This window comes from Balaenoptera physalus, assembly GCF_965194825.1.
Source record: "Balaenoptera physalus genome assembly, contig: HAP1_SCAFFOLD_1144, whole genome shotgun sequence".
NCBI classification, from domain to species: Eukaryota; Metazoa; Chordata; class Mammalia; order Artiodactyla; family Balaenopteridae; genus Balaenoptera; species Balaenoptera physalus.
The window spans coordinates 174-71,784 of record NW_028125650.1 but is presented as its reverse complement, the minus strand read 5'-3'; the positions used below and the strand labels follow the sequence as shown (position 1 = coordinate 71,784).

The 71,611-nt window shown below is 43.4% G+C and overlaps 1 protein-coding gene, 2 long non-coding RNA genes and 2 pseudogenes across 5 annotated transcripts; 2 read left to right on the top strand and 3 right to left on the bottom strand.

The window, feature by feature from the left end:
- Positions 1–18,939: 18,939 nt before the first annotated feature.
- Positions 18,940–44,047, bottom strand: LOC309653762 (uncharacterized protein C2orf78-like; the record flags this gene model as incomplete). The annotated part of the gene is made up of 4 exons (XM_082478556.1): positions 18,940–20,889; positions 22,162–22,911; positions 25,799–25,882; positions 44,044–44,047. 4 exons carry the CDS (start codon positions 44,045–44,047, stop codon positions 18,977–18,979), a joined length of 2,751 nt encoding a protein of 916 aa, XP_082334682.1. The 3' UTR covers positions 18,940–18,976.
- Positions 44,048–44,063: 16 nt separating this feature from the next.
- LOC309653766 lies at positions 44,064–46,310 on the top strand. The gene is made up of 3 exons (XR_014259445.1): positions 44,064–44,832; positions 45,013–45,073; positions 46,202–46,310. It is a non-coding gene; the product is annotated as an uncharacterized lncRNA (long non-coding RNA).
- LOC309653763 (RING finger protein 11-like) lies at positions 46,289–50,291 on the bottom strand (annotated as a pseudogene). The gene is made up of 3 exons: positions 48,233–50,291; positions 46,509–48,018; positions 46,289–46,373 (listed from the first exon to the last, which is right to left on the bottom strand). The product of its transcript is annotated as an RING finger protein 11-like (transcript).
- Positions 50,292–50,463: 172 nt separating this feature from the next.
- LOC309653765 lies at positions 50,464–67,253 on the top strand. The gene is made up of 4 exons (XR_014259444.1): positions 50,464–51,205; positions 51,363–51,409; positions 52,117–52,200; positions 64,603–67,253. It is a non-coding gene; the product is annotated as an uncharacterized lncRNA (long non-coding RNA).
- LOC309653764 (uncharacterized protein C2orf78 pseudogene) lies at positions 52,408–57,976 on the bottom strand (annotated as a pseudogene). The gene has a single exon. The product of its transcript is annotated as an uncharacterized protein C2orf78 pseudogene (transcript).
- Positions 67,254–71,611: the final 4,358 nt, after the last annotated feature.

The window sequence follows — 71,611 nt, the reverse complement described above, 5'->3', positions numbered from 1 at the left end:
ATTGGAGATGAAACATCTTGGTATATATCGCTAGTTTTCTGTGTCACCTGGCTTTTCTATGTTTCTGTTGAAACACTCTTTTGAGAAGTCTCTGATTTCATTTTCTACATGGGTACCCTTTAAGGCTCAATATTGGAAAAGAAGGGGATCAGAGTGATCAACCCAATGTGGTATCCTAACGTAACAGATAAGGAAAGCAGCAGGCTTTGTGAGGCAGTCAGTGATTTGTCCAAAGTCACACAGACAGTAAACGTCAAAGTCAAAACTGAAATTAGGTCTCCAGACTTGTAGTTCAATACTTTCCCTCATTATTCCACGCTAGTTTGAATCTCCTCCTCAATTTAGGGGCACAAGAAATCGAACGCAAAACTTTCCAAAGTTTCTTTTCTTACCTGACATGGTCAGAGAAGAGGAGACATCAACTGCAGGTACAAGGGATGAGGAGACAACACTAGAGGATGTCTGAGTGGCTGCAGCTGAACGGCGCACGTGTCCAGTACAAAGGTCACTGGTTACTGGTCCAAACGGCTCCACGGAAACCCCAAGACCTCTACCAAGTGGTAGTAGGTTTGGTAGGAGAGTGATGTCACAAAGCAGGCAGTTGAAAGGTATGAGCTAGCCAATAGGGAGGTCCGATCCCCAACAGGAGGGCGGGCTTGGGTGAAGAGAGCGTAGGAGAGCTAAAACAACCCCTCAATTTCTGAGCTCTGGGGAGGAAATCCTAGAAGACAGATTTACCTCCCCCAGGCTCTTCCATTAGGGAAATCATTGCAACATTTCTTACAGACGTTCATTAATATAATTAACTAACAGTTACTTATATTCTACAGAGTATTCTATTTTATGTATCATATACTTAGAGCTATATAGATCTTATTTAACTAGTATCCTTAGGAAGGAAAGAGCCATGTAGTTTGAACTATTACAGTTGTAACTTGGTTAAAGAGCAGGGTGAAGTTTGTTGAGTGTACCCTGTGGAGAATGTTGTGGTCCAAGGCTCTTCTCTTTTAGTTTCTTCTCCTTGACTCCTACCTTCCTTGGGCTGGGCTAGGCTGGGGGCCAGGTTGGACTTGCGACTTAACATTTCTCTTCCGCTTTCTTTTTTTTTTTTTTTTTTTCTTCCATTATGGGCATTGCTTCTAGGACAAGCCTTGATCTTGCATTGGATGTTCCTTCCTGTCAACTTCCAGCAGCAGGAGTCTTCTTTTCAGTGCTTGATGCTTCACGAAATAGACTCTGCCCATTGGCAGCAAATACCAGAGAGCCAGGAGACAGAGCTGGTTGCAGACCTTTCCTCTTCCAGCCTTTGGTTGCAATTGTTTTGCCCATGATTTGCTAGCTCTAGTTCCTTGGGCCACACAGGTATCCTGCCATCCAGCTCTTTTTATATGTGAGAGACATTCTGAACACTGTCCCTCTTTCTTTGCACAGAAGTATATACAGTGTGGCAGTTACCGTAATCTCCTCCCCCTTGCAAACAGCCCCTCTAGAATCTCGGACCTCTAGGACTCTCTGTCTTGCATGCTTGGGTGCAAGGCCAAGCACAATGAAGAGGAGAATAATTAGAGAAAGAGGAGGACATTGGTGGAGAACTGGGAGCAGGTAAGGTGAAAGGGCACCGGAGAAAAGAGATGCATGTAGGTTTTTTGGTTTCTGTGGGAAACAAGTTGACACACTTGGGCCTCATTTTGTATTAACAGAACAGAGAGTTGTAGATATAAGTAGCTAGATCGTGCAGCAACTGCCATGAAGTCTGTACACTGAAGAGAACAGTCTCACATCTAGTTTTCATTTTGTTTTATGTCATATTACCTTATTTATAGCATTCACTGGTATGTTTGTAGAACGCAGATGTTTTCAAATGCTCTGGTTTTGTCTACATGGTTATTTCCTTGTCCTATTTGTAAGGAATCCAACATTGTAAGACATATTGCATGTTTTTCTCTTGACGATTGTTTACCTTGAAGCGTCATGAGCTAACTTGAGCTGTTGGATTTTGTGGAGAAACTTTAAAAAGGGTCTGTGAAAAAGGCATTGTGGTGAGTCGCATTATGCACCCGAGCGTAAGGAGCAGATATCTGCCACCAGCCCAGCTTGGCCTGGATTGCCTCTGTGTTAGTTCCCCTGGTTAGTGCTTTTCTCCCTAACCACTCTTGTGACTGTGATAATGTGAGTTAAGGGCTGAGTTGCTAGTGATTTATGTGTGAGGTAGGCTGGTTTGAGGGAGGAAATCTATGGACCTAGTCATTTTCCTTGGTGGTAAGCTTTCAGGGGTGCAAAGATCGATCTTCCTGGGGACTTTTCTGGTACCAGGAAGATATCGCATAGATGGGACCTCCAAAGACACACATTTAATTTTTAGGCCTGTTGTTCCTATTATGGGATGTGAGTTTCTTCACTGATGGGGATGCTGCTTATCTGAGAAGAAACTGTGAAAGGTGGTGTAGTATAGAGGTGTGGCTTAAGCTTTTAAGTTTTCTTCAAGGTTTTTCCCCTAAGCTTCATACTTCAGACGGCCTACTTACATGAGACTAGTATGTGATGTCAGGCTAACAACTTCCTAAATACCTGCAAGCCAGATCAGTGTCTCTTTTCTCTATATTCCCATGGAAATCAAGGGTCCCGCCGAATTTTCCATCGAAACAGTTGATTTGTGCTGTCTCTAGGAATTCTACAGGGCGTACCGTTGCTTCCTAACCGGTGTCATTTGGGAGATCGATCCCCCTCTGTACGTTCAAATGATTAATTTTGAGACTCTGCTCATGTGTGCAGTAAACCCTTTAATTCCCTAAGACCTTCCTTTCCTCCATCTCATACCCCATGAAGCCCGCTTCAGTTTATCTCCTGAATTTCTTTGGAATCTGTCAGCTCTCCCTCAACATCCTAATACTGAACTTGCCTGTCTGTTGCGATTAGGTCCTAACTAGTGTCCATATATCTTGTTTCCCTCCAATCCATTCTTCACACAAGAAAGCTTCAAAGCAAGTTGGAACATTGCTCATAAACATCGCTCACAAACATTGTTTTGAGAATAGAAAACACACTGGTGGCCTTTAAGACTCTGCGTGCTCTAGAATCCTCTCTGCTTCTCTAGCCCCATCTTGTGCCACGTTTGCCCTCACTTTCTATGCTTCAGATACACTGAATTAACCTTAGTTCTCACTCATCTGACAGAAGTCAGTTGAGAAATTATTTTTCACTGTGATTCCTAGCATTAAGGAATTTGATGATCAGGTTTTGTATGAGGACTAAAACTAAACTGGGAAGTGGAAGAATTGCGTTTCAACTGTTTCAGTCAACACGCATGTATTAATGATACCTAAGTATTGAACACCGGGCTAGGTTTCATGAGGGATACAGAAGTTCTGGCCATCTCTGGTTTTGGGTATCCCTTATTTGTTGAGACCTTTGCGTTGTTTGGTTGCCTTTTGTCTGTTTTCCAGATGGGAAAACAGGAACAAGGGAAGTATAGGTTATTACTAGGTGGGGTTGAACAAGTGGAGCAGCAAACTGCAAAGCAGAAAGAAGAGGGACGTACTATAGAGGGATGTGATTTCCATTTTCAAGGCGCCTGCGTCCTGTGCAGGGAGACAGCCTAACATAAAATGTGCCTAACAAAAGATCTATTGACTTCTTACTAAAAATCTCCAGTTCATATAACCCAGGGGTTTATACCTTCTCCTTTAAAAGTTCTATTCCTGGGACTTCCCTGGTGGTCCAGTGGTGAAGACTCTGCGCTTCCAATGCAGCAGGCGTGGGTTCAATCCCTGGTTGGGGAGCTAAGATCCCACATGCTGCGCAGCCAAAGAAATTTTTTTCAAAAGTTATACTCCTGTGTTGTTGAATTTAGTGGTTTAGATTTTGTTTGAATGTTAAGAAGATTTCAGTTTATTTACCAGGAACAAACAAAACATAATGTAAAAATAGTTTCCCAGAAACGATTTCCATCGTTCTCTTCTTCCCTTTCTCCCGCAGACTGACTGGTGTTTCATCTTGACAAGTTCTCTGAAGTTCTCTGTCATTCCATAGGAAAGCGGTCTGGCTTGGAGGTTGCAATCCCAGGGAATTTTTCATCAGCGGGGAAGTCTCCATCACTACAGAGGAATCAAGGTTGAAGTCAGTCCCGGGTAAGTGAGATGCTCCCCCTAAACACCAACACAGCAGTCGTGTACCTTTCAAGGGGTTCAGGGGCAAGATGGGCAAGGCATTTCTACTAACTCTTCTTAAGGATCATGGACAGTGTGCCCTATGCTACGAGGTAAGCGGTGACTGTTGTAATTCTTACTGGTGATCATTTCATGTCACTGATCCTTGGCTCTCTTTGTATCTCATAGGACTGTTGTTAAGTCCAATACAAAATGAGTCTTCTTTTTAAAAAACTGAAATGTTTTACAAAGCCTAGCATTCTCATAGAGAGTCCTTTGAATTCTCCCCACTTTCCCGAGAGGCTAAGAACACTTCACACCATGAACTAGGAGAGGGGGTAGAGCCCTTTCTGATGAAATATAGAAACAAAGACAGAGTCTTAGCCTGCTTGCTCTCTGGACAGGATCTCGGACCACAAGGTCTTAAATCCTGGTATAAATGACGGAAGTGAGGACAGTTCAACTGGCACTCTCATAACAAGAGTGCTGAAACACCTTCCAAAGAGACTGTAGCAGTAGACGAGGGAAGGGAGTGCTACAGTGTGGTAGTACAGGGGGAATGCTCGGCTACAGCAGTGAAAAATGTGGTACCTATTGGTGTGCTCTCGGGGTTCTTGTACATGTAGCATAGATGACCTTTACAGTGTCCCTCCCACCTTCCCACCTGCATTAGGTGTTCTGTTTTTTTGTTTGTTTGTTTGTTTTTAATTTACGTTTATTGATTGATTGATTGATTGAACTTATTTATTCTACGTATTTATTTTTTTGGCTGCACTGGGTCCTCATTGCTGTGCACGGGCTTTCTCTAGTTGCGGCTAGCGGGGTCTACTCTTGGTTGCGGTGTGCGGGCTTCTCATCGCGGTGGCCTCTCTTGTTGCGGAGCATGGGCTGTAGGCGCGTGGGCTTCGGTAGTTGCGGCTCACGGGCTCTGGAATGCAGGCTCAGTCGTTGTGGCACATGCGCTTAGTTGCAGCACGGCATGTGGGATCTTCGCAGACCGGGGCTCGAAGCCGTGTCCCCTGCATTGGCAGGCGCCACCAGGGAAGCCCTAGCTGTTCTTACATAGAGTCTAAAAACAGAGAGCACTGAGAGAAGGTAGTGGTTATTAAAGGCTCAGGATCTAAATTCTACCTGTCTCTACACCCCTTCCCAGCTGTCGATTTGACCCCGTTTGTGAATGCCGACCTCATTCTTCAACTTGCTCTGCCGTTTGTATACTCACCTTGAAAACTTGTTTCTGTGATGCGTTGAGCAGACACAGGGTGGCAGATTGCAGAGGTGGAAGCTGGTGGTCGGATATTTGCGGGCTGAATCTCCTTCAGTCCCATTCCCATTTCTGGTTGCGCAGAGGCCCTACTTCCTGTGTATGACGCGGAGCCATAGGATTGCGGGCAGGAGCCAAGTTCTCCATACAGTGAAGACCCCAGTGTGCCTTGGTTATAGTAATATACCTGGCTTCCTTCCTGGTAAGGAAGTGACAGGCGGCTATGCCCCTGATTTGTTCGTGGGCCTCCTGATGCAGCAGTTCCCTTGGCTCTGGCCCTGTCGTCAGCTGCCCCTAGGAGGACTCTGAGCCCTAGCCACTTCTCTGGTAGATTTGCCTATTCCCCCACTATAATCACACCTGAATAAGGCAACTCAAACCTTTCAGAGATGTGTCGTGAACCTCTTGTTTTCTGAAATACCTATCTGGTGGTTGTGAGACTTAAGGCCAACCTCCCCGAGAGACTTTGTTTCTATTTCTCCTAGTAAACCTAGACTCATCTCCTGTCACCTTCAACTCTACTCCAATTGTGTTCTTTCAACCCAGACCCCTGACCCTGCTTTTTGCTTCTGCCATTTCATCCTCACTCCTGCTTCCTTTCCTAAATCCATACGTCTCTTTTGGCCTTCCTAGCCCTGGGCCAAGTTCCTTCCTCTTTCCTCAGTTTTTACCCCTTTCCTTCATTCTCCCATCCAACTTTCAGGCCTTCCTTTCTCACGCCCCAGTTAGCAGCATCTCAAAATTCGAAAGGTTTATTACTCATCTATTAATTCTATTCCATTTACTTATTCGGTTCTATACCTATCTTACCTATGTATGGAAGAACCGCTGGTAGCCAAGGTGGCAGCAAGAATCCTAGCAGCTGTCACCTGACGTATCCGTAGTAGTCAGCAATTTCCATTTCTTTGTCCCTCTGGGTGAAAAATTGCAGCTTCCCCGAAGAGGTGTATCTGGCAGCATTCTCCCGTTGTTGTTGAGCCCGCCTCTTCATGGCCTCTCGCTCTGGCCTCTGCTCTTGTTCGATGGGCTTTGACATGACTGGCTCAGGCACGTTGGGTTCCCTCCATGGAACTCGTTGCTTGCTGAAGTCTTGGAGTAGAAGTTGGGTTTGGAGCTTGGGTGGGGACTGGCGCTTAGTCACAGCAGGGGGAACAGGCTCGCGCTGGAGAGAAGCGCCAGATGAAGTTTTGTAGGGTGCAGGCCTAGGAGCAGCAGGCTGAGGGACACGAGGCTGGGTATGGTTGGTCCAAGCCGGTTGGGTTGGGTTGGCCACAGTTGGCTGAGCTGGTTTGGCGGGACCTGGCAAAGAGGCAGGAGCTGGCTGGGATGAATTGACTGCAGCAGGTTGAGCTGAGTCAGTAGAACCAGGCTGGGCACGGTAAGCCACAGCAGGCCGATGTGAGGCCAGAGACTGTGGCCTCCGAGGAGCGGGTCGAGCTTGAGGCTTGTCCCAGGCAGAAAAAGGCAGAGGTATCAACTTGACCTTCCCAGGAGGAGGCCGCTCACACTGGGATGGAGATGGACACTCTGTTTCAGCACTGCTGTCTGGTTTCTGGGCTTGGACTTGCGTTTTCCCAGGCCTCTTACCCTCACGTGGGGTATGCCGCCGTGGCTGGATCGCTGGGGGTGGCTGGGGGTCTTTGGGGTTGCTTGAATTTCCCAAGAGCCGACAGGAAGAGAGCCCAGTTTTCGTCTCATTCTTCTTCCCCAGCGCATGAAGAACCTTCACAGACTCCAGCATGCGCACGCCAAGGGAGGTTCGAGGCTTTTGAAAGCTCTCTTGGCGAAGCTCAGTTTGGTGTTCCTTTCGCTTCGTGTTGGGGATTGCTGGCTTGTCTTCTGCCTTGACTTTGTTCCCTGACTGCTTGTTCTCTTCAGCCTTGTTTCTTCCTCTGGTCCTTTTGGTCTTTTCCTGCCCATGGCTCTCAGTTTTGCTGATCTTTCCGGATGCAGCTTTCTGAGGTTTGCCTTGAGAGTGCTTGGCCGTGTTCGCAGGAGCCCTGTCACTGACTGCAGCAGTGCATATAACCGCTTCTCCCCCTAACAGGCACTCTGGATCCTTTGGCTGGATTTTGGCCTTGGGAGCACCACCGATAGGCTCAGAGGCTTTCTGTTTGTTCTTCCTGGGTTGATCAGAGGGAACCTTTACGACACTTGGCTTTTCCTGCACCTGATTCACCTTAATGGCTCTGGTGTCTTCAGCTTTGATCACGTTGGGACCTTGGGATCGATCAAGATCTTTCCAAGAATTAAAGAGCTGGGGAAGGTGAATATCCTCCGCCAGTGTAGTAATGTCTGCAAGACCACTGCTAGGTTCAGTCCCATTTTCAAGTGTCCCTAGGTCCTGACGACTCAGGCTGTTCTCTCCCAGATCAGCATTTTCAGAACCAGGCTGCTCCTCTTGGCTGAGGGGATCGGTGCAGGCCAGCGGCTGGGGAATATCAGGGATTCCTAAAGGGAGTAGTGGAGGATCTTGGTTTTCTATTGGGATCTGGTAGGCCTCCAGAGGCTTTGACAGCTTGGTTTTGATATCCTCCACGTTCTTACTCTCTGTTTGTCCCTGGCTTGGAGCTGGAGGCAGGGCCAGGAGACGCCTGGCACTCTGGACTGGAGCTGTCACTGAAATGTCCCCAAGTTCAGATGGTGGGTTACTCTCAAGTATGTGACTGTTTCTGCTACTGCAGGACTTGGGGAGTTCTTGAGTTTGTGTCACACAAAACGTCTGGCTTGGAGGTTGCAATCCCAGGGAATTTTTCATCACCAGGGAAGTCTCCATCACTACAAAGGGATCAAGGGAGAAGTCAGTCCCTGGTAAATGAGATGCTCCCCCTAAACACCAACACAGCAGTCGTGTACCTTTCAAGGGGTTCAGGGGCAAGATGGGCAAGGCATTTCTACTAACTCTTCTTAAGGATCATGGACAGTGCCCTATGCTACGAGGTAAGCGGTGACTGTTGTAATGCTTAACTGGTGATCATTTCATGTCACTGATCCTTGGCTCTCTTTGTATCTCATAGGACTGTTGTAAGTCCAATACAAAATGAGTCTTCTTTTTAAACAACTGAAATGTTTTACAAAGCCTAGCATTCTCATATAGAGTCCTTTCAATTCTCCCCACTTTCCCGAGAGGCTAAGAACACTTCACACCATGAACTAGGAGAGGGGGTAGAGCCCTTTCTGATGAAATACAGAAACAAAGACAGAGTCTTAGCCTGCTTGCTCTCTGGACAGGATCTCGGACCACAAGGTCTTAAATCCTGGTATAAATGACGGAAGTGAGGACACTTCAACTGGCACTCTCATAACAAGAGTTCTGAGACACCTTCCAAAGAGACTGTAGCAGTAGACGAGGGAAGGGAGTGCTACAGTGTGGTAGTACAGGGGGAATGCTCGGCTACAGCAGTGAAAAATGTGGTACCTATTGGTGTGCTCTCGGGGTTCTTGTACATGTAGCATAGATGACCTTTACAGTGTCCCTGCCACCTTCCCACCTGCATTAGGTGTTCTTTTTGTTTTTTTGTTTTTTTTAATTTACGTTTATTTATTGATTGATTGTTTGAACTTATTTATTCTACGTATTTATTTTTTTGGCTGCACAGGGTCTTCATTGCTGTGCACGGGCTTTCTCTAGTTGCGGCTAGCGGGGTCTACTCTTGGTTGCGGTGTGCGGGCTTCTCTTGTTGCGGAGCATGCGCTCTAGGCGCGTGGGCTTCGGTAGTTGCGGCTCACGGGCTCTAGAATGCAGGCTCAGTCGTTGTGGCACATGGGCTTAGTTGCTCCACGGCATGTGGGATCTTCCCAGACCAGGGCTCGAACCCGTGTCCCCCGCATTGCATTGGCAGGCGGATTCTTAACCACGGCGCCACCAGGGAAGCCCTAGGTGTTCTTATATAGAGTCTAAAAACAGAGGGCACTGAGCGAAGGTAGTGGTTACTGAAGGCTCAGGATCTAAATTCTACCTGTCTCTACACCCCTTCCCAGCTGTCGATTTGACCCCATTTGTGAATGCCGACCTCATTCTTCAACTTTCTCTGCCGTTTGTATACTCACCTTGAAAACTTGTTTCTGTGATGCGTTGAGCAGACACAGGGTGGCAGATTGCAGAGGTGGAAGCTGGTGGTCGGATATTTGTGGGCTGAATCTCCTTCAGTCCCATTCCCATTTCTGGTTGCGCAGAGGCCCTACTTCCTGTGTATGACGCGGAGCCATAGGATTGCGGGCAGGAGCCAAGTTCTCCATACAGTGAAGACCCCAGTGTGCCTTGGTTATAGTAATATACCTGGCTTCCTTCCTGGTAGGGAAGTGACAGGCGGCTATGCCCCTGATTTGGAATCTGAGATGGTGCTCCCTGAGCAAGCCTGGCAGAAAGTGATGGATATAGAGGGACCATGTTATTGGCGTCTGAAGTTTTATCATACTGGGCTGCCATAAACATGGAGGAAGCAGCTGGGTGCCGGTCAGTGAGTGCCAGAGTAAAGTCTCCGAGTGAAGAGGAATTCTTTTCAGTGCTTCCTGTGATGTCCCACTCAAGAACACCTGGATAGGAAGGAGCTGAAGTGGAGATCTGGCTGTGGTCAGTAACTCCAGATAACATAGTCGTGCTGGAATGTTGGTAAAGGTAGGCACTACCCATGAGTGTCTGGAAAGAGGTACCGGTAGCCGATGCCGAACTGACGGCAGGGGCAGAGACTCTGGAGAAGTTGCAGACACTTCGTGTTAGGGAAGTTGCATTGCTCACCACAGGAAGAGAATGCTGCAGAGAATTTAGAGTTCCAAGTAGAGATGGATTTTGGAAATTTTCTGTAAGAACAAGAGGGTCATGAAAAACTCAGGGAGGTTGAGAAATTCTCACTACGTTTGAGGAACAGCATTATCTTAAGGTTCTTGCTCTCAGGACACCTCTACTATCGACCCTTCCTGAGAAACCCAAAATCAGACAGTTAATGATGGCTGTAAGGACTGAGCAGTTTTCCACTCTTCTGTATTAACTGCCTGTGCTCCCATCTTGGGCACAGATGGGCAGAAGAGCCAAGTGGTATGGTTCAGACATTGTTCTCTAGGCTGGAAGCAACCTTCTCCCTGCCCTGTCTTTCCCTTCAGCCTGCACTCGTATTGACTTCTATGCTATTTCCTAGACTGGAAGCATTTTAGAACTAGGAGGCCCTTAGAGAACTTTCTCTTTTTTCAGTCTCATTTCACGAGTAAGGAAACTGAGGCTCAGAGAGGTCGGGTTGACTTGTTCAGGTTCTCTCATTATGTTAGTGTCATTACCAGGTTTCAGAACCTAAGTATCCTGACTTCCTTGCCAGGACTCCACTCTGAGCATGATAGTGCCAGAAAGCAGGAGAAATAGAACTTATAATATAAGCATTTTTTTTGTCCATTAGAAAACAGTACGGCCATTACCATTGTCATCTTCAGTGTCTCCCTTTGCTTGTGCAGTTCCCACGCTATTACCTAGAGTTGACGTATAGCTCAGTCCAACTGGTGAACTGAAAGAGTCATTTTTGCCCTCTTCAAGCCTGGTTTCTCATCCTACCTCAAAATGATTACCCGAAAGTGGATTTCTTAAGTGCTTTTGGAAAGAGAAAAGTTATCTGATTACTTCAGATTACTCATCTATAAAGTGGTTATAACACCACCACCAATAATAATAGCAGTAATAATTAATAGATGAATAAGCTGATCTATTGCGTATGATTTATATGGAGGAAGATACAATAAGTTCTAGAAAGACAAAGAAAAATCATGAAAAACATGTTACGTAACGAAAAAGAAATCCATAGATATTAATGAAAACTGGGGTATGTGGGCAAGTATCAAAGCCTAATGAATTTACTAACAAATGACATTCTGTACCATACATGCAATATTATGAAAGTGAATTTTGCCCACTCTATTTTAGTGAATACTATTAACCAAAAAACACGATGGAGGTGATAGAGGTGAATGAATTCCTAGCCAATGCATACAGACTGAGACGATAAATCAGTAAAAAATGCATAACAAGCAACAGAATGCAACAAATGTGAATGTATAGGTAGCCACAACATATATAGACAAGTATTTCAATGAAAACCGGTACAAAGCAGACAGCAAAATAGTAAGTGTAAAAGAGTTTCATTATTGTGCTCATTCATATTTTTACCCAGCAAGTAACAGGTATTAAGCCTAGGAGAAATATATCTGTCCATGAATATAACTCATATAATAAGCAGAAAGGAAGCTTAAAAAGTATCAAGAAGGTTTTTGTATTTATCCTAGAACTTAGAATCATCTTCCACATCCAAGAAGATGACATCCCAAGACCTCAAAAAACCATCATCCCTAGAATCCAATTAAAAAAGATTTTCAAATGTAAGAAAATCCAAAGGACTCCACAACATTGTTTTAGATAAACGTGGATGTTTGTGTTTTCTTTTTTTCTTTTGCCGCGCCGCGTGGCCCTGGCCGTGAAAGCACCGAGTCCTAAGCGCTGGACCGCCAGGGAATTCCCTAAATGGGGAATTAGAGATGTGGGGCTTGACTTTTTCTTTTTCTTCTCCGGTAGCTAAGATCTACAAGCGAACGATGGCTGTTGATCAATGTGCTCTCTGTGTTAGGAAGGAAATAACTGTAAAAATTGAAAAGCAACCTTGCCTTAGAAGCTACATATCACACAAAGGAAATAGTCCTTCTGATTCAATGTAGAAGATATCATTTAAAATGTTTAATTGGTCAAATGTCTACCTAGTTTAAAAATTAGAAAGAATAGAACACTGAAAAGCAGCCCCCTAGATAACCACTTTGGTTTCTGGTTTCTAGGAAGCATCATTTCTAAAACATACTTCTAAAATGTTTCTATTCCAAACTGTCAAGTGCCAGCTGTATTCAGAGAGGCAATAAAAGAAAGAAAACGGAGTATGACTTTTCTGATAGGCTGCCTTTCCTGGTGATCCCCTGTTCTGGCCTTACTTTCCTTCTTAGTCTGTTAATGTAAGGATTTGCTACCATCAGCTTTGTTTTGCCCTGCTCTGAGCAGATTTCCCTCTGTGCTGTTTCTGCTTTAATTTAAAATCTTTGGCTCCCATCAACATTCCATGGCAAACTGCCTCTTTCTTGAGAGCTCCTCTATGCTTTCCCTCTTCATTCTTATATTTTTTTCCCATCTCTTGGTTCCTGTTGGCCTGTGCTAATGAAAACAATCCTAAACTTGCTTACGTTTGACTCTGTGCCTCCCTATATAGCCCAGTACTCTCCATCCTCTCTCCCTATTCTCTCTTTTCAACTAGTCGAAATACTAGTGGAGGGAGACCATTGGAGATGAAACATCTTGGTATATATCGCTAGTTTTCTGTGTCACCTGGCTTTTCTATGTTTCTGTTGAAACACTCTTTTGAGAAGTCTCTGATTTCATTTTCTACATGGGTACCCTTTAAGGCTCAATATTGGAAAAGAAGGGGATCAGAGTGATCAACCCAATGTGGTATCCTAACGTAACAGATAAGGAAAGCAGCAGGCTTTGTGAGGCAGTCAGTGATTTGTCCAAAGTCACACAGACAGTAAACGTCAAAGTCAAAACTGAAATTAGGTCTCCAGACTTGTAGTTCAATACTTTCCCTCATTATTCCACGCTATTTTGAATCTCCTCCTCAATTTAGGGGCAAAAGAAATCGAACGCAAAACTTTCCAAAGTTTCTTTTCTTACCTGACATGGTCAGAGAAGAGGAGACATCAACTGCAGGTACAAGGGATGAGGAGACAACACTAGAGGATGTCTGAGTGGCTGCAGCTGAACGGCGCACGTGTCCAGTACAAAGGTCACTGGTTACTGGTCCAAACGGCTCCACGGAAACCCCAAGACCTCTACCAAGTGGTAGTAGGTTTGGTAGGAGAGTGATGTCACAAAGCAGGCAGTTGAAAGGTATGAGCTAGCCAATAGGGAGGTCCGATCCCCAACAGGAGGGCGGGCTTGGGTGAAGAGAGCGTAGGAGAGCTAAAACAACCCCTCAATTTCTGAGCTCTGGGGAGGAAATCCTAGAAGACAGATTTACCTCCCCCAGGCTCTTCCATTAGGGAAATCATTGCAACATTTCTTACAGACGTTCATTAATATAATTAACTAACAGTTACTTATATTCTACAGAGTATTCTATTTTATGTATCATATACTTAGAGCTATATAGATCTTATTTAACTAGTATCCTTAGGAAGGAAAGAGCCATGTAGTTTGAACTATTACAGTTGTAACTTGGTTAAAGAGCAGGGTGAAGTTTGTTGAGTGTACCCTGTGGAGAATGTTGTGGTCCAAGGCTCTTCTCTTTTAGTTTCTTCTCCTTGACTCCTACCTTCCTTGGGCTGGGCTAGGCTGGGGGCCAGGTTGGACTTGCGACTTAACATTTCTCTTCCGCTTTCTTTTTTTTTTTTTTTTTTCTTCCATTATGGGCATTGCTTCTAGGACAAGCCTTGATCTTGCATTGGATGTTCCTTCCTGTCAACTTCCAGCAGCAGGAGTCTTCTTTTCAGTGCTTGATGCTTCACGAAATAGACTCTGCCCATTGGCAGCAAATACCAGAGAGCCAGGAGACAGAGCTGGTTGCAGACCTTTCCTCTTCCAGCCTTTGGTTGCAATTGTTTTGCCCATGATTTGCTAGCTCTAGTTCCTTGGGCCACACAGGTATCCTGCCATCCAGCTCTTTTTATATGTGAGAAACATTCTGAACACTGTCCCTCTTTCTTTGCACAGAAGTATATACAGTGTGGCAGTTACCGTAATCTCCTCCCCCTTGCAAACAGCCCCTCTAGAATCTCGGACCTCTAGGACTCTCTGTCTTGCATGCTTGGGTGCAAGGCCAAGCACAATGAAGAGGAGAATAATTAGAGAAAGAGGAGGACATTGGTGGAGAACTGGGAGCAGGTAAGGTGAAAGGGCACCGGAGAAAAGAGATGCATGTAGGTTTTTTGGTTTCTGTGGGAAACAAGTTGACACACTTGGGCCTCATTTTGTATTAACAGAACAGAGAGTTGTAGAAAGAAGTAGCTAGATCGTGCAGCAACTGCCATGAAGTCTGTACACTGAAGAGAACAGTCTCACATCTAGTTTTCATTTTGTTTTATGTCATATTACCTTATTTATAGCATTCACTGGTATGTTTGTAGAACACAGATGTTTTCAAATGCTCTGGTTTTGTCTACATGGTTATTTCCTTGTCCTATTTGTAAGGAATCCAACATTGTAAGACATATTGCATGTTTTTCTCTTGACGATTGTTTACCTTGAAGCGTCATGAGCTAACTTGAGCTGTTGGATTTTGTGGAGAAACTTTAAAAAGGGTCTGTGAAAAAGGCATTGTGGTGAGTCGCATTATGCACCCGAGCGTAAGGAGCAGATATCTGCCACCAGCCCAGCTTGGCCTGGATTGCCTCTGTGTTAGTTCCCCTGGTTAGTGCTTTTCTCCCTAACCACTCTTGTGACTGTGATAATGTGAGTTAAGGGCTGAGTTGCTAGTGATTTATGTGTGAGGTAGGCTGGTTTGAGGGAGGAAATCTATGGACCTAGTCATTTTCCTTGGTGGTAAGCTTTCAGGGGTGCAAAGATCGATCTTCCTGGGGACTTTTCTGGTACCAGGAAGATATCGCATAGATGGGACCTCCAAAGACACACATTTAATTTTTAGGCCTGTTGTTCCTATTATGGGATGTGAGTTTCTTCACTGATGGGGATGCTGCTTATCTGAGAAGAAACTGTGAAAGGTGGTGTAGTATAGAGGTGTGGCTTAAGCTTTTAAGTTTTCTTCAAGGTTTTTCCCCTAAGCTTCATACTTCAGACGGCCTACTTACATGAGACTAGTATGTGATGTCAGGCTAACAACTTCCTAAATACCTGCAAGCCAGATCAGTGTCTCTTTTCTCTATATTCCCATGGAAATCAAGGGTCCCGCCGAATTTTCCATCGAAACAGTTGATTTGTGCTGTCTCTAGGAATTCTACAGGGCGTACCGTTGCTTCCTAACCGGTGTCATTTGGGAGATCGATCCCCCTCTGTACGTTCAAATGATTAATTTTGAGACTCTGCTCATGTGTGCAGTAAACCCTTTAATTCCCTAAGACCTTCCTTTCCTCCATCTCATACCCCATGAAGCCCGCTTCAGTTTATCTCCTGAATTTCTTTGGAATCTGTCAGCTCTCCCTCAACATCCTAATACTGAACTTGCCTGTCTGTTGCGATTAGGTCCTAACTAGTGTCCATATATCTTGTTTCCCTCCAATCCATTCTTCACACAAGAAAGCTTCAAAGCAAGTTGGAACATTGCTCATAAACATCGCTCACAAACATTGTTTTGAGAATAGAAAACACACTGGTGGCCTTTAAGACTCTGCGTGCTCTAGAATCCTCTCTGCTTCTCTAGCCCCATCTTGTGCCACGTTTGCCCTCACTTTCTATGCTTCAGATACACTGAATTAACCTTAGTTCTCACTCATCTGACAGAAGTCAGTTGAGAAATTATTTTTCACTGTGATTCCTAGCATTAAGGAATTTGATGATCAGGTTTTGTATGAGGACTAAAACTAAACTGGGAAGTGGAAGAATTGCGTTTCAACTGTTTCAGTCAACACGCATGTATTAATGATACCTAAGTATTGAACACCGGGCTAGGTTTCATGAGGGATACAGAAGTTCTGGCCATCTCTGGTTTTGGGTATCCCTTATTTGTTGAGACCTTTGCGTTGTTTGGTTGCCTTTTGTCTGTTTTCCAGATGGGAAAACAGGAACAAGGGAAGTATAGGTTATTACTAGGTGGGGTTGAACAAGTGGAGCAGCAAACTGCAAAGCAGAAAGAAGAGGGACGTACTATAGAGGGATGTGATTTCCATTTTCAAGGCGCCTGCGTCCTGTGCAGGGAGACAGCCTAACATAAAATGTGCCTAACAAAAGATCTATTGACTTCTTACTAAAAATCTCCAGTTCATATAACCCAGGGGTTTATACCTTCTCCTTTAAAAGTTCTATTCCTGGGACTTCCCTGGTGGTCCAGTGGTGAAGACTCTGCGCTTCCAATGCAGCAGGCGTGGGTTCAATCCCTGGTTGGGGAGCTAAGATCCCACATGCTGCGCAGCCAAAGAAATTTTTTTCAAAAGTTATACTCCTGTGTTGTTGAATTTAGTGGTTTAGATTTTGTTTGAATGTTAAGAAGATTTCAGTTTATTTACCAGGAACAAACAAAACATAATGTAAAAATAGTTTCCCAGAAACGATTTCCATCGTTCTCTTCTTCCCTTTCTCCCGCAGACTGACTGGTGTTTCATCTTGACAAGTTCTCTGAAGTTCTCTGTCATTCCATAGGAAAGCGGTCTGGCTTGGAGGTTGCAATCCCAGGGAATTTTTCATCAGCGGGGAAGTCTCCATCACTACAGAGGAATCAAGGTTGAAGTCAGTCCCGGGTAAGTGAGATGCTCCCCCTAAACACCAACACAGCAGTCGTGTACCTTTCAAGGGGTTCAGGGGCAAGATGGGCAAGGCATTTCTACTAACTCTTCTTAAGGATCATGGACAGTGTGCCCTATGCTACGAGGTAAGCGGTGACTGTTGTAATTCTTACTGGTGATCATTTCATGTCACTGATCCTTGGCTCTCTTTGTATCTCATAGGACTGTTGTTAAGTCCAATACAAAATGAGTCTTCTTTTTAAAAAACTGAAATGTTTTACAAAGCCTAGCATTCTCATAGAGAGTCCTTTGAATTCTCCCCACTTTCCCGAGAGGCTAAGAACACTTCACACCATGAACTAGGAGAGGGGGTAGAGCCCTTTCTGATGAAATATAGAAACAAAGACAGAGTCTTAGCCTGCTTGCTCTCTGGACAGGATCTCGGACCACAAGGTCTTAAATCCTGGTATAAATGACGGAAGTGAGGACACTTCAACTGGCACTCTCATAACAAGAGTTCTGAAACACCTTCCAAAGAGACTGTAGCAGTAGACGAGGGAAGGGAGTGCTACAGTGTGGTAGTACAGGGGGAATGCTCGGCTACAGCAGTGAAAAATGTGGTACCTATTGGTGTGCTCTCGGGGTTCTTGTACATGTAGCATAGATGACCTTTACAGTGTCCCTCCCACCTTCCCACCTGCATTAGGTGTTCTGTTTTTTTGTTTGTTTGTTTGTTTTTAATTTACGTTTATTGATTGATTGATTGATTGAACTTATTTATTCTACGTATTTATTTTTTTGGCTGCACTGGGTCCTCATTGCTGTGCACGGGCTTTCTCTAGTTGCGGCTAGCGGGGTCTACTCTTGGTTGCGGTGTGCGGGCTTCTCATCGCGGTGGCCTCTCTTGTTGCGGAGCATGGGCTGTAGGCGCGTGGGCTTCGGTAGTTGCGGCTCACGGGCTCTGGAATGCAGGCTCAGTCGTTGTGGCACATGCGCTTAGTTGCAGCACGGCATGTGGGATCTTCGCAGACCGGGGCTCGAAGCCGTGTCCCCTGCATTGGCAGGCGCCACCAGGGAAGCCCTAGCTGTTCTTACATAGAGTCTGAAACAGAGAGCACTGAGAGAAGGTAGTGGTTATTAAAGGCTCAGGATCTAAATTCTACCTGTCTCTACACCCCTTCCCAGCTGTCGATTTGACCCCGTTTGTGAATGCCGACCTCATTCTTCAACTTGCTCTGCCGTTTGTATACTCACCTTGAAAACTTGTTTCTGTGATGCGTTGAGCAGACACAGGGTGGCAGATTGCAGAGGTGGAAGCTGGTGGTCGGATATTTGCGGGCTGAATCTCCTTCAGTCCCATTCCCATTTCTGGTTGCGCAGAGGCCCTACTTCCTGTGTATGACGCGGAGCCATAGGATTGCGGGCAGGAGCCAAGTTCTCCATACAGTGAAGACCCCAGTGTGCCTTGGTTATAGTAATATACCTGGCTTCCTTCCTGGTAGGGAAGTGACAGGCGGCTATGCCCCTGATTTGTTCGTGGGCCTCCTGATGCAGCAGTTCCCTTGGCTCTGGCCCTGTCGTCAGCTGCCCCTAGGAGGACTCTGAGCCCTAGCTACTTCTCTGGTAGATTTGCCTATTCCCCCACTATAATCACACCTGAATAAGGCAACTCAAACCTTTCAGAGATGTGTCGTGAACCTCTTGTTTTCTGAAATACCTATCTGGTGGTTGTGAGACTTAAGGCCAACCTCCCCAAGAGACTTTGTTTCTATTTCTCCTAGTAAACCTAGACTCATCTCCTGTCACCTTCAACTCTACTCCAATTGTGTTCTTTCAACCCAGACCCCTGACCCTGCTTTTTACTTCTGCCATTTCATCCTCACTCCTGCTTCCTTTCCTAAATCCATACGTCTCTTTTGGCCTTCCTAGCCCTGGGCCAAGTTCCTTCCTCTTTCCTCAGTTTTTACCCCTTTCCTTCATTCTCCCATCCAACTTTCAGGCCTTCCTTTCTCACGCCCCAGTTAGCAGCATCTCAAAATTCGAAAGGTTTATTACTCATCTATTAATTCTATTCCATTTACTTATTCGGTTCTATACCTATCTTACCTATGTATGGAAGAACCGCTGGTAGCCAAGGTGGCAGCAAGAATCCTAGCAGCTGTCACCTGACGTATCCGTAGTAGTCAGCAATTTCCATTTCTTTGTCCCTCTCGGTGAAAAATTGCAGCTTCCCCGAAGAGGTGTATCTGGCAGCATTCTCCCGTTGTTGTTGAGCCCGCCTCTTCATGGCCTCTCGCTCTGGCCTCTGCTCTTGTTTGATGGGCTTTGACATGACTGGCTCAGGCACGTTGGGTTCCCTCCATGGAACTCGTTGCTTGCTGAAGTCTTGGAGTAGAAGTTGGGTTTGGAGCTTGGGTGGGGACTGGCGCTTAGTCACAGCAGGGGGAACAGGCTCGCGCTGGAGAGAAGCGCCAGATGAAGTTTTGTAGGGTGCAGGCCTAGGAGCAGCAGGCTGAGGGACACGAGGCTGGGTATGGTTGGTCCAAGCCGGTTGGGTTGGGTTGGCCACAGTTGGCTGAGCTGGTTTGGCGGGACCTGGCAAAGAGGCAGGAGCTGGCTGGGATGAATTGACTGCAGCAGGTTGAGCTGAGTCAGTAGAACCAGGCTGGGCACGGTAAGCCACAGCAGGCCGATGTGAGGCCAGAGACTGTGGCCTCCGAGGAGCGGGTCGAGCTTGAGGCTTGTCCCAGGCAGAAAAAGGCAGAGGTATCAACTTGACCTTCCCAGGAGGAGGCCGCTCACACTGGGATGGAGATGGACACTCTGTTTCAGCACTGCTGTCTGGTTTCTGGGCTTGGACTTGCGTTTTCTCAGGCCTCTTACCCTCACGTGGGGTATGCCGCCATGGCTGGATCGCTGGGGGTGGCTGGGGGTCTTTGGGGTTGCTTGAATTTCCCAAGAGCCGACAGGAAGAGAGCCCAGTTTTCGTCTCATTCTTCTTCCCCAGCGCATGAAGAACCTTCACAGACTCCAGCATGCGCACGCCAAGGGAGGTTCGAGGCTTTTGAAAGCTCTCTTGGCGAAGCTCAGTTTGGTGTTCCTTTCGCTTCGTGTTGGGGATTGCTGGCTTGTCTTCTGCCTTGACTTTGTTCCCTGACTGCTTGTTCTCTTCAGCCTTGTTTCTTCCTCTGGTCCTTTTGGTCTTTTCCTGCCCATGGCTCTCAGTTTTGCTGATCTTTCCGGATGCAGCTTTCTGAGGTTTGCCTTGAGAGTGCTTGGCCGTGTTCGCAGGAGCCCTGTCACTGACTGCAGCAGTGCATATAACCGCTTCTCCCCCTAACAGGCACTCTGGATCCTTTGGCTGGATTTTGGCCTTGGGAGCACCACCGATAGGCTCAGAGGCTTTCTGTTTGTTCTTCCTGGGTTGATCAGAGGGAACCTTTACGACACTTGGCTTTTCCTGCACCTGATTCACCTTAATGGCTCTGGTGTCTTCAGCTTTGATCACGTTGGGACCTTGGGATCGATCAAGATCTTTCCAAGAATTAAAGAGCTGGGGAAGGTGAATATCCTCCGCCAGTGTAGTAATGTCTGCAAGACCACTGCTAGGTTCAGTCCCATTTTCAAGTGTCCCTAGGTCCTGACGACTCAGGCTGTTCTCTCCCAGATCAGCATTTTCAGAACCAGGCTGCTCCTCTTGGCTGAGGGGATCGGTGCAGGCCAGCGGCTGGGGAATATCAGGGATTCCTAAAGGGAGTAGTGGAGGATCTTGGTTTTCTATTGGGATCTGGTAGGCCTCCAGAGGCTTTGACAGCTTGGTTTTGATATCCTCCACGTTCTTACTCTCTGTTTGTCCCTGGCTTGGAGCTGGAGGCAGGGCCAGGAGACGCCTGGCACTCTGGACTGGAGCTGTCACTGAAATGTCCCCAAGTTCAGATGGTGGGTTACTCTCAAGTATGTGACTGTTTCTGCTACTGCAGGACTTGGGGAGTTCTTGAGTTTGTGTCACACAAAACGTCTGGCTTGGAGGTTGCAATCCCAGGGAATTTTTCATCACCAGGGAAGTCTCCATCACTACAAAGGGATCAAGGGAGAAGTCAGTCCCTGGTAAATGAGATGCTCCCCCTAAACACCAACACAGCAGTCGTGTACCTTTCAAGGGGTTCAGGGGCAAGATGGGCAAGGCATTTCTACTAACTCTTCTTAAGGATCATGGACAGTGCCCTATGCTACGAGGTAAGCGGTGACTGTTGTAATGCTTAACTGGTGATCATTTCATGTCACTGATCCTTGGCTCTCTTTGTATCTCATAGGACTGTTGTAAGTCCAATACAAAATGAGTCTTCTTTTTAAACAACTGAAATGTTTTACAAAGCCTAGCATTCTCATATAGAGTCCTTTCAATTCTCCCCACTTTCCCGAGAGGCTAAGAACACTTCACACCATGAACTAGGAGAGGGGGTAGAGCCCTTTCTGATGAAATACAGAAACAAAGACAGAGTCTTAGCCTGCTTGCTCTCTGGACAGGATCTCGGACCACAAGGTCTTAAATCCTGGTATAAATGACGGAAGTGAGGACACTTCAACTGGCACTCTCATAACAAGAGTTCTGAGACACCTTCCAAAGAGACTGTAGCAGTAGACGAGGGAAGGGAGTGCTACAGTGTGGTAGTACAGGGGGAATGCTCGGCTACAGCAGTGAAAAATGTGGTACCTATTGGTGTGCTCTCGGGGTTCTTGTACATGTAGCATAGATGACCTTTACAGTGTCCCTGCCACCTTCCCACCTGCATTAGGTGTTCTTTTTGTTTTTTTGTTTTTTTTAATTTACGTTTATTTATTGATTGATTGTTTGAACTTATTTATTCTACGTATTTATTTTTTTGGCTGCACAGGGTCTTCATTGCTGTGCACGGGCTTTCTCTAGTTGCGGCTAGCGGGGTCTACTCTTGGTTGCGGTGTGCGGGCTTCTCTTGTTGCGGAGCATGCGCTCTAGGCGCGTGGGCTTCGGTAGTTGCGGCTCACGGGCTCTAGAATGCAGGCTCAGTCGTTGTGGCACATGGGCTTAGTTGCTCCACGGCATGTGGGATCTTCCCAGACCAGGGCTCGAACCCGTGTCCCCCGCATTGCATTGGCAGGCGGATTCTTAACCACGGCGCCACCAGGGAAGCCCTAGGTGTTCTTATATAGAGTCTAAAAACAGAGGGCACTGAGCGAAGGTAGTGGTTACTGAAGGCTCAGGATCTAAATTCTACCTGTCTCTACACCCCTTCCCAGCTGTCGATTTGACCCCATTTGTGAATGCCGACCTCATTCTTCAACTTTCTCTGCCGTTTGTATACTCACCTTGAAAACTTGTTTCTGTGATGCGTTGAGCAGACACAGGGTGGCAGATTGCAGAGGTGGAAGCTGGTGGTCGGATATTTGTGGGCTGAATCTCCTTCAGTCCCATTCCCATTTCTGGTTGCGCAGAGGCCCTACTTCCTGTGTATGACGCGGAGCCATAGGATTGCGGGCAGGAGCCAAGTTCTCCATACAGTGAAGACCCCAGTGTGCCTTGGTTATAGTAATATACCTGGCTTCCTTCCTGGTAGGGAAGTGACAGGCGGCTATGCCCCTGATTTGGAATCTGAGATGGTGCTCCCTGAGCAAGCCTGGCAGAAAGTGATGGATATAGAGGGACCATGTTATTGGCGTCTGAAGTTTTATCATACTGGGCTGCCATAAACATGGAGGAAGCAGCTGGGTGCCGGTCAGTGAGTGCCAGAGTAAAGTCTCCGAGTGAAGAGGAATTCTTTTCAGTGCTTCCTGTGATGTCCCACTCAAGAACACCTGGATAGGAAGGAGCTGAAGTGGAGATCTGGCTGTGGTCAGTAACTCCAGATAACATAGTCGTGCTGGAATGTTGGTAAAGGTAGGCACTACCCATGAGTGTCTGGAAAGAGGTACCGGTAGCCGATGCCGAACTGACGGCAGGGGCAGAGACTCTGGAGAAGTTGCAGACACTTCGTGTTAGGGAAGTTGCATTGCTCACCACAGGAAGAGAATGCTGCAGAGAATTTAGAGTTCCAAGTAGAGATGGATTTTGGAAATTTTCTGTAAGAACAAGAGGGTCATGAAAAACTCAGGGAGGTTGAGAAATTCTCACTACGTTTGAGGAACAGCATTATCTTAAGGTTCTTGCTCTCAGGACACCTCTACTATCGACCCTTCCTGAGAAACCCAAAATCAGACAGTTAATGATGGCTGTAAGGACTGAGCAGTTTTCCACTCTTCTGTATTAACTGCCTGTGCTCCCATCTTGGGCACAGATGGGCAGAAGAGCCAAGTGGTATGGTTCAGACATTGTTCTCTAGGCTGGAAGCAACCTTCTCCCTGCCCTGTCTTTCCCTTCAGCCTGCACTCGTATTGACTTCTATGCTATTTCCTAGACTGGAAGCATTTTAGAACTAGGAGGCCCTTAGAGAACTTTCTCTTTTTTCAGTCTCATTTCACGAGTAAGGAAACTGAGGCTCAGAGAGGTCGGGTTGACTTGTTCAGGTTCTCTCATTATGTTAGTGTCATTACCAGGTTTCAGAACCTAAGTATCCTGACTTCCTTGCCAGGACTCCACTCTGAGCATGATACTGCCAGAAAGCAGGAGAAATAGAACTTATAATATAAGCATTTTTTTTGTCCATTAGAAAACAGTACGGCCATTACCATTGTCATCTTCAGTGTCTCCCTTTGCTTGTGCAGTTCCCACGCTATTACCTAGAGTTGACGTATAGCTCAGTCCAACTGGTGAACTGAAAGAGTCATTTTTGCCCTCTTCAAGCCTGGTTTCTCATCCTACCTCAAAATGATTACCCGAAAGTGGATTTCTTAAGTGCTTTTGGAAAGAGAAAAGTTATCTGATTACTTCAGATTACTCATCTATAAAGTGGTTATAACACCACCACCAATAATAATAGCAGTAATAATTAATAGATGAATAAGCTGATCTATTGCGTATGATTTATATGGAGGAAGATACAATAAGTTCTAGAAAGACAAAGAAAAATCATGAAAAACATGTTACGTAACGAAAAAGAAATCCATAGATATTAATGAAAACTGGGGTATGTGGGCAAGTATCAAAGCCTAATGAATTTACTAACAAATGACATTCTGTACCATACATGCAATATTATGAAAGTGAATTTTGCCCACTCTATTTTAGTGAATACTATTAACCAAAAAACACGATGGAGGTGATAGAGGTGAATGAATTCCTAGCCAATGCATACAGACACAGACGATAAATCAGTAAAAAATGCACAACAAGCAACAGAATGCAACAAATGTGAATGTATAGGTAGCCACAACATATATAGACAAGTATTTCAATGAAAACCGGTACAAAGCAGACAGCAAAATAGTAAGTGTAAAAGAGTTTCATTATTGTGCTCATTCATATTTTTACCCAGCAAGTAACAGGTATTAAGCCTAGGAGAAATATATCTTTCCATGAATATAACTCATATAATAAGCAGAAAGGAAGCTTAAAAAGTATCAAGAAGGTTTTTGTATTTATCCTAGAACTTAGAATCATCTTCCACATCCAAGAAGATGACATCCCAAGACCTCAAAAAACCATCATCCCTAGAATCCAATTAAAAAAGATTTTCAAATGTAAGAAAATCCAAAGGACTCCACAATATTGTTTTAGATAAACGTGGATGTTTGTGTTTTCTTTTTTTCTTTTGCCGCGCTGCGTGGCCCTGGCCGTCAAAGCACCGAGTCCTAAAGCGCTGGACCGCCAGGGAATTCCCTAAATGGGGAATTAGAGATGTGGGGCTTGACTTTTTCTTTTTCTTCTCCGGTAGCTAAGATCTACAAGCGAACGATGGCTGTTGATCAATGTGCTCTCTGTGTTAGGAAGGAAATAACTGTAAAAATGAAAAGCAACCTTGCCTTAGAAGCTACATATCACACAAAGGAAATAGTCCTTCTGATTCAATGTAGAAGATATCATTTAAAATGTTTAATTGGTCAAATGTCTACCTAGTTTAAAAATTAGAAAGAATAGAACACTGAAAAGCAGCCCCCTAGATAACCACTTTGGTTTCTGGTTTCTAGGAAGCATCATTTCTAAAACATACTTCTAAAATGTTTCTATTCCAAACTGTCAAGTGCCAGCTGTATTCAGAGAGGCAATAAAAGAAAGAAAACGGAGTATGACTTTTCTGATAGGCTGCCTTTCCTGGTGATCCCCTGTTCTGGCCTTACTTTCCTTCTTAGTCTGTTAATGTAAGGATTTGCTACCATCAGCTTTGTTTTGCCCTGCTCTGAGCAGATTTCCCTCTGTGCTGTTTCTGCTTTAATTTAAAATCTTTGGCTCCCGTCAACATTCCATGGCAAACTGCCTCTTTCTTGAGAGCTCCTCTATGCTTTCCCTCTTCATTCTTATATTTTTTTCCCATCTCTTGGTTCCTGTTGGCCTGTGCTAATGAAAACAATCCTAAACTTGCTTACGTTTGACTCTGTGCCTCCCTATATAGCCCAGTACTCTCCATCCTCTCTCCCTATTCTCTCTTTTCAACTAGTCGAAATACTAGTGGAGGGAGACCATTGGAGATGAAACATCTTGGTATATATCGCTAGTTTTCTGTGTCACCTGGCTTTTCTATGTTTCTGTTGAAACACTCTTTTGAGAAGTCTCTGATTTCATTTTCTACATGGGTACCCTTTAAGGCTCAATATTGGAAAAGAAGGGGATCAGAGTGATCAACCCAATGTGGTATCCTAACGTGACAGATAAGGAAAGCAGCAGGCTTTGTGAGGCAGTCAGTGATTTGTCCAAAGTCACACAGACAGTAAACGTCAAAGTCAAAACTGAAATTAGGTCTCCAGACTTGTAGTTCAATACTTTCCCTCATTATTCCACGCTATTTTGAATCTCCTCCTCAATTTAGGGGCACAAGAAATCGAACGCAAAACTTTCCAAAGTTTCTTTTCTTACCTGACATGGTCAGAGAAGAGGAGACATCAACTGCAGGTACAAGGGATGAGGAGACAACACTAGAGGATGTCTGAGTGGCTGCAGCTGAACGGCGCACGTGTCCAGTACAAAGGTCACTGGTTACTGGTCCAAACGGCTCCACGGAAACCCCAAGACCTCTACCAAGTGGTAGTAGGTTTGGTAGGAGAGTGATGTCACAAAGCAGGCAGTTGAAAGGTATGAGCTAGCCAATAGGGAGGTCCGATCCCCAACAGGAGGGCGGGCTTGGGTGAAGAGAGCGTAGGAGAGCTAAAACAACCCCTCAATTTCTGAGCTCTGGGGAGGAAATCCTAGAAGACAGATTTACCTCCCCCAGGCTCTTCCATTAGGGAAATCATTGCAACATTTCTTACAGACGTTCATTAATATAATTAACTAACAGTTACTTATATTCTACAGAGTATTCTATTTTATGTATCATATACTTAGAGCTATATAGATCTTATTTAACTAGTATCCTTAGGAAGGAAAGAGCCATGTAGTTTGAACTATTACAGTTGTAACTTGGTTAAAGAGCAGGGTGAAGTTTGTTGAGTGTACCCTGTGGAGAATGTTGTGGTCCAAGGCTCTTCTCTTTTAGTTTCTTCTCCTTGACTCCTACCTTCCTTGGGCTGGGCTAGGCTGGGGGCCAGGTTGGACTTGCGACTTAACATTTCTCTTCCGCTTTCTTTTTTTTTTTTTTTTTTCTTCCATTATGGGCATTGCTTCTAGTACAAGCCTTGATCTTGCATTGGATGTTCCTTCCTGTCAACTTCCAGCAGCAGGAGTCTTCTTTTCAGTGCTTGATGCTTCACGAAATAGACTCTGCCCATTGGCAGCAAATACCAGAGAGCTAGGAGACAGAGCTGGTTGCAGACCTTTCTTCTTCCAGCCTTTGGTTGCAATTGTTTTGCCCATGATTTGCTAGCTCTAGTTCCTTGGGCCACACAGGTATCCTGCCATCCAGCTCTTTTTATATGTGAGAGACATTCTGAACACTGTCCCTCTTTCTTTGCACAGAAGTATATACAGTGTGGCAGTTACCGTAATCTCCTCCCCCTTGCAAACAGCCCCTCTAGAATCTCGGACCTCTAGGACTCTCTGTCTTGCATGCTTGGGTGCAAGGCCAAGCACAATGAAGAGGAGAATAATTAGAGAAAGAGGAGGACATTGGTGGAGAACTGGGAGCAGGTAAGGTGAAAGGGCACCGGAGAAAAGAGATGCATGTAGGTTTTTTGGTTTCTGTGGGAAACAAGTTGACACACTTGGGCCTCATTTTGTATTAACAGAACAGAGAGTTGTAGATATAAGTAGCTAGATCGTGCAGCAACTGCCATGAAGTCTGTACACTGAAGAGAACAGTCTCACATCTAGTTTTCATTTTGTTTTATGTCATATTACCTTATTTATACCATTCACTGGTATGTTTGTAGAACGCAGATGTTTTCAAATGCTCTGGTTTTGTCTACATGGTTATTTCCTTGTCCTATTTGTAAGGAATCCAACATTGTAAGACATATTGCATGTTTTTCTCTTGACGATTGTTTACCTTGAAGCGTCATGAGCTAACTTGAGCTGTTGGATTTTGTGGAGAAACTTTAAAAAGGGTCTGTGAAAAAGGCATTGTGGTGAGTCGCATTATGCACCCGAGCGTAAGGAGCAGATATCTGCCACCAGCCCAGCTTGGCCTGGATTGCCTCTGTGTTAGTTCCCCTGGTTAGTGCTTTTCTCCCTAACCACTCTTGTGACTGTGATAATGTGAGTTAAGGGCTGAGTTGCTAGTGATTTATGTGTGAGGTAGGCTGGTTTGAGGGAGGAAATCTATGGACCTAGTCATTTTCCTTGGTGGTAAGCTTTCAGGGATGCAAAGATCGATCTTCCTGGGGACTTTTCTGGTACCAGGAAGATATCGCATAGATGGGACCTCCAAAGACACACATTTAATTTTTAGGCCTGTTGTTCCTATTATGGGATGTGAGTTTCTTCACTGATGGGGATGCTGCTTATCTGAGAAGAAACTGTGAAAGGTGGTGTAGTATAGAGGTGTGGCTTAAGCTTTTAAGTTTTCTTCAAGGTTTTTCCCCTAAGCTTCATACTTCAGACGGCCTACTTACATGAGACTAGTATGTGATGTCAGGCTAACAACTTCCTAAATACCTGCAAGCCAGATCAGTGTCTCTTTTCTCTATATTCCCATGGAAATCAAGGGTCCCGCCGAATTTTCCATCGAAACAGTTGATTTGTGCTGTCTCTAGGAATTCTACAGGGCGTACCGTTGCTTCCTAACCGGTGTCATTTGGGAGATCGATCCCCCTCTGTACGTTCAAATGATTAATTTTGAGACTCTGCTCATGTGTGCAGTAAACCCTTTAATTCCCTAAGACCTTCCTTTCCTCCATCTCATACCCCATGAAGCCCGCTTCAGTTTATCTCCTGAATTTCTTTGGAATCTGTCAGCTCTCCCTCAACATCCTAATACTGAACTTGCCTGTCTGTTGCGATTAGGTCCTAACTAGTGTCCATATATCTTGTTTCCCTCCAATCCATTCTTCACACAAGAAAGCTTCAAAGCAAGTTGGAACATTGCTCATAAACATCGCTCACAAACATTGTTTTGAGAATAGAAAACACACTGGTGGCCTTTAAGACTCTGCGTGCTCTAGAATCCTCTCTGCTTCTCTAGCCCCATCTTGTGCCACGTTTGCCCTCACTTTCTATGCTTCAGATACACTGAATTAACCTTAGTTCTCACTCATCTGACAGAAGTCAGTTGAGAAATTATTTTTCACTGTGATTCCTAGCATTAAGGAATTTGATGATCAGGTTTTGTATGAGGACTAAAACTAAACTGGGAAGTGGAAGAATTGCGTTTCAACTGTTTCAGTCAACACGCATGTATTAATGATACCTAAGTATTGAACACCGGGCTAGGTTTCATGAGGGATACAGAAGTTCTGGCCATCTCTGGTTTTGGGTATCCCTTATTTGTTGAGACCTTTGCGTTGTTTGGTTGCCTTTTGTCTGTTTTCCAGATGGGAAAACAGGAACAAGGGAAGTATAGGTTATTACTAGGTGGGGTTGAACAAGTGGAGCAGCAAACTGCAAAGCAGAAAGAAGAGGGACGTACTATAGAGGGATGTGATTTCCATTTTCAAGGCGCCTGCGTCCTGTGCAGGGAGACAGCCTAACATAAAATGTGCCTAACAAAAGATCTATTGACTTCTTACTAAAAATCTCCAGTTCATATAACCCAGGGGTTTATACCTTCTCCTTTAAAAGTTCTATTCCTGGGACTTCCCTGGTGGTCCAGTGGTGAAGACTCTGCGCTTCCAATGCAGCAGGCGTAGGTTCAGTCCCTGGTTGGGGAGCTAAGATCCCACATGCTGCGCAGCCAAAGAAATTTTTTTCAAAAGTTATACTCCTGTGTTGTTGAATTTAGTGGTTTAGATTTTGTTTGAATGTTAAGAAGATTTCAGTTTATTTACCAGGAACAAACAAAACATAATGTAAAAATAGTTTCCCAGAAACGATTTCCATCGTTCTCTTCTTCCCTTTCTCCCGCAGACTGACTGGTGTTTCATCTTGACAAGTTCTCTGAAGTTCTCTGTCATTCCATAGGAAAGCGGTCTGGCTTGGAGGTTGCAATCCCAGGGAATTTTTCATCAGCGGGGAAGTCTCCATCACTACAGAGGAATCAAGGTTGAAGTCAGTCCCGTGTAAGTGAGATGCTCCCCCTAAACACCAACACAGCAGTCGTGTACCTTTCAAGGGGTTCAGGGGCAAGATGGGCAAGGCATTTCTACTAACTCTTCTTAAGGATCATGGACAGTGTGCCCTATGCTACGAGGTAAGCGGTGACTGTTGTAATTCTTACTGGTGATCATTTCATGTCACTGATCCTTGGCTCTCTTTGTATCTCATAGGACTGTTGTAAGTCCAATACAAAATGAGTCTTCTTTTTAAAAAACTGAAATGTTTTACAAAGCCTAGCATTCTCATAGAGAGTCCTTTGAATTCTCCCCACTTTCCCGAGAGGCTAAGAACACTTCACACCATGAACTAGGAGAGGGGGTAGAGCCCTTTCTGATGAAATATAGAAACAAAGACAGAGTCTTAGCCTGCTTGCTCTCTGGACAGGATCTCGGACCACAAGGTCTTAAATCCTGGTATAAATGACAGAAGTGAGGACAGTTCAACTGGCACTCTCATAACAAGAGTTCTGAAACACCTTCCAAAGAGACTGTAGCAGTAGACGAGGGAAGGGAGTGCTACAGTGTGGTAGTACAGGGGGAATGCTCGGCTACAGCAGTGAAAAATGTGGTACCTATTGGTGTGCTCTCGGGGTTCTTGTACATGTAGCATAGATGACCTTTACAGTGTCCCTCCCACCTTCCCACCTGCATTAGGTGTTCTGTTTTTTTGTTTGTTTTTTTTTTTTTAATTTACGTTTATTGATTGATTGATTGAACTTATTTATTCTACGTATTTATTTTTTTGGCTGCACTGGGTCCTCATTGCTCTGCACGGGCTTTCTCTAGTTGCGGCTAGCGGGGTCTACTCTTGGTTGCGGTGTGCGGGCTTCTCATCGCGGTGGCCTCTCTTGTTGCGGAGCATGGGCTGTAGGCGCGTGGGCTTCGGTAGTTGCGGCTCACGGGCTCTGGAATGCAGGCTCAGTCGTTGTGGCACATGCGCTTAGTTGCTGCACGGCATGTGGGATCTTCGCAGACCGGGGCTCGAAGCCGTGTCCCCTGCATTGGCAGGCGCCACCAGGGAAGCCCTAGCTGTTCTTACATAGAGTCTAAAAACAGAGAGCACTGAGAGAAGGTAGTGGTTATTAAAGGCTCAGGATCTAAATTCTACCTGTCTCTACACCCCTTCCCAGCTGTCGATTTGACCCCGTTTGTGAATGCCGACCTCATTCTTCAACTTGCTCTGCCGTTTGTATACTCACCTTGAAAACTTGTTTCTGTGATGCGTTGAGCAGACACAGGGTGGCAGATTGCAGAGGTGGAAGCTGGTGGTCGGATATTTGTGGGCTGAATCTCCTTCAGTCCCATTCCCATTTCTGGTTGCGCAGAGGCCCTACTTCCTGTGTATGACGCGGAGCCATAGGATTGCGGGCAGGAGCCAAGTTCTCCATACAGTGAAGACCCCAGTGTGCCTTGGTTATAGTAATATACCTGGCTTCCTTCCTGGTAGGGAAGTGACAGGCGGCTATGCCCCTGATTTGTTCGTGGGCCTCCTGATACAGCAGTTCCCTTGGCTCTGGCCCTGTCGTCAGCTGCCCCTAGGAGGACTCTGAGCCCTAGCCACTTCTCTGGTAGATTTGCCTATTCCCCCACTATAATCACACCTGAATAAGGCAACTCAAACCTTTCAGAGATGTGTCGTGAACCTCTTGTTTTCTGAAATACCTATCTGGTGGTTGTGAGACTTAAGGCCAACCTCCCCGAGAGACTTTGTTTCTATTTCTCCTAGTAAACCTAGACTCATCTCCTGTCACCTTCAACTCTACTCCAATTGTGTTCTTTCAACCCAGACCCCTGACCCTGCTTTTTACTTCTGCCATTTCATCCTCACTCCTGCTTCCTTTCCTAAATCCATACGTCTCTTTTGGCCTTCCTAGCCCTGGGCCAAGTTCCTTCCTCTTTCCTCAGTTTTTACCCCTTTCCTTCATTCTCCCATCCAACTTTCAGGCCTTCCTTTCTCACGCCCCAGTTAGCAGCATCTCAAAATTCGAAAGGTTTATTACTCATCTATTAATTCTATTCCATTTACTTATTCGGTTCTATACCTATCTTACCTATGTATGGAAGAACCGCTGGTAGCCAAGGTGGCAGCAAGAATCCTAGCAGCTGTCACCTGACGTATCCGTAGTAGTCAGCAATTTCCATTTCTTTGTCCCTCTGGGTGAAAAATTGCAGCTTCCCCGAAGAGGTGTATCTGGCAGCATTCTCCCGTTGTTGTTGAGCCCGCCTCTTCATGGCCTCTCGCTCTGGCCTCTGCTCTTGTTCGATGGGCTTTGACATGACTGGCTCAGGCACGTTGGGTTCCCTCCATGGAACTCGTTGCTTGCTGAAGTCTTGGAGTAGAAGTTGGGTTTGGAGCTTGGGTGGGGACTGGCGCTTAGTCACAGCAGGGGGAACAGGCTCGCGCTGGAGAGAAGCGCCAGATGAAGTTTTGTAGGGTGCAGGCCTAGGAGCAGCAGGCTGAGGGACACGAGGCTGGGTATGGTTGGTCCAAGCCGGTTGGGTTGGGTTGGCCACAGTTGGCTGAGCTGGTTTGGCGGGACCTGGCAAAGAGGCAGGAGCTGGCTGGGATGAATTGACTGCAGCAGGTTGAGCTGAGTCAGTAGAACCAGGCTGGGCACGGTAAGCCACAGCAGGCCGATGTGAGGCCAGAGACTGTGGCCTCCGAGGAGCGGGTCGAGCTTGAGGCTTGTCCCAGGCAGAAAAAGGCAGAGGTATCAACTTGACCTTCCCAGGAGGAGGCCGCTCACACTGGGATGGAGATGGACACTCTGTTTCAGCACTGCTGTCTGCTTTCTGGGCTTGGACTTGCGTTTTCTCAGGCCTCTTACCCTCACGTGGGGTATGCCGCCGTGGCTGGATCGCTGGGGGTGGCTGGGGGTCTTTGGGGTTGCTTGAATTTCCCAAGAGCCGACAGGAAGAGAGCCCAGTTTTCGTCTCATTCTTCTTCCCCAGCGCATGAAGAACCTTCACAGACTCCAGCATGCGCACGCCAAGGGAGGTTCGAGGCTTTTGAAAGCTCTCTTGGCGAAGCTCAGTTTGGTGTTCCTTTCGCTTCGTGTTGGGGATTGCTGGCTTGTCTTCTGCCTTGACTTTGTTCCCTGACTGCTTGTTCTCTTCAGCCTTGTTTCTTCCTCTGGTCCTTTTGGTCTTTTCCTGCCCATGGCTCTCAGTTTTGCTGATCTTTCCGGATGCAGCTTTCTGAGGTTTGCCTTGAGAGTGCTTGGCCGTGTTCGCAGGAGCCCTGTCACTGACTGCAGCAGTGCATATAACCGCTTCTCCCCCTAACAGGCACTCTGGATCCTTTGGCTGGATTTTGGCCTTGGGAGCACCACCGATAGGCTCAGAGGCTTTCTGTTTGTTCTTCCTGGGTTGATCAGAGGGAACCTTTACGACACTTGGCTTTTCCTGCACCTGATTCACCTTAATGGCTCTGGTGTCTTCAGCTTTGATCACGTTGGGACCTTGGGATCGATCAAGATCTTTCCAAGAATTAAAGAGCTGGGGAAGGTGAATATCCTCCGCCAGTGTAGTAATGTCTGCAAGACCACTGCTAGGTTCAGTCCCATTTTCAAGTGTCCCTAGGTCCTGACGACTCAGGCTGTTCTCTCCCAGATCAGCATTTTCAGAACCAGGCTGCTCCTCTTGGCTGAGGGGATCGGTGCAGGCCAGCGGCTGGGGAATATCAGGGATTCCTAAAGGGAGTAGTGGAGGATCTTGGTTTTCTATTGGGATCTGGTAGGCCTCCAGAGGCTTTGACAGCTTGGTTTTGATATCCTCCACGTTCTTACTCTCTGTTTGTCCCTGGCTTGGAGCTGGAGGCAGGGCCAGGAGACGCCTGGCACTCTGGACTGGAGCTGTCACTGAAATGTCCCCAAGTTCAGATGGTGGGTTACTCTCAAGTATGTGACTGTTTCTGCTACTGCAGGACTTGGGGAGTTCTTGAGTTTGTGTCACACAAAACGTCTGGCTTGGAGGTTGCAATCCCAGGGAATTTTTCATCACCAGGGAAGTCTCCATCACTACAAAGGGATCAAGGGAGAAGTCAGTCCCTGGTAAATGAGATGCTCCCCCTAAACACCAACACAGCAGTCGTGTACCTTTCAAGGGGTTCAGGGGCAAGATGGGCAAGGCATTTCTACTAACTCTTCTTAAGGATCATGGACAGTGCCCTATGCTACGAGGTAAGCGGTGACTGTTGTAATGCTTAACTGGTGATCATTTCATGTCACTGATCCTTGGCTCTCTTTGTATCTCATAGGACTGTTGTAAGTCCAATACAAAATGAGTCTTCTTTTTAAACAACTGAAATGTTTTACAAAGCCTAGCATTCTCATATAGAGTCCTTTCAATTCTCCCCACTTTCCCGAGAGGCTAAGAACACTTCACACCATGAACTAGGAGAGGGGGTAGAGCCCTTTCTGATGAAATACAGAAACAAAGACAGAGTCTTAGCCTGCTTGCTCTCTGGACAGGATCTCGGACCACAAGGTCTTAAATCCTGGTATAAATGACGGAAGTGAGGACACTTCAACTGGCACTCTCATAACAAGAGTTCTGAGACACCTTCCAAAGAGACTGTAGCAGTAGACGAGGGAAGGGAGTGCTACAGTGTGGTAGTACAGGGGGAATGCTCGGCTACAGCAGTGAAAAATGTGGTACCTATTGGTGTGCTCTCGGGGTTCTTGTACATGTAGCATAGATGACCTTTACAGTGTCCCTGCCACCTTCCCACCTGCATTAGGTGTTCTTTTTGTTTTTTTGTTTTTTTTAATTTACGTTTATTTATTGATTGATTGTTTGAACTTATTTATTCTACGTATTTATTTTTTTGGCTGCACAGGGTCTTCATTGCTGTGCACGGGCTTTCTCTAGTTGCGGCTAGCGGGGTCTACTCTTGGTTGCGCTGTGCGGGCTTCTCTTGTTGCGGAGCATGCGCTCTAGGCGCGTGGGCTTCGGTAGTTGCGGCTCACGGGCTCTAGAATGCAGGCTCAGTCGTTGTGGCACATGGGCTTAGTTGCTCCACGGCATGTGGGATCTTCCCAGACCAGGGCTCGAACCCGTGTCCCCCGCATTGCATTGGCAGGCGGATTCTTAACCACGGCGCCACCAGGGAAGCCCTAGGTGTTCTTATATAGAGTCTAAAAACAGAGGGCACTGAGCGAAGGTAGTGGTTACTAAAGGCTCAGGATCTAAATTCTACCTGTCTCTACACCACTTCCCAGCTGTCGATTTGACCCCATTTGTGAATGCCGACCTCATTCTTCAACTTTCTCTGCCGTTTGTATACTCACCTTGAAAACTTGTTTCTGTGATGCGTTGAGCAGACACAGGGTGGCAGATTGCAGAGGTGGAAGCTGGTGGTCGGATATTTGTGGGCTGAATCTCCTTCAGTCCCATTCCCATTTCTGGTTGCGCAGAGGCCCTACTTCCTGTGTATGACGCGGAGCCATAGGATTGCGGGCAGGAGCCAAGTTCTCCATACAGTGAAGACCCCAGTGTGCCTTGGTTATAGTAATATACCTGGCTTCCTTCCTGGTAGGGAAGTGACAGGCGGCTATGCCCCTGATTTGGAATCTGAGATGGTGCTCCCTGAGCAAGCCTGGCAGAAAGTGATGGATATAGAGGGACCATGTTATTGGCGTCTGAAGTTTTATCATACTGGGCTGCCATAAACATGGAGGAAGCAGCTGCGTGCCGGTCAGTGAGTGCCAGAGTAAAGTCTCCGAGTGAAGAGGAATTCTTTTCAGTGCTTCCTGTGATGTCCCACTCAAGAACACCTGGATAGGAAGGAGCTGAAGTGGAGATCTGGCTGTGGTCAGTAACTCCAGATAACATAGTCGTGCTAGAATGTTGGTAAAGGTAGGCACTACCCATGAGTGTCTGGAAAGGGGTACCGGTAGCCGATGCCGAACTGACGGCAGGGGCAGAGACTCTGGAGAAGTTGCAGACACTTCGTGTTAGGGAAGTTGCATTGCTCACCACAGGAAGAGAATGCTGCAGAGAATTTAGAGTTCCAAGTAGAGATGGATTTTGGAAATTTTCTGTAAGAACAAGAGGGTCATGAAAAACTCAGGGAGGTTGAGAAATTCTCACTACGTTTGAGGAACAGCATTATCTTAAGGTTCTTGCTCTCAGGACACCTCTACTATCGACCCTTCCTGAGAAACCCAAAATCAGACAGTTAATGATGGCTGTAAGGACTGAGCAGTTTTCCACTCTTCTGTATTAACTGCCTGTGCTCCCATCTTGGGCACAGATGGGCAGAAGAGCCAAGTGGTATGGTTCAGAAATTGTTCCCTAGGCTGGAAGCAACCTTCTCCCTGCCCTGTCTTTCCCTTCAGCCTGCACTCGTATTGACTTCTATGCTATTTCCTAGACTGGAAGCATTTTAGAACTAGGAGGCCCTTAGAGAACTTTCTCTTTTTTCAGTCTCATTTCACGAGTAAGGAAACTGAGGCTCAGAGAGGTCGGGTTGACTTGTTCAGGTTCTCTCATTATGTTAGTGTCATTACCAGGTTTCAGAACCTAAGTATCCTGACTTCCTTGCCAGGACTCCACTCTGAGCATGATAGTGCCAGAAAGCAGGAGAAATAGAACTTATAATATAAGCATTTTTTTTGTCCATTAGAAAACAGTACGGCCATTACCATTGTCATCTTCAGTGTCTCCCTTTGCTTGTGCAGTTCCCACGCTATTACCTAGAGTTGACGTATAGCTCAGTCCAACTGGTGAACTGAAAGAGTCATTTTTGCCCTCTTCAAGCCTGGTTTCTCATCCTACCTCAAAATGATTACCCGAAAGTGGATTTCTTAAGTGCTTTTGGAAAGAGAAAAGTTATCTGATTACTTCAGATTACTCATCTATAAAGTGGTTATAACACCACCACCAATAATAATAGCAGTAATAATTAATAGATGAATAAGCTGATCTATTGCGTATGATTTATATGGAGGAAGATACAATAAGTTCTAGAAAGACAAAGAAAAATCATGAAAAACATGTTACGTAACGAAAAAGAAATCCATAGATATTAATGAAAACTGGGGTATGTGGGCAAGTATCAAAGCCTAATGAATTTACTAACAAATGACATTCTGTACCATACATGCAATATTATGAAAGTGAATTTTGCCCACTCTATTTTAGTGAATACTATTAACCAAAAAACACGATGGAGGTGATAGAGGTGAATGAATTCCTAGCCAATGCATACAGACAGAGACGATAAATCAGTAAAAAATGCACAACAAGCAACAGAATGCAACAAATGTGAATGTATAGGTAGCCACAACATATATAGACAAGTATTTCAATGAAAACCGGTACAAAGCAGACAGCAAAATAGTAAGTGTAAAAGAGTTTCATTATTGTGCTCATTCATATTTTTACCCAGCAAGTAACAGGTATTAAGCCTAGGAGAAATATATCTTTCCATGAATATAACTCATATAATAAGCAGAAAGGAAGCTTAAAAAGTATCAAGAAGGTTTTTGTATTTATCCTAGAACTTAGAATCATCTTCCACATCCAAGAAGATGACATCCCAAGACCTCAAAAAACCATCATCCCTAGAATCCAATTAAAAAAGATTTTCAAATGTAAGAAAATCCAAAGGACTCCACAACATTGTTTTAGATAAATGTGGATGTTTGTGTTTTCTTTTTTTCTTTTGCCGCGCCGCGTGGCCCTGGCCGTGAAAGCACCGAGTCCTAAGCGCTGGACCGCCAGGGAATTCCCTAAATGGGGAATTAGAGATGTGGGGCTTGACTTTTTCTTTTTCTTCTCCGGTAGCTAAGATCTACAAGCGAACGATGGCTGTTGATCAATGTGCTCTCTGTGTTAGGAAGGAAATAACTGTAAAAATTGAAAAGCAACCTTGCCTTAGAAGCTACATATCACACAAAGGAAATAGTCCTTCTGATTCAATGTAGAAGATATCATTTAAAATGTTTAATTGGTCAAATGTCTACCTAGTTTAAAAATTAGAAAGAATAGAACACTGAAAAGCAGCCCCCTAGATAACCACTTTGGTTTCTGGTTTCTAGGAAGCATCATTTCTAAAACATACTTCTAAAATGTTTCTATTCCAAACTGTCAAGTGCCAGCTGTATTCAGAGAGGCAATAAAAGAAAGAAAACGGAGTATGACTTTTCTGATAGGCTGCCCTTCCTGGTGATCCCCTGTTCTGGCCTTACTTTCCTTCTTAGTCTGTTAATGTAAGGATTTGCTACCATCAGCTTTGTTTTGCCCTGCTCTGAGCAGATTTCCCTCTGTGCTGTTTCTGCTTTAATTTAAAATCTTTGGCTCCCATCAACATTCCATGGCAAACTGCCTCTTTCTTGAGAGCTCCTCTATGCTTTCCCTCTTCATTCTTATATTTTTTTCCCATCTCTTGGTTCCTGTTGGCCTGTGCTAATGAAAACAATCCTAAACTTGCTTACGTTTGACTCTGTGCCTCCCTATATAGCCCAGTACTCTCCATCCTCTCTCCCTATTCTCTCTTTTCAACTAGTCGAAATACTAGTGGAGGGAGACCATTGGAGATGAAACATCTTGGTATATATCGCTAGTTTTCTGTGTCACCTGGCTTTTCTATGTTTCTGTTGAAACACTCTTTTGAGAAGTCTCTGATTTCATTTTCTACATGGGTACCCTTTAAGGCTCAATATTGGAAAAGAAGGGGATCAGAGTGATCAACCCAATGTGGTATCCTAACGTAACAGATAAGGAAAGCAGCAGGCTTTGTGAGGCAGTCAGTGATTTGTCCAAAGTCACACAGACAGTAAACGTCAAAGTCAAAACTGAAATTAGGTCTCCAGACTTGTAGTTCAATACTTTCCCTCATTATTCCACGCTATTTTGAATCTCCTCCTCAATTTAGGGGCAAAAGAAATCGAACGCAAAACTTTCCAAAGTTTCTTTTCTTACCTGACATGGTCAGAGAAGAGGAGACATCAACTGCAGGTACAAGGGATGAGGAGACAACACTAGAGGATGTCTGAGTGGCTGCAGCTGAACGGCGCACGTGTCCAGTACAAAGGTCACTGGTTACTGGTCCAAACGGCTCCACGGAAACCCCAAGACCTCTACCAAGTGGTAGTAGGTTTGATAGGAGAGTGATGTCACAAAGCAGGCAGTTGAAAGGTATGAGCTAGCCAATAGGGAGGTCCGATCCCCAACAGGAGGGCGGGCTTGGGTGAAGAGAGCGTAGGAGAGCTAAAACAACCCCTCAATTTCTGAGCTCTGGGGAGGAAATCCTAGAAGACAGATTTACCTCCCCCAGGCTCTTCCATTAGGGAAATCATTGCAACATTTCTTACAGACGTTCATTAATATAATTAACTAACAGTTACTTATATTCTACAGAGTATTCTATTTTATGTATCATATACTTAGAGCTATATAGATCTTATTTAACTAGTATCCTTAGGAAGGAAAGAGCCATGTAGTTTGAACTATTACAGTTGTAACTTGGTTAAAGAGCAGGGTGAAGTTTGTTGAGTGTACCCTGTGGAGAATGTTGTGGTCCAAGGCTCTTCTCTTTTAGTTTCTTCTCCTTGACTCCTACCTTCCTTGGGCTGGGCTAGGCTGGGGGCCAGGTTGGACTTGCGACTTAACATTTCTCTTCCGCTTTCTTTTTTTTTTTTTTTTTTTTCTTCCATTATGGGCATTGCTTCTAGGACAAGCCTTGATCTTGCATTGGATGTTCCTTCCTGTCAACTTCCAGCAGCAGGAGTCTTCTTTTCAGTGCTTGATGCTTCACGAAATAGACTCTGCCCATTGGCAGCAAATACCAGAGAGCTAGGAGACAGAGCTGGTTGCAGACCTTTCCTCTTCCAGCCTTTGGTTGCAATTGTTTTGCCCATGATTTGCTAGCTCTAGTTCCTTGGGCCACACAGGTATCCTGCCATCCAGCTCTTTTTATATGTGAGAGACATTCTGAACACTGTCCCTCTTTCTTTGCACAGAAGTATATACAGTGTGGCAGTTACCGTAATCTCCTCCCCCTTGCAAACAGCCCCTCTAGAATCTCGGACCTCTAGGACTCTCTGTCTTGCATGCTTGGGTGCAAGGCCAAGCACAATGAAGAGGAGAATAATTAGAGAAAGAGGAGGACATTGGTGGAGAACTGGGAGCAGGTAAGGTGAAAGGGCACAGGAGAAAAGAGATGCATGTAGGTTTTTTGGTTTCTGTGGGAAACAAGTTGACACACTTGGGCCTCATTTTGTATTAACAGAACAGAGAGTTGTAGATATAAGTAGCTAGATCGTGCAGCAACTGCCATGAAGTCTGTACACTGAAGAGAACAGTCTCACATCTAGTTTTCATTTTGTTTTATGTCATATTACCTTATTTATAGCATTCACTGGTATGTTTGTAGAACGCAGATGTTTTCAAATGCTCTGGTGTTGTCTACATGGTTATTTCCTTGTCCTATTTGTAAGGAATCCAACATTGTAAGACATATTGCATGTTTTTCGCTTGACGATTGTTTACCTTGAAGCGTCATGAACTAACTTGAGCTGTTGGATTTTGTGGAGAAACTTTAAAAAGGGTCTGTGAAAAAGGCATTGTGGTGAGTCGCATTATGCACCCGAGCGTAAGGAGCAGATATCTGCCACCAGCCCAGCTTGGCCTGGATTGCCTCTGTGTTAGTTCCCCTGGTTAGTGCTTTTCTCCCTAACCACTCTTGTGACTGTGATAATGTGAGTTAAGGGCTGAGTTGCTAGTGATTTATGTGTGAGGTAGGCTGGTTTGAGGGAGGAAATCTATGGACCTAGTCATTTTCCTTGGTGGTAAGCTTTCAGGGGTGCAAAGATCGATCTTCCTGGGGACTTTTCTGGTACCAGGAAGATATCGCATAGATGGGACCTCCAAAGACACACATTTAATTTTTAGGCCTGTTGTTCCTATTATGGGATGTGAGTTTCTTCACTGATGGGGATGCTGCTTATCTGAGAAGAAACTGTGAAAGGTGGTGTAGTATAGAGGTGTGGCTTAAGCTTTTAAGTTTTCTTCAAGGTTTTTCCCCTAAGCTTCATACTTCAGACGGCCTACTTACATGAGACTAGTATGTGATGTCAGGCTAACAACTTCCTAAATACCTGCAAGCCAGATCAGTGTCTCTTTTCTCTATATTCCCATGGAAATCAAGGGTCCCGCCGAATTTTCCATCGAAACAGTTGATTTGTGCTGTCTCTAGGAATTCTACAGGGCGTACCGTTGCTTCCTAACCGGTGTCATTTGGGAGATCGATCCCCCTCTGTACGTTCAAATGATTAATTTTGAGACTCTGCTCATGTGTGCAGTAAACCCTTTAATTCCCTAAGACCTTCCTTTCCTCCATCTCATACCCCATGAAGCCCGCTTCAGTTTATCTCCTGAATTTCTTTGGAATCTGTCAGCTCTCCCTCAACATCCTAATACTGAACTTGCCTGTCTGTTGCGATTAGGTCCTAACTAGTGTCCATATATCTTGTTTCCCTCCAATCCATTCTTCACACAAGAAAGCTTCAAAGCAAGTTGGAACATTGCTCATAAACATCGCTCACAAACATTGTTTTGAGAATAGAAAACACACTGGTGGCCTTTAAGACTCTGCGTGCTCTAGAATCCTCTCTGCTTCTCTAGCCCCATCTTGTGCCACGTTTGCCCTCACTTTCTATGCTTCAGATACACTGAATTAACCTTAGTTCTCACTCATCTGACAGAAGTCAGTTGAGAAATTATTTTTCACTGTGATTCCTAGCATTAAGGAATTTGATGATCAGGTTTTGTATGAGGACTAAAACTAAACTGGGAAGTGGAAGAATTGCGTTTCAACTGTTTCAGTCAACACGCATGTATTAATGATACCTAAGTATTGAACACCGGGCTAGGTTTCATGAGGGATACAGAAGTTCTGGCCATCTCTGGTTTTGGGTATCCCTTATTTGTTGAGACCTTTGCGTTGTTTGGTTGCCTTTTGTCTGTTTTCCAGATGGGAAAACAGGAACAAGGGAAGTATAGGTTATTACTAGGTGGGGTTGAACAAGTGGAGCAGCAAACTGCAAAGCAGAAAGAAGAGGGACGTACTATAGAGGCATGTGATTTCCATTTTCAAGGCGCCTGCGTCCTGTGCAGGGAGACAGCCTAACATAAAATGTGCCTAACAAAAGATCTATTGACTTCTTACTAAAAATCTCCAGTTCATATAACCCAGGGGTTTATACCTTCTCCTTTAAAAGTTCTATTCCTGGGACTTCCCTGGTGGTCCAGTGGTGAAGACTCTGCGCTTCCAATGCAGCAGGCGTGGGTTCAATCCCTGGTTGGGGAGCTAAGATCCCACATGCTGCGCAGCCAAAGAAATTTTTTTCAAAAGTTATACTCCTGTGTTGTTGAATTTAGTGGTTTAGATTTTGTTTGAATGTTAAGAAGATTTCAGTTTATTTACCAGGAACAAACAAAACATAATGTAAAAATAGTTTCCCAGAAACGATTTCCATCGTTCTCTTCTTCCCTTTCTCCCGCAGACTGGTGTTTCATCTTGACAAGTTCTCTGAAGTTCTCTGTCATTCCATAGGAAAGCGGTGTGGCTTGGAGGTTGCAATCCCAGGGAATTTTTCATCAGCGGGGAAGTCTCCATCACTACAGAGGAATCAAGGGAGAAGTCAGTCCCGGGTAAGTGAGATGCTCCCCCTAAACACCAACACAGCAGTCGTGTACCTTTCAAGGGGTTCAGGGGCAAGATGGGCAAGGCATTTCTACTAACTCTTCTTAAGGATCATGGACAGTGCCCTATGCTACGAGGTAAGCGGTGACTGTTGTAATTCTTACTGGTGATCATTTCATGTCACTGATCCTTGGCTCTCTTTGTATCTCATAGGACTGTTGTAAGTCCAATACAAAATGAGTCTTCTTTTTAAAAAACTGAAATGTTTTACAAAGCCTAGCATTCTCATAGAGAGTCCTTTGAATTCTCCCCACTTTCCCGAGAGGCTAAGAACACTTCACACCATGAACTAGGAGAGGGGGTAGAGCCCTTTCTGATGAAATATAGAAACAAAGACAGAGTCTTAGCCTGCTTGCTCTCTGGACAGGATCTCGGACCACAAGGTCTTAAATCCTGGTATAAATGACGGAAGTGAGGACAGTTCAACTGGCACTCTCATAACAAGAGTTCTGAAACACCTTCCAAAGAGACTGTAGCAGTAGACGAGGGAAGGGAGTGCTACAGTGTGGTAGTACAGGGGGAATGCTCGGCTACAGCAGTGAAAAATGTGGTACCTATTGGTGTGCTCTCGGGGTTCTTGTACATGTAGCATAGATGACCTTTACAGTGTCCCTCCCACCTTCCCACCTGCATTAGGTGTTCTGTTTTTTTGTTTGTTTTTTTTTTTTAATTTACGTTCATTGATTGATTGATTGATTGAACTTATTTATTCTACGTATTTGTTTTTTTGGCTGCACTGGGTCCTCATTGCTGTGCACGGGCTTTCTCTAGTTGCGGCTAGCGGGGTCTACTCTTGGTTGCGGTGTGCGGGCTTCTCATCGCGGTGGCCTCTCTTGTTGCGGAGCATGGGCTGTAGGCGCGTGGGCTTCGGTAGTTGCGGCTCACGGGCTCTGGAATGCAGGCTCAGTCGTTGTGGCACATGCGCTTAGTTGCTGCACGGCATGTGGGATCTTCGCAGACCGGGGCTCGAAGCCGTGTCCCCTGCATTGGCAGGCGCCACCAGGGAAGCCCTAGCTGTTCTTATATAGAGTCTAAAAACAGAGAGCACTGAGAGAAGGTAGTGGTTATTAAAGGCTCAGCATCTAAATTCTACCTGTCTCTACACCCCTTCCCAGCTGTCGATTTGACCCCGTTTGTGAATGCCGACCTCATTCTTCAACTTTCTCTGCCGTTTGTATACTCACCTTGAAAACTTGTTTCTGTGATGCGTTGAGCAGACACAGGGTGGCAGATTGCAGAGGTGGAAGCTGGTGGTCGGATATTTGCGGGCTGAATCTCCTTCAGTCCCATTCCCATTTCTGGTTGCGCAGAGGCCCTACTTCCTGTGTATGACGCGGAGCCATAGGATTGCGGGCAGGAGCCAAGTTCTCCATACAGTGAAGACCCCAGTGTGCCTTGGTTATAGTAATATACCTGGCTTCCTTCCTGGTAGGGAAGTGACAGGCGGCTATGCTCCTGATTTGGAATCTGAGATGGTGTTACCTAAGCAAGCCTGGCAGTAAGTGATGGATATAGAGGGACCATGTTATTGGCATCTGAAGTTTTATCATACTGGGCTGCCATAAACATGGAGGAAGCAGCTGGGTGCCGGTCAGTGAGTGCCAGAGTAAAGTCTCCGAGTGAAGAGGAATTCTTTTCAGTGCTTCCTGTGATGTCCCACTCAAGAACAGCTAGATAGGAAGGAGCTGAAGTGGAGATCTGGCTGTGGTCAGTAACTCCAGGTAACATAGTCGTGCTAGAATGTTGGTAAAGGTAGGCACTACCCATGAGTGTCTGGAAAGAGGTACCGGTAGCCGATGCCGAACTGACGGCAGGAGCAGGGACTCTGGAGAAGTTGCAGACGCTTCGTGTTAGGGAAGTTGCATTGCTACAACAGATTTTTAAGCAACAGAGCAATCCAGCCAAGTTTATATTTTAGAGAGAGAACATCTTCCATATGGAGGATCAGTTGAAATAGAAGAGATTGTTAGAATTGTAGGGTGGTAGTAATCCAGGCAGGAGATGACGAATGCCAGACACCACCTAGTCACAGACATAGCTTTTGCAGCGATCAGCTACATGTTGTTGTTTTTTATTTACTCTCTCATATAATTTTTTTTAAGTCCTGGACCACAAAATACTGTGGCATAGTTGGAAAAATCTGAGACTCGATTCTAGTCTTTTTTCTGTTTGCCTGCTGTGCAGCTTGGGCTTACGTCTCGAGCCTTACTTTTTCATTGTGAAATAAGAACAGTGCTACTTAACCCGAGAACTCCACAGGCACATAAACCCGTGGCGTGTGAGGAGCAGTGAAGGAGAGAAGGAATGGAAGTGCTTTGGGGGACCCCAAGAGCCCTTCAGAAACCGTTTGTTCTTTTTATTATTGAGCATTAAAAGTGAAGGCATTCCATTTGTTTCACTCAGAAACAAATTCTGTTCTTCTGATAGCCTGTTTTTTTTTTCCACTCCCTTTTTCTGTAGTCAGATCAGTTCCTGATGGGCATTCTCCAGTCCACACTATTGCATCTGATTGGAGGCTATGCAAAATTTCCCAGAGACAATGAATTTTGACTGTATAGTAGTTAATTCTTTATAGTACGTTCCTGCAAAAACACTCTTTTCTTCAGAGTTTTTCCTTTTCAGGATAGTGGTAGTGTTGTGGTAACTAATAAAGGCTACTCTTGAGAAAATTGTCTAACTTGTTTTTAGTGTATCTACTTCGCTTACTTAATTCCATATTCCCTGTTTTCTAGACAGACTTCTTGGTGTCCACTGTACCCATGGTTTCAACAGGACTGGCTACCTCATGTGCAGGTGAGTTGCCAACCCCAAGAGGCAGAGCATGTTTAAATTGTTCTGTTTACAATAGTAATGTAAGCTAATGTAAGCTGAATGCAAAAAATGCAGTCAGAGAAGTGTATGAAGTGGAAGGCAATTTTGCCCCCTACTCAGATGTTACCACCAGTAATAATTTAGCACATATTTTTTCAGACGTAAAAAATGCAGATATAAGCATATACAATGGTCCCTTGGTATCTGCAGGGGGATTGGTTTTAGGACTCCCCATGGATCCGAAAATCCTCGGATGCTCAAGTCCCGTATGTAAAATGGTGTAGTACAGTCGGGCTTCCATATCTGCAGGTTATGGAACCGTTGGATATACAGAACTGACTGTACATGTGATTTAATGGTATAGTGTTTTAGACATTCTGGTTTATAATTTAATATATGGAGGACATCTTCCTCTGACAATATTTGGAGACCTCATTCTTATTTATTTATTATTCTTTTTTTTCCTCCAAATTTGCTTTATGTAGTTGGATATAAATAAATGAGCACAAACTTAAGCAAGATACATGTAACAATTTAATAGAACCTGATACTCTAATTCTTTCAGTGTTTCTCCAACTCATCATGGGGCTCGTAAGAAAAGTAACCAACATGGATACTACTACAGTTGAATGTCAAATCTTTAAGTGCTTATGACATACTAAATCCTTGTATAATGCACTTATGAAGAACCCTTCAAGGGACTTGTGTTTTGTATGTAGCAAAAAGTGTTAAGAGTCAAATATTCAACTCAATATAAAATAATAAGAAACACTTCTGATTTGTTAGGTTGAGATTGCTTCTCCTTTTACTAATGAATGATTTTTTTAGCTGTAATATCACTGAGCTGAACAAATATGTCACCTTGGAGTACATAAGGAAAAATAAACACATGCTAAATGGGTAAAACATTACAACTACATCTTTACTAGACCATCTCTACTAACGCTTCAGAAGCTTAGAGATTCAGAGTGTTCTTACGTTATGTGCAAGAAAAATAGAAAGAGAGAAATTCCTTCTTTTTTGAGATCACAGCTGTGAAGTCGTGATTATACAGATTCTTCATTTGTGTGCGAAACATGAAACACATTTCTCTAAATTCTCCCTGCTTAGAATTGTCAGTCAACTAGCAGGACTTTCCTTCCAAGAAACAGAGACTGAGATGTGTTTTATATAACTTCAATAACCTCAGCACTACCGTAAGAAGACATGCAGTATCCTTTTGCTGTGCTTCAAGACAACAGGGAAGGAGGTCACAGGAAAGAATAAATCAAAATTGTTACAACTGAGAAACTTTTCTCAGTTTAACCATGGTGCCACTTTCATTTTTACATAAGCATGGTGGCATAAGTCAAGCTCCATACATCAGAATTCTTAATATTTAAAATTTACCTTGACTTTTAATTATCACCATGTTAACCACCAAAATAATTTGACGAAACTCATAAGAAAGGGTAATGTTAAACCCCACTTTACTAGAGTTAGTTTCTGGACACATTAGCTCATTTTTTTTATAGAAGAGGGACAGTGAATCTCAGTTTGCCTACAAGCTAGGAGATCACTTTGAATTCTGCATTTCTTAACTGCAAACAGATACAGCACTTGTAACAGGTTATAACTGGTTTTCAGCTGGTTTTCAAGCACAGAGCCAGCCCCAACAGTAATAGTACACTATTTAAAAAGACCTAAGGCAATGAATTCCATTTCCAGTGGAAAGAAAGAATCGTATGGTCTTGGACAAACAATTCTGATGGTTCACTTAACAGTCACTTAGTAGTTCTTCCTTGCTCATAGAACTTTATGACTTTTTTGAGGAGTGAAGCATTCAGCTTGAGTGGATAAATCCTTGTTAGGCTAAGACAATCATTATCATATCCCTCTTTGCCATGAATTGTCTTATGAATGGTCATATCAGTCTGTTTTGGCAAATGAGTAATTAAGGGAAGGCTGTTATTGTGCTTATGAGAATGATATTTTTCTCTGACAAAAGATAAATAGGCATTAGGAAAATGACCATTTGGGCTCTTTTTCTGCTTCCTCCTTGTTTTGTGAGAATATGATATTTGGTTTTACAGCAGCCATCTTGTGACCCTGAGATGATCATATGCCAATAATGACAAATGGTAGATTAGAAAGAACCAGCAAAGACAGAAAACAGCAACATCAGTAGTAACAACAATCACAGCAAAAGAACAATGGGACCTTAACTTGTAGAGTTCCTATAAAGTAAAAAATAAGTGCTCTATGTTTATTCTAAAACAAAAAAAGAACTATGCAAACCAGCTTAAAACTCCTTTTTTTGTGCCAGTGTTCTAAAATGTGGCTTTTAATAAAACCTTGACCCAAATGCCAGCAACTTCAGAAAAGAATTTGGGTAGGGGGAAGAAGAAAGTTATCTCACTTAGGAAAAACAACCACTATCTTTATCCTAATCTTTGACACACAATTGAAACATATATAGCTGCTGTAACACTTTACACAATTCCTATGTACTGGAGGAATAACAAGATCTAAATAACAATTATATTTTTCAACACGGGGTGAAGGCTTTACATAAAAATACCATCCTACTTTTTCCCCCTAAATTTCTAAAATATCACGTGCTTTTCCCCAACATCTGCAGCCGTTCAGGAATTTTTAGGAAACTTTCATGCATGATCTTAATTCCTAATCCCTGGCTCTTTGGGCTCAACGACAAAAGATCAAAACCACCAAAAATGATGGTTCACTTGAAGTCAGGTGAGAGACACTGGCTCAGTTAGTCTCGTAGGACAAAAGCAGTGCTGCATCAACTGTCTCCATGCAGGAGGGGCACGTGAAGGATCTCATCAGCCAGTCATCTGTACAGCCCAGGTGATCTGCATACACAGCAGAAATCAAATTGGGTTCTCATAAACAAAGTGCATCATACAGATCACACACTCCCCGATCTGTTTTTTAAATATTTGTTTTATTTTATTTATTCATTTATTTGGTTGCGCCGGGTCTTAATTGCAGTCGGTGGGCTCCTTAGTTGTGGCATGCAAACTCTTAGTTGCGGCATGGATGTGGGATCTAGTTCCCTGACCAGGGAACGAACCCGGGCCCCCTGCATTGGGAGTGTGGAGTCTTTAGCCGCTGCACCACCAGGGAAGTCCCCCGGATCCTTTTTTCTGATCCGTTTCTTCCAGGGTCATAAACTCCTTCAGGCTGATGCTGTATGAGGCCTATTCTTTGAGCTATCCTAATTTGCTCCTCTCAGCTGAGGTGCTAGGCGAGTCTGACTAGGTGTTGGATGAGAGACCAAAACTGGAACTTGATCCAGATATGGCAGCAGCAGCTCCTGATCCAGCTCCGTCCCCTTGCCAAAGCTAGCCCAGTCGGACTGAGACTTGTGAGGCAGGGAGATGTCATCCGAAGTGGGGGACTTAAGGCAGTTCCCCATCTTCCGGGACTTGAGTGTGTGATCTGTGTGCTGTTTTGACAGTCTCCCAACCTCATTCTTTTTTTTTTTTTTTTTTTTTTTTAATTAATTAGTTTATTTATTTATTTATTTTTGAATTTTTAAAATTTATTTATTTTTTATACAGCAGGTTCTTATTAGTTATCTGTTTTATACATATTAGTGTATATATGTCAATCCCAATCTCCCAATTCATCTCACCACCACCGGCCCCCGCCCTGCCCCGCTTTCCCCCCTTGATGTCCATACGTTTGTTCTCTACATCTGTGTCTCTATTTCTGCCTTGCAAACCGGTTCTTCTGTACCACTTTTCTAGATTCCACATATATGCATTAATATATAATATTTGTTTTTCTCTTTCTGACTTACTTCACTCTGTATGACAGTCTCTAGGTCCATCCACGTCTCTACAAATGACCCAAGTTCGTTCTTTTTTATCGCTGAGTAATATTCCATTGTATATGCGTACCACATCTTCTTTGTCCGTGCATCTGTCGATGGGCGTTTAGGTTGCTTCCGTGACCTAGCTATTGCGAATAGTGCTGCAGTGAACATTGGGGTGCATATGTCTTTTTGAATTATGGTTTTCTCTGGGTATATGCCCAGTAGTGGGATTGCTGGGTCATATGGTAATTCTATTTTTAGTTTTTAAGGAACCTGCATACTGTTCTCCATAGTGGCTGTATCAGTTTACATTCCCACCAGCAGTGCAAGAGGGTTCCCTTTCCTCACATCCTCTCCAGCATTTGCTGTTTGTAGATTCTCTGATGATGCCCATTCTAAGCGGTGTGAGGTGATACCTCATTGTAGTTTTGATTTGCATTTCTTTAATAATTAGTGATGTTGAGCAGCTTTTCGTGTGCCTCTTGGCCATCTGTATGTCTTCTTTGGAGAAATGTCTATTTAGGTCTTCTGCCCATTTTTTGATTGGGTTGTTTGTGTTTTTAATAGTGAGCTGCATGACCTATTTATATATTTTGGAGATTAATCCTTTGTCTGTTGATTGGTTTATTTATTATTTTTTTAAGGCTGCATTGTTCCTTTGCTTACTGATGAACATGTACAAGTCAGAAGTTTTTGATATTATAAAACGTCAAAGTAATGAACATTCCTGTGTGAACATCTTTGAATATATATGCTTTGTCTCAGTTAACTTCACTCAGAATGGGACTTCTGCATCAAGGAGTTTATGCCCTTATGCTTTTTGTGGGTGTTGCTACACTGTACCAATGTATGCTTGTTCGTGCAGGAAATACTTATTGAGCATCTGTTATGTTTAAGCACTGTGCTGGGTGCTAGCAAAAAGACTTGAGAAATTTTGTGAGTGAGGAGACTTGACCTGCCCTTTGTGAATTCTAGCAGTCCAGAGAGGGAATAGATATTCAAGTATCACACTCTGCATGTAGAATTACAACTCTGACAAGTGCCAAGGAGAGGGACATGGTACCATGAGAGCATATTTTAGGGAGGATTTGATCTCATCATGGAGATTAGAGAAGGTTTAGGGATGTTTCAGCTGATATCTGAAGGATGAGTAGGTATTAACCCGATAGGGACGTTGGGGAGAGATTTCTGAGCATAAGGAATAGCAAAAGACCCTATAAGAGGAAAGCATATGCTGTGTTGGAGGAACTGGCCAGGAAGGTGGGGCCGTTGGGGGAGCATGTCATTATAATGGAGCTGCAAGTGTGGGTAGGAGCTCGATCGTGCAGGCTTATGTTTAAGGTTTCAGACTTGAAGAGTAATAGAAAACCATTGAACTTTTTTTTGTTGAAGGTGAGTGTGTGGAACATACCCAGTTGCATTTTCAACCTATCGTCTTGCTACCGAGTGGAGAATACACTGCAGGGAGAAAGAGTGGAAGCGAGGAAACAAGTTAGGAGACTTGTGTAGAAATTGGGCATAATGGTGGCTTGGACCAGGGTATGGTGGTCATTTTGGTGGAAAGATGTGGACAGATTCTAGAGGTATGTAGGCAGTATCATTGTCAGCACTGGTGGTGGGTTGAGGATGAGGGTGAGGGAGAAATAGCTGTCAGTGATGGTGATGCCTAAGTTTCTGGCTCCTATGGTTGGTTAGATGGGGTTTTTTTAGATATGATGTTAATATTTGTCCTAATTTGTCTTTTGTTATTTGTTGGTTCTTGATGAATACTCTGTCATATTAAGTCTCCTGTTTTTAGTGTACAAAGCATTTTGACCGAAACTGACCCGTTGTATGTTATCAGATAACTTTTTAACATCTGCCAGTTTGGTCCTGTATTTTATTCTCTTTCATTTATTAATTAAATTGTTGTATTAATGTAAATAACTATATTAATAGATTTTCTAAAGTTGCGTTATCCTTGCATCCTTGGTCCTTGGAATAAAGCCTTTTTTTTTTTTTTTTGGCTGTGTTGGGTCTTTGTTTCTATGCGAGCGCTTTCCCTAGTTGCGGCAAGCGGGGGCCACTGTTCATCGCGGTGGGCGGGCCTCTCACTATCGCGGCCTCTCTTGTTGCAGAGCACAGGCTCCAGACGCGCAGGCTCAGTAGTTGTGGCTCACGGACCCAGTCGCTCCGGGGCATGTGCGATCTTCCCAGACCAGAGCTCGAATCCGTGTCCCGTGCATTGGCAGGCAGATTCTCAACACTGCGCCACCAGGGAAACTCCGGAATAAAGCCTTTTTGTAGTCATGGTATATATCATTCTTTAATAATTATTGATTAGATATGCTGATATTTTCTTAGGATTTTTCTATCTATATTTGTAAAGCACAATTGGACCCTTTTTTGTAAAAACTTGATTTTCTTTCCTTTTTATTTACAAATGACTCGAATTTTGTTGTTTTGTAGATATTTGATTGATGTAGAAGGCATGTGGCCAGATGATGCAATTGAATGTAAGTATAAGGGTTGTCACTACTTTTCCCTTGTTATAAAATTTGAAGGGAGAAATGTAAGGGAATTTCTCAAATTTTGGAAAAATAGAAAAGTCTGTAATTCATTTGTTCTGATATACGATAACCTTTTACCAAAAGTTTATAAAGGGATGTATCTGGAAATAGCAAGATATAATAGCCTGAATAATTAGTCAGTGGATTTCAGCATTTTTTTTCTTTTTTAAATTTATTTAATTAATTAATTTACTTTTGATATTATATCCACTGCCCCACCAAGGAAGTCCCTTTTTCTTCCTTCCTTCCTTCCTTCCTCCCTTCCTTCCTTCCTTCCTTTAAAGCTCCAAGTCATTTAAAATACATGACTTCTCACTAAAAATCTCCAGTTCATGTAACCAAGGGGTTTATAACTTCTCCTTTAAAAGTTATATTCCTGGGACTTCCCTGGTCGTCCAGTGGTGAAGACTCTGCGCTTCCAATGCAGCAGGCCTGGGTTCAGTCCCTAGTTGGGGAGCTAAGATCCCACGTGCTACGCAGCCAAAGAAATTTTTTTTAAAAGTTATATTCCTGTATTATTGAATTTAGTGGTTTAGTTTTTTTTTTAATGTTTAGAAGATTTCAGTTTCTTTACCAGGAACAAACAAAACGTAATGTAAAACTAGTTTTCCAGAAACGATTTCCATCATTCTCTTCTTCCCTTTCTCCTGCAGACTGGTGTTTTATCTTTACAAGTTCTCCATCATTCCATAAGAAAGCTGCTCGTCTTCTGGTTTCATAAGAGATGGTGAACAGTGGTAAAATATCGAGTTGACCGAAATTTCTAGAGTACACTTCAGGGAGCGAATGATGGGGTGGAATGTTGGGGCAGAGTGAGAGATACAGATTCTGGTGAGACTGAGAGTCATGCACAAAAATTACTGGGCTGTGGTGAAGGGAGAACAAAACTAAATCAGGTTCCTGCTGGTGGACAGGAAGCCAAAATGAAGAAGAATGGTGCGTAGCTGGGCAGTGTAATTAGGCCCCTAAGTGCTGTGTCTTCTGATAGTAATTATGAACAGAAACCAAATAATAGTTACTAATAACATGGAGGTGACCAATCCTTGAGAGCTGAGGCAGAGAGAAGGAAAGATGGCATTATGCCTTGTCTCTGGTTCCTTGAGTTTCCCAGGCTGGTTTGTGACCAATCTTGGGTGAAATCATAACTAAGTCATTTCTGCTAAGGTGATCAGCTTTCGTGGGGTCCTTTCTCTGCACTCTGTCCAATGATAAAGCCCACTGGTTTATGCCTCCTGGAAAACAGTTATTCCAAAGCAGTATAAGTGAAGCATTGATGAAACAGCCATGAAGAACATGTTTCCACATGGCCTCGCACCACCTTTTCAAAGTGCTGTAAAACTTTTTTCACCCAAAAATCAGTAACAGAAAAGGATTGGGATCAAATCCCGTACAGAGGTAGTGTAAGAAAAAAGAGAATAAGGAGCAGAATAGCATGTCTTCAGACAATAAAATCAAGTTGGAAAAGACAGGTCCACAAAACAGATCAAAACTGTAACCTATTATTTCAAAGTAGGCTAAAAGACGTTAGGAAAAACAATGCGAAAGATGAAAGAACATGGATCGAGGAGGGAATGGGAAGTTATTGTTTAGTGGCTATAGAGTCTCTGTTTGGGATGGTGAAAAAGTTCTGGAAATGGTAAATGCTGATAAATGCCACCTATGGGTGTTTGGTTTTAGTTGATCTTCTTCCATGAAAGGGTTTGGAGAGATTCAGAAACTATGCTGCTGCCTCCATCTTTCTGATGTCCTGCTCAATCTTTTGACATAATTATTTTGAATTTGCACAGTGGTGATGGTTGCACAGCATTGTGAATGTATTTAATGTCACTGAATTGTATACTTGAAAATGGTTGAAATAATAAATTTTGTTTTATGTATATTTTACCATAATAAAAAAAAGATGAAAGAACAGCATAAACCAGAATTAGGTAAGATGATAGAACTCAAGACAGAATTCAAAATAAAAGAAAAAAGTTTCAGAAGTGAGGACTAAATTTAAAATAATACAAGAGTGGGGACTTCCCTGGTTGTCCAGTGGTTAAGAATCCACCTTGCAATGCAGGGGATGCAGGTTCGGTCCCTGGTTGGGGAACTGAGATCCCACATGCTGCAGGGCAACTAAGCCCGCACGCCGCAACTACTGAGCCCACGTGCTCTGGAGCCCACGCGCCACAACTGGAGAGCCCACGAGCCGCAAGGAAGAGCCCACGCACTGCAACAAAGAGCCCACGTGCTGCAACTAATACCCGACACCTCCAAAAATAAATAAGTTAATTAATTAAATAAATTAAATAAAATAATACGAGTGAATGAACATAATGGATAATGCCTTAAGAGAAACAAACAAGAAGAGGAAAAAATTTTTTTAAATCTAAAAGAAGATAAAAAGAATTTTAGAGAAATGGCAAACATAACAGATAGGCAAAAAAGAGTCAGGACAGCTCTGAAAAGAGTAAATACGTATAAGGGGCTTTCCTGGTGGTGCAGTGGTTAAGAACCCTCCTGCCAATGCAGGGGATATGGGTTCGATCCCTGGCCCAGGAAGATCCCACATGCCGTGGAGAAGCTAAGCCCGTGAGACACAACTACTGAGCCTGTGTGCCACAACTACTGAAGCCCACGCGCCTAGAGCCCGTGCTCGGCAACACGAGGAGCCACCGCAATGAGAAGCCCGCTTGCCGCAACTAGAGAAAGCCTGCGCACAGCAACAAAGACCCAAAGCAGCCAAAAATAAATAAATAAATACATTTATATATATATATATATATATATATATATATATATATATATATATATATATGTATGTATAAGAATCTGTTATACCATAAAAGTGACATTTCAAATCAGTGGGACAGATTAGTCAGTAAATTGTGATACATAAATGTTGGGGTATAAATATTTCTCTGGAAGGATCCACAGCACGGCCAAAGCAGATGTCTCTGAGGAGGGAAATGTGTGGCTGGGGAACGTGGGGAAAAGGGTCACTTTTCATTGAATACCCTTGTGTACCTTTTCTAGTGTTCTGTCATGTGAATCTATTACCTGTGAAGTTTGCCTGAGTTCAAACCCCAGTTCCCCCAATTGCTAGCTCTTAATCTTGGGCAAACTCTTCACACTCTCCAAGCCTCTTTATCTGTGAAGTAAGGTCAGTAACTTAGCCTGGTGCTGCCTGGCACAGAATAAACTCTCAAAAAATGGACATTATTAGTGAAAAAAGCCCAAATGCCCATCAGTGGATGAATGGATTTTTAAAATGTGGTGTATATGTGAAATATTATACAGCCATAAAAAGGAATGAAGTACTAACACATGCTACAACATGGACGAACTTGAAAACATTATGCTAAGTGAAAGAAGCCAGAGACAGCGGTCACATTTGTATTATTTCATGAAATGTCCAGAAAAGGCAAAAACCATAGCGACAGAAAGCAAATTAATGGTTGCCAGGACTGAAGGAAGAGGGGATGAAGAGTGCCTGCTGATGCTTAAGGGGGCTTCTTTTTGGGGTGATGAAAACGTGATGGGTTAGATGCCGGTGATGGTTGCATAGGCTTGTGGATGTACTAAATGACACTGAATTTGCAGTTTCAGAAGGTGAATTTTATGGCATGTGAATGACATCTCAAAAAAATAATTTTGAAAATGAAAATTGCCCGTTTTCCCATAGTCACTATCCACTGTCTCCATCTCTCCCTTCTCCCCACTGCATTCCTTTTCACGCCCACCCCTGCCGCTCTCTCCCATCGTCACTCCCTCGAGCTGCCCCACGAGGCCTCCCAGGGAGCCTCTGAACCCCTGGGCGCCTGCGTCCTGTGGCTGTTGGAGCTGCTGCCCAGTGCGCGTGCCCCCACCACTCTCACCCGTGAGAGTGGACGCTTCCGTCGGATTTTTTCTCATGCGTTTCAGTTGATGGTGATGTTTACAAAAGGCGGCACGTGCCCTGCTCAATGGAGGAAGCCCCTCAAGTTAATATTTAGGTGCGTGCAGAAGTTTGATCTCGTCCACCAGTAACCTCAGGATGCTGTGCTCTGAAAGCCAGGTTGGCCGCCTACGGGCATCTGCAAATACAGAGGACTTCAGAGGCATTTGGGCCTCAAGTTGAGTCCTTGTACCTCCACATGGGATGTGACCTCAGCCCTTTGCTGCACCTCTGTAAGTGAAGTGGCACAGGAATACCGGCCTTGCCCGTCGTTGCCAAGGTTAACTGAATAGTGCATTCGCTCCCCTCGTGCTTAGGTGTTGAGTACATCGTGATTTACATACCAGGCCCTATTCGTGGGCCTCCTGATGCAGCAGTTCCCTTGGCTCTGCCCCTGTCGTCAGCTGCCCCTAGGATAACTCTGAGCCCTAGCCACTTCTCTGGTAGATTTCCCTATTCCCCCACTATAATCACACCTGAATAGGGCAACTCAAACCTTTCAGAGATGTGTCGTGAACCTCTTGTTTTCTGAAATACCTATCTGGTGGTTGTGAGACTTAAGGCCAACCTCCCCGAGAGACTTTGTTTCTATTTCTCCTAGTAAACCTAGACTCATCTCCTGTCACCTTCAACTCTACTCCAATTGTGTTCTTTCAACCCAGACCTCTGACCCTGCTTTTTACTTCTGCCATTTCATCCTCACTCCTGCTTCCTTTCCTAAATCCATACATCTCTTTTGGCCTTCCTAGACCTGGGCCAAGTTCCTTCCTCTTTCCTCAGTTTTTACCCCTTTCCTTCATTCTCCCATCCAACTTTCAGGCCTTCCTTTCTCACGCCCCAGTTAGCAGCATCTCAAAATTCGAAAGGTTTATTACTCATCTATTAATGGTATTCCATTCACTTATTCAGTTCTATACCTATCTTACCTATGTATGGAAGAACCGCTGGTAGCCAAAGTGGCACCAAGAATCCTAGCAGCTGTCACCTGACGTATCCGTAGTAGTCAGCAATTTCCATTTCTTTGTCCCTCTCAGTGAAAAATTGCAGCTTCCCCGAAGAGGTGTATCTGGCAGCATTCTCCCGTTGTTGAGCCCGCCTCTTCATGGCCTCTCGCTCTGGCCTCTGCTCTTGTTCGATGGGCTTTGACATGACTGGCTCAGGCACATTGGGTTCCCTCCATGGAATTCGTTGCTTGCTGAAGTCTTGGCATAGAAGTTGGGTTTGGAGCTTGGGTGGGGACTGGCGCTTAGTCACAGCAGGGGGAACAGGCTCGCGCTGGAGAGAAGCGCCAGATGAAGTTTTGTAGGGTGCAGGCCTAGGAGCAGCAGACTGAGGGGACACTAGGCTGGGTATGGTTGGTCCAAGCCGGTTGGGTTGGGTTGGTCACAGTTGGCTGAGCTGGTTTGGCAGGACCTGGCAGAGAGGCAGGAGCTGGCTGGGATGAATTGACTGCAGCAGGTTGAGCTGAGTCAGTAGAACCAGGCTGGGCACGGTAAGCCACAGCAGGCCGATGTGAGGCCAGAGACTGTGGCCTCTGAGGAGCGGGTCGAGCTTGAGGCTTGTCCCAGGCAGAAAAAGGCAGAGGTATCAACTTGACCGTCTCAGGAGGAGGCAGCTCATACTGGAATGGAGATGGACACTCTGTTTCAGCACTGCTGTCTGGTTTCTGGGCTTCGACTTGAGTTTTCTCAGCACTCTTACCCTCACGTGGGGTATGCCGCCATGGCTGGATAGCTGGGGGTGGCTGGGGGTCTTTGGGGTTGCTTGAATTTCCCAAGACCCGACAGGAAGAGAGCCCAGTTTTCTTATCATCCTTCTTCCCCAGCGCATGAAGAACCTTCACAGACTCCAGCATGCGCACGCCAAGGGAGGTTCGAGGCTTTTGAAAGCTCAGTTTGGTGTTTCTTTCGCTTCGTCTCGGGAATAGTTGGCTTGTCTTCTGCCTTGACTTTGTTCCCTGACTGCTTGTTCTCTTCAGCCTTGTTTCTTCCTCTGGTCCTTTTGGTCTTTTCCTGCCCATGGCTCTCAGTTTTGCTGATCTTTCTGGATGCAGCTTTCTGAGGTTTGCCTTTAGAGTGCTTGGCCGTGTTCACAGGAGCCCTGTCACTGACTGCAGCGTTGCATATAACCACTTCTCCCCCTAACAGGCACTCTGGATTCTTTGGCTGGATTTTGGCCTTGGGAGCACCACTGATAGGCTCAGAGGCTTTCTGTTTGTTCTTCCTGGGTTGATCAGAGGGAACCTTTATGACACTTAGCTTTTCCTGCACCTGATTCACCTTAAAGGCTCTGGTATCTTTGGCTTTGATCCCGTTGGAACCTTGGGATTGATCAAGATCTTTCCAAGAACTAAAGAGCTGGGGAAGGTGAATATCCTCCGCCAGTGTAGTAATGTCTGCAAAACCACTGCTAGATTCGATCCCATTTTCAAGCGTCCCTAGGTCCTCACGACTCAGGCTGTTCTTTCCCAGATCAGCATTTTCAGATCCAGGCTGCTTCTCTTGGCCGAGGGGATCGGTGTAGGCCAGCGGCTGGTGAATATCAGGGATTTCTAAAGGGAGTAGTGGAGGATCTTGGTTTTCTTTTGGGATGTGTTAGGCATCCAGAATCTTTGAAAGCTTGGTTTTAATATCATCCACGTTCTTACTCTCTATTTGTCCCTGGCTTGGAGCTGGAGACAGGGCCAGGAGACGACTGGCACTCTGGGCTGGAGCTGTCACTGAAATGTCCCCAAGTTCAGGTGTCGGGTTACTCTTAAGTATCTGAATATTTCTGCTACTTCAGGGCTTGGGGAGTTCTTGAGTTTGTGTCACACAAAATGTCTGGCTTGGAGGTTGCAATCCCAGGGAATTTTTCATCACCTGGGAAGTCTCCATCACTACAAAGAAATCAAGGTAAAAGTCAGTCCCTGGTAAGTGAGATGCTCCCGCTAAACTCCAACACAGCAATCATGTACCGTTCAAGGTACATGATTGCTGTGTTGGTGTTTAGGGGCAGGATGGGCGAGGCATTTCTAGTAACTCTTCTTAAGGATCATGGACAATGCCCTATGCTACGAGATAAGCGGTGACTGTTGTAATTCTTACTGGTGATCATTTCATGTCACTGATTCTTGGCTTTCTTTGTATTTCATAGGATTGTTATAAGTCCAATACAAAATGAGTCTTATTTTTAAAAAACTGAAGTGTTTTACAAAGCCTAGCATTCTCATGTAGAGTCCTTCCAATTCTCCCCACTTTCCTGAGAGGCTAAGAACACTTCACACCATGAACTAAGAGAGGGAGTAGAGCCCTTTCTGATGAAATATAGAAACAAAGACAGAGTCTTAGCCTGCTTGCTCTGGACAGGATCTCGGACCACAAGGTCTTATATCCTGGTATAAATGAAGGAAGTGAGGACAGTTCAACTGGCACTCTCATAACAAGAGTTCTGAAACACCTTCCAAAGAGACTATAGCAGTAGATCAGGGAAGGGAGTGCTACAGTGTGGTAGTACAGGAGGAATGCTCGGCTACAGCAGTGAAAAATGTGGTACCTATTGGTGTGCTCTCGGGGTTCTTGTACATGTAGCATAGATGACCTTTACAGTGTCCCTCCCACCTTCCCACCTGCATTAGGTGTACTGTTTTTTTTTTTTAATTTGTTTATTTTTTGAACTTATTTATTTTATGTATTAGTTTTTTTGGCTGCACTGGGTCTTCATTGCTGTGCACGGGCTTTCTCTAGTTGCGGCTAGCGGGGGCTACTCTTGGTTGCGGTGTGCGGGTGTCTCATTGCGGTGGCTTCTCTTGTTGCGGAGTATGGGCTCTAGGCGCGTGGGCTTCAGTAGTTGTGGCTCACGGGCTCTAGAATGCAGGCTCCGTAGCTGTGGCACATGCGCTTAGTTGCTGCACGGCATGTGGGATCTTCCCTGACTAGGCCTCGAACCCGTGTCCCCTGCCTTGGCAGGCCGATTCTTAACCACGGCGCCACCAGGGAAGCCCTAGGTGTTCTTATATAGAGTCTAAAAACAGAGAGCACTGAGCGAATGTAGTGCTTATTAAAGGCTCAGGATCTACATTCTACCTGTCTGTACACCCCTTCCCAGCTGTAGATGTGACCCCATTTTTGAATGCTGACCTCATTCTTCAACTTTCTTGCTGTTTGTGGGGCTTGCCCTTTGGCATTTTCTTAAAAGCTAAACATAAACTTACCATATGACCCAGCAATTCCAATCCTACGTATATATGCAAAAGAAATGAAAACATATGTCCACAGAAAAACTTTTACAAAAATGTTCATAGCAGCATGATTCACGTTATCCGAAAAAGAAAAAAAATGAAACAATCCAAATGTCCAACAACTGGCAACGGGATAAACAAAATGTGGTAGAGCTATACAATGGAATACTAACCAGCAATAAAAAGGAGTACTGGTACACACTATAACAAGGATGAATCTTGAAAACATCATGCTAAGAAGCTAGATGCAAAGACTAGATATTATATAATTCTATTTACGTGAAATGTGCAGAAAAGGAAAAAGGCAGATTGGAGGTTGTCTGGGGCTGGGAATGTGGATTGATTGCAAACAGGTATAAGGGACTTTTCTGGGTAACAGAAGTGTTCTAAAACTGGATTGTGGTGATGATTGCACAGCTCTGTAAATTTACTAAAAATAATTGAATTGTATACTTAAAATGGATGTATTTTATGGTATGTAAATTAAACTTCTATAAAGTGTTTTAAAAATCTCTGTAAAGATATGCAAGAACAAGTCACACTGAGTAGCTCTGGAAAAGAAAGATGGGTGCCTGGGAAACGGGAGAGGGAAGACACTTTATCAAATACTCCTTTATATATTTTTAATTTTGTACCATGTATTATCAGTTTAAGAAATGAGAATAAACAAAACAAAAACTTACAAGGAAGAGTGTGGCAATAAAGGTTTAATGGCTTTGGTGAGTTCAATAGGAGTAAAACATATGTAAGGCCATAGAAATGTTCTAGCTTACAGAAAGGAAGATGATAGATCCTCTGTCACCATCTGAAGCACAACATGCTTAGTTCAAAGGGACATGCTTAAAAACAGGATGTCAACAGATAGACCCAGAAGCTGTCAACTTAGGAAAGGGGAGTAGAAAGGATGACCTGTGAGAAATGGTTCAAAGAGTGAAGACCTGAGGGGAAATACTTCAGGGAAGGAAGTGGGGACCTGAGAGGTAGAAGATTAGGTCTCTTTTGTGCCTTCAGAGAGCAGAACTGGAAGCAGAGCCAGGAAATCTAGTACAGGCAGATTTTGGATCTTTTTAAGTTTTAAAACCTTTGCCAGCTGGAGCCTTAGACAAATGAAACAAGTTGCCAATGAGCGGCAAGTGAGTGGTGGAGCTGTTGAAGCAGAGGCTGGAGCACCCTGTGGAGCAGAGGCCGCGGGAGTGTTGACGGTCCCTTCCGAGAACGAGTCTGAGAACCTCTGGCACTTCCAGAGGACATGGTATGCACCGCTGGGTGTAAAGCACACACGTTTACATCGGATTAAATGAGGAGCCTTGGTGTGTGTGTTTCTGCTTCTAGTTTCAATCTTTCTGATTAAGTTCATTCCTGCCTATAAAACGGTAAACATTTAAAAATAGAAAATAGTCTAAAAATAAATTCTTTCTCAACAAAATGTATCTAGTTAGCCCTCTAGGATGGTGAAAATCAAAAGGACAGACGACAACAAGTGTTTTCAAGGATGTGGAGAAATGGGAACCTTCACACATTGCTGCTAGGAATGCAAAATGGTAACAATACTTTGCGTAACAGTCTGGTAGTTCCTCAAATGGTTAAATATAGAGTTAACCGTATTATCCAGAGTATATCCATTCGTCGGCATATGCCCAAAAGAAATGTAAAATACGTCCACACAAAAACTTGTACATGGATGTTCACAGCAGCTTTGTTAATAGTAGCCAAGCAGTGGAAGAAATGCAAATGTCCAGTAACTGATGAATAGATAAGTGAAATATGAGCATTCATACAGTGGAATATGATTTGGTCATAAAAAGGAATGAATACATGCTACAATGTAGATGAACTCTGAAAATATTAAGTGAAAGAAGCCAGTCACAAAAGATCACATGTTGTATGATTCCATTTACATGAAATGTCCAGAATAATGAAATCTATAGAGACAGAAAGCAGATTAGTAACCACAGCCGGGGCAGGGGCTGGGGCAGCGGTGGGAGATTGGGAGAAATGAGTGACTGCTAATGTACATAGTGTGCTTATGGTACGTGTTGAAAATGTCTTAAAATTAAATTGGGGTGATGGTTGCACAACTCGGTGAATACACTAAAACACACTTAACTGTACGCTTTAAATAGGTGACTTTTATGGTATGTTAAGGATCTCAAGAAAGCTATAACAATGTGTTTATTCATGTACGCAAACTGAAATACATGTCGATTATGAAGCCTTATTTGGAGAAAAAAGCTTCTCGGGCTCTCAGTTCTTACATCTTCTGTTACTGAATCAGGGGTACAAGAACAATGGAAGGTGACCAACAGCGTCATTTCCATTTAACAGTGGACAGTCCGAACAAAAATGTGGGCGCTGGGTATTGTACGTTTGGTGCAGCGCTACACACACTATGGCTAGCGCTAAGTGCAAACCGTCAGAACCGTGCCGTCACGCTAATTTGGCCTCCACAGATTGAATCAGTAACCACAATTCACAGGTCTGCACTGTGTGTGACAATTTGTGCTGAGGACCCACCATGGGCTAGAACATAGAATTGTTGCTGAATTCATTTACAGATGCTGTCGGTAAACCACAGCAATCCACTTTCCTTAGTCCGTGGGAGAGTCTCAGGCATTTCCTCTAATGATCTCATCATCCCTGAGCGCCTGGATGTGAATCAACCCACTCTGTTCTCTGCAACTGGGCTTACACATAAAGATTGAAGTGACTACAAGTCAACTCACATTATCAGCTACCATGATTTAAGCTTTCTGTTGCAGAGCGTCTTGAAAGGAGATACACACTGGCTGGCTTCTTCTGTTATAATTTCTATTATTGTGAGAGTAAACTCACCTGTTAATGCCTTATTACAACTGGGGGAAAAGTAACTGCCACCATCTCAGAGATGTTTCAGGCTTTTTGTAGTACTTTTTAGTTTAATTAAAATCTAGGTGAAATTCATTCCCGTGTTCATTGATCAGACAAACCATCATAGAGACCCGGGGGGGGGGGGGGGAGAAAGCTTTTCAATTAAATAATGACTTCTTAGATGGAAACTGAACTTAGGAAAACATCTCTAATATAGGAAAAAGGCTGTATTTTCTTACATCACCGTATACAGCTATTCTTCATGTATGAAGATTGTTATTGCCGACCTGCTGCCAGCAAGGTGCCTGCCGAAAGATGCTTTTCTTTCAGAAAAATGGGTTTATGCTAATTTACTTATAACCACTAAAGTTTAGGACCAGAGATACACATTGATAAGACAGAGTCAAAATTAGAAATACAGTCGATGGCACCAAAAGACAGTCTTTTCTTGTGAAAAGTTTTTAGCTATGCACAGTTCAAACTGGCAACTGGCGTTTCAGTACCAAAACTTACTAGCTTGTCTGCCCCCAAAATAACATTTTGACGTAGATTTAATTCTGAAAGGCAAGATTAGAACTTCTAAAAGCAGGAACTAAGGTGATAACTGTCTATTAGTCACCATCAGAAAATCAGAACTGGTCAATTATTTCTGCAAGTGTGGTAGATGATAACTCTAATATATCCTCCCCCTCAAATCAAAAATGCATTGCGCCTGCAGAATGGTCCTCAGAAAATTTCTTTTCATACATGAATGAGTAAAGATTGCAGAGACATAACGAATCTGAATAATGCCAAAATTCAAAGTATGGCCATGAGACTGTAGAGTTAAAATGTAATGGAAGTACTTGTCATTAGAACCGAGGTCAAGAAACTAACAGGATGGTAAGGTTCCCAGATAGTGGCTGGGTTTGGGGTAGAAAAGAAAGAAAATCAAGAGCTAAAGTCCTCAATTAATATACAGGAAAAACTGGAAGGTTAGCAAATGATCATTAAAATCTTGTAGAGGGTGGTAGAGCTAGATGACTTAAGTCCCAAAGGATTTTCTATCAGGTTTGAAAAATTATGGTCTGGAAGTGACCCTCTCACTCTCTTTTCTTCTCTGCATTCTCTGAAATCTTTCCTCTTAGCTTTAGTATTTGTGAGGATTATGATCACCTTTTTTACATGGATGGCTCTAAAATCTTTATTCCACTCATGACATACTCATGAGGTCATACGTAGCTATGTTTTTAGATATTTTCACTTGGATGTTTTGATCTAACTTCAACTTTAATCAATAAAACTCCTTCATATTTCAGTCAGAATTAGTTTCCTCTTCCAATCTCTCCATTTTGATAAGGTGTTTGCATAGTATTTTAGTTGCTTTGGGTAGAAATTTCCAAAGAACCACGGCTATTAATTACCAAGTCCAAGTGACGAGAGTCCAGCTTAGTTTCTTCTCATAAATTAATTTATGAGTATCACTTTCTTACTTAAAAATCTCTACTGACAATTAGCTAAACATTTGGCAATAAAATTATATCTAGACACACAAAATAAATTCCATGTGGATTAAGTGTTTAAATGCATTGCCCTCCACCCTAAATAAGTATTAAAAAAAAAAAAAAGGAGAATACTTTTTTATAATCTTGTGGTTGGGGACATCTTTCTTAGCATGGAAAAAAGAAAGAAGTTGAGTACACAACAATGCTATTACACTATTAATGCAATATAAATAATGCTCAAGAATTAATAAGAAAAATTCTTCAGAGAAAAATGGGCATGTAAATTATATCCTTCAGAGGATATAAGCAGCTAATTCTCAAAACAGGAAATGTAAAGAGCAATCTCTGAAACCTAATATTTAAAAAATGCAACTTAAAGCAATGAGTTTTTTCACACATTAGATTAGCAAATATTAAAAAGACTGATACTACCCATAGTTGGCAAAGGAATGAAGAAACACATCCTCTCATACTTTTGGTGGGCACATATATTTGTACAAAATTCCTGGAGGGCACATAGTTAGAGGTGGGGAGGTCTACAGATTACTGACAGTCTTTTAAATTTCTATTATTAATGATCTACTTAGGATTTAAAACTTCTTGGTCAATTCTGTTCATTTATATTTTCTTAGAAAATCACCCATCTAATTTAGGTTTTAAAATATATCAGCCTAGGGCTTCCCTGGTGGCGCAGTGGTTGAGAATCTGCCTGCCAATGCAGGGGACACGGGTTCGAGCCCTGGTCTGGGAGGATCCCACATGCCGCAGAGCAACTAGGCCCGTGAGCCACAACTACTGAGCCTGCGCGTCTGGAGCCTGTGCCCCGCAACAAGAGAGGCCGCGACAGTGAAAAGCCCGCGCACTGCGACGAAGAGTGGCCCCCGCTTGCCCCAACTAGAGAAAGCCCTCGCGTAGAAACGAAGACCCAACACAGCCAAAAAAATAAAATAAATAAATAAATAAAATCCAGCCATTCATATTTAAAAAAAAAGGAAAAAAAAAATATATATCAGCCTAAAGTTGCATACAGTAATCTTTTTTAAAAAAACACTTCTTTGACTGTGGTTATACCCTTCCATACTATTAGTGTTGATCCTTTTCCTCATGGTCAGAATAACCAGAGATTTGGTCTGTTTTTTTTTTTCAAAGAACCAGATCTTGGTTAAATCGATCAATTCTGGGGACTCATTTATAGAATGCTTATTTCAATTATTTCCTAGTTGAGTTTGTTGAACTAAAATATCATTGAAGGCTATACATTTTCCTCTCAATATAGATTTAGTCACATCCCGTAAGTTTTGGATATGTGCTTTTACTGTCATTAATGAAAAAAATTCTATAATCTCAATTTTTAGTTGTCCTATAGCCCAGAAGTTTAGAATGTTTTAAAATGTTTATTTAAGGAAAAAGTTATAGTTGTTAAATTCCAACCTTATTGTACTGTGGTTAGAGAATATAAGCTTAGTTAGAAATGTTCTACTTTGCGGATTTATCAACATTTTGCCTAAATGTACAGTTAATTTTTGTAAATACTCCGTGGGCATTTGGAACAACTGTGGATGCTGTGTTTTGGGAATAAAGTTTTCTATAGATACTTTAAATCAAACTTCTTAATATTGCTATTCAAATCTTCCATATCTTTTATCTGTTATATGTCAAAATCTGATAAAAACAATGAAAATATCCCATTCTTGTACTTTTGTCACGTTGTATATTGTAATTATGTCTGGATGAACATATGAATGCACTCTGGTTGAAAGCACAGCAGTAATTTTGGAAGTGTCTGAAAGACTCTTTCTTCCCTTGGAAATTACAGAGTGGAGATAGGGTAGATTCTCAAGACAAGTAACATTTAATTAAAAATGACCCAAAAACCCTACCTTTCCATGGTATGGAAACTTGTATTTCTAATCCGGAAAAACTATAAATTATTGGCAGAAAGGTGGAAGTATAGGAATTTTCATGCATTGCAGGGAGGAATATAGACTGGAAATTAATTTGGTACTAATGTAGAAAATTAAGTATACATATAGCTTATGATCCAAGATTTCCACTTGTGGGTCTGTGCAACAAAGGTAGTCTCACAAGGTCCATAAGGCAATGTGGACAAGGATGTGCACTGCTGGTGTTTTGCCTTGTTGGGAATTGACGGCGACCTGGGTGTCCATTACAGGGAAAGTGCATAGGTAAATTGGTAGATGCACTCCATGGAGTACTATGCAGTGATCAGAAACCTGAATTAGATGTATGTATAGCAATGTGATGAATCTTAAAAATACAAGCTTAGTGAAAATAACAAAAATAATGACATACCTTTTATATAAGTTGAAAATACATGACAACACAGAATACATATTTTGTAAGAACTCTTGTAAGCCAAAAGATATTTACATAACATGGCCAGTTCCGATGGGAGGACAGGAATGAGGATGGGATCTGGGAATGAAATTTTAAAAAGAGAGGCCATGAACCTAGGAGTATACTTAACTCAACTCTTGGCAGCTGAAGTTAAAAAAAATTTTTTAACTTTATCTTGGCATAGAAACTGCGTACTAATTCTATGCTTTCGCTCTGCTTCTAGAAGGATTTGTTATGACTAGATTGGAGGTTCAAATAGGTACTTTAGGCAGAAACTAGAACACAATGAAAACTTGAGAATTCTCTCTTCCAGCTCATAACTAACGTTTTATGTTTGATCAGTCTGGCTGAGGTCACTTTTTAATTAATGTCACAAAGAAATTTTTATGGTTTCATATTAGAAAAGATGTGCTGCTTGTTTAAAAAAATACATGAAAAATTAAAAAGAAAAAATGTATAATCCCATAATCTTAAAATAATCTGCTAATATTTAATTTTGATCCAGTCATATAAATACATGTAAATATTATATCTTGCTTTTTACCTCTTAGCATATAATGAAATTTATCCTTGGGTTCCAAGATACTGCTTTGGACTGTTGTTTCTCTCCATATATGTGTGATTGTGAAGAGTGATACGAAATTAGCCTGTTTTATAAAAATGTAAGAAACACTGGTAAACATTTAATTAAATATTACTAAAGCTCTCATTTTATTCTCTCATGGAGGTCTCTTTGTTTGGTAGTTAGTTTGTGTTGTTCATTTGCCCCACTGCTGAAAACGTGGGCAACTGGAAATAATGAGAGGTCAAAAATACAGAGAAATTATTCATCTTCAGCTTTTTCTCCGTAAACAAAAACTGATAAATATGGCTTCTTTTGTACTGACAGTAGTAAACTATCCCTTTTCTTTGATCCCAGTATACACCCAGACATTGAGAGAAAAAGATGGGAAAGGGAGGGGGGGAAAGAAAGAAAAAACAGGGAGAGAGAGAAAGAGCACAGAGACAAACACAAGCAAGAACATGAGAGAAGGAGAGGAGAAAAGGAGTAAGCAGAAGAACAAGAGAGATACACAGCAGAGACAGTGAGACAAGAGACAGCATGGGGTGGGGTGGAGGAGAGCACAAGTGCACAGAATGCGGGTGCACAGAGGCAGAGAGAAAGAACACAGAAGCAGACAGGGTGCAAAGACACTGTAATAAGAGAAAAGCATGAACTATAGAGCCTGGGGACAGCCTGCATAGACACAGCAGAGAGAGGCACAGAAAGAATGAGTCAAAGAAAGAGTAGGTGTAATCAAAGGAAGAAGGGAAGAACAAGCAGGCAGTTGCACTTATTCCCTTATATTCACTCTTAACCCCTCAAATGTACATGTCCTGGGTACACATGTTCAGGGAAAAAAAGCATTAGCATATCTAAGGAAACCTGGGTTAAAGATAAGATAGGCAGTTCAAAAAAGAAGAAATACGGTCGATCAACACACAAAAGAAACTAAAAACTCCGTGTGATTAAAGAAATGTGGATCAGGATAGATACCATATTTCTGGCCTATGTGGCAAGTATTAACAAGAATGCTGTTGGCAGGTATTGACCAAAATATTATTGCACATTACTGGTGAACAAATAATTGAATCAACATTTCAGAAGGACAATTTAGTAGTGTGGCTTAAACATTTTTAATGTGCCTACTTGGTAACCCAGAAATTCCATGTTTAGAAATGTTTCTCAAGGAAATTGAAAAATTCAGAAAGATGTAACAAGACTACCCATCGAAGTGCGGATTATGATAAAGAAAATTTCCAAAAAAACTTAAATATCTGTCATTTGGAACTAACTAACTATTATATTTATACAATGGAACCCATAAAGCTATTAACAATGACTACATAAATCTTTATTTACTGCATAGAAAGATGTCTATGATATACTAAGTGCAGAGCTTCAAAACAATATACATAGTATGATTTCATTTTTTTGGACTGTTGTTTCTCTCCATATATGAACATGATTGTGAAGACTGGTATGAAATCGGCCTGTTTTATAAAAGTGTAAGAAACACTGGTAAACATTTAATTAAACATTAAAAAAGCTCTCATTTTATGCTCTCATGGAGTTCTTCATTTGATATTTAGCTTCATTAGATTGCAGACCTAATAAAATAGATCCAAGATAGGCAGTAGGTATGAGAATCATAAAATATAAACCTGGAAGCTTATCTGTAATGTTAATCACGACTATTTCAGGATGGTGAGAATTATGGGTGATTTCCAAGGTCTTTATATTTTATATATTATCTAAACTCTTTATATTTAGTTATCTTTTTACTTTTACACTCAAAAGTAATAAAACATCTTTTTTGACAAAAGTATTTAGTAATAAAGAGAAGAGAGAGATGTAAAGTGGTAGAAGCATCAACCACAGGCAAGCCCTCCACTCCCCAGTCTATGATAAGGAGAGACATAAGCATGGTTCTAGCTGAGAGGAAGGAGCCTACAGAAAAGGAAGAAATCGAATATAAAAGAGAGAGAGAAAACAAAACTGAGAAAACAGATAATGGATTTTAGAAAATATGACAGCACAGAGACCTTAATGAACCTTTTCTTTCATAACTGAGAGACACAAACAAAAAACATCAAAAAGTAAAAGAAACAGGGCTTCTCTGGTGGCACAGTGGTTGAGAATCCACCTGCCAAGACAGGGGACATGGGTTCGAGCCCTGGTCAGGGAAGATCCCACATGCCGTGGAGCAACTAAGCCCGTGTGCCACAGCTACTGAGCCTGCGCTCTAGAGCCCACGAGCCATAACTACTGAGCCCATGTGCCACAACTACTGAAGCCCACATGCCTAGAGCCCGTGCTCCACAACAAGAGAAGCCACCACGATGAGAAGCCCGCGCACCACAACGAAGAGTAACCCCCCCTCACCACAACCAGAGAAAGCCCGTGCACAAAGACCCAACGCAGCCAAAATAACTAACTACATAAATAAACAAATTTATTTAAAAAGTAAAAAAATATTCAGAATGTAGGGAACAGACTCAACTCACACCACAAAATCCCAGAAATAATATCTAAAGAAACAACTGGGAATAAATATAAGGAGCCACCACAAAGCTCTTCCTACACAAAGGACCATAGAGCAGAAGGGTAAAAGGTGAGTCAACAATTCAAAATATCCCACTGGTATCTCAGAAAAGGGACTGAGGTGATAAGTGGCCCAGGAGAAAGATAAATGTCCCAATTGGAGACATGTTCCCTGTGAAAAAATAGCTCCTTATGTCCTTGCCAGAATGGTTTACTGTATGCCTGCTCTGGCCAGGAAGAAGTCAGAAAAAGGGATGGGAAATAACCTTTTAAGTCTAAATATCTTAGTTTTATTACTAAGATTTGCTAGAAAAAAATAAGGCCTCAGCCATATCACTGCCCACACAACAATGCTATGAAAGCAGCTGCCAGGTGACTTTACAGTAGTGTAATAGCAAAACCCCAAGGGCATGTCCTATAGAACAAGATACTTTCCTCACCTCCACACTTGATAAGGTGGCCATCAATTTATGAGTTTCACAACAATGGCAGAGAAAAATGTCACCTACTGTAGCTGTCCAGAGTCCTAGAATCAATTACTATCTTTCTGCCTTTCCCAAACTCTGAGGGGCAAAAGAAATACAAGCCATACACAATGAGCCTTCAAGTTCATGTCCTAGGAAGGGGACTCAAGCAGTATCTTGTAAATAGGTAATAAGGTCATCAAATGTGATCAAATAAATGGTTGTGATCAAATAAATGGCTTCCACAGAATGTTTTGAGACAAAGGTCATCTGAAAACAAAAGAGAAGGATTTATGAAAATATTCTATAGCATTAAAGTGGAAGAAAGGGGGCTTCCCTGGTGGCGCAGTGGTTAAGAATCCGCCTGCCAATGCAGGGGACACGGGTTCGAGCCCTGGTCTGGGAAGGTCCCATATGCCACGGAGCAAAAAAGCCAAGGTGCCACAATTACTGAGCCTGTGCTCTAGAGCCTGTGAGCCACAACTACTGAGCTCACGTGCCACAACTACTGAAGCCTGCGTGCCTAGAGCCCGTGCGCCACAACAAGAGGAGCCACGGCAATGAGAAGCTCCCGCACCACAATGAAGAGTAGCCCTCGCTCACCACAACTAGAGAAAGCCTGGGTGCAGCAATGAAGGCCCAACGCAGCCAAAAATAAATAAATAAAATAAATAAATTTATAAAGAAACAAGTGGAAGAAAGGAAGGAAAAAAAGAAGGGAAAGAGAAAGAATTTATTTTGCCCGAAGGTTTACCCATTTTAGTCAATAAAGAATTTGTAGTCTCACTCTAGAGAAAATTGAAAAAGAACATGGACTTAATGAAATGGATCCAAGATAAGCTAGGACAATACAGGGAGACTAAAAGGTAGTTGACAAATTCACACACTTCATCCAAAAATTAATGAATGTCTGCCATGTGTTGGAAAACCAAGGACAGGTACCAAAGGAAAAGAACTGACAGAAATGAAGGGAGACATAGACAATTCAATAGTAATAGCTGGAGACTGCAATAGTACACTTTCAAAATGGGTAGAAAAACTCGACAGACCAATAAGGAAATAGAAGGCTTGAACAACACTATAATCCAACTAGACCTAAAGACATATACATAATACTCCAACCAACAGAAGCAGAATACACATTCTTCTGAGGGAACATAATAATGTTCTCCAGGAGAGACCATGTGCTAGGCCATAAAACAAGTCACAATATATTTACAAATTATACAAAGTATGTTTTCTGACCACAATGGAATGAAACTAGAAATCAATAAGGAAATTTGGGAAATTCAAAAATATAGAGAAATTAAATGACACACTCTTAACTACCAATGTTCAAAGAAGAAATCACAAGGGCAATTAGAAAATACTTTGAGATGAATGAAAATGAAAGCAAAACATACCAAAACCTTTGGGATGCAGTGAAGGCAGAGCTTACAGATATTTGTATCTGTAAATGTCCATATTAAAAGAAGAAAGATTTCGAAACTATAACCTCACCTTCAACCTTAAGAAACCAGAAAAAGAAGACCAAATAAAACCCAAAGCAGGCAAAATGAAGGAAATTATATAGATTAGAATGAAAATAAATGAATCAGAGAATCAAAAAAAGAGAAAAATCAAAGAAATCAAAAGTTGGTTCTTGGAAAAGGTCAACAAAAATGGACAAATCTTTAGCTAGAATTCACCAAAGGCAAAAAGGGGAAAACTCAAATCATTTACATTAAGAATGAACCAGGGGATGTTACTACCAATCACACAGAAATTAAAAA